Source organism: Anomaloglossus baeobatrachus, chromosome 5 (assembly GCF_048569485.1).
Source record: "Anomaloglossus baeobatrachus isolate aAnoBae1 chromosome 5, aAnoBae1.hap1, whole genome shotgun sequence".
Taxonomy (NCBI): domain Eukaryota; kingdom Metazoa; phylum Chordata; class Amphibia; order Anura; family Aromobatidae; genus Anomaloglossus; species Anomaloglossus baeobatrachus.
In genome coordinates this window covers 416,774,172-416,846,260 of record NC_134357.1, presented here as the reverse complement: position 1 = coordinate 416,846,260, position 72,089 = coordinate 416,774,172, and the positions used below count along the sequence as shown (strand labels likewise).

Sequence of the window (72,089 nt, the reverse complement as noted above, 5' to 3'; positions counted from 1 at the left end):
TCTGAGTTCTCTTTTCTTCATCTTGTCTAAATGCAACAATGACTTTTCACATTCACAGCTAGTCTCTGCAGACTTCCATTTTCTCCGTTCTTCTGCAGCACATCCAGACAGGAAAAATAGCAGAATGATTATAATACTCCTATATAAAAAATATCTGCCCTACGTTGTGCCCCTTAATAAATAATGGCCCCTCACTGTGGTCTCTGCACAACATATGACGCCCACACTGTCCCTCTAATGGTACGTGCCCTCCGCACTGCCCTCTCCTTTCCATACTGGGCCCCCTCTTCACACTGTCCTCTACACTGTGTCCCCACTATACAGCCCAGTCATTATACTATGCCCCCTCATTACATACCACTCCTCGTTATGGCCTCACACTGTCCCCCCATGTGCCCCCTCTCCATACCACCACTACCCAGTCTCTATTTTGAGCCCACTCACACTTTTTCATCCCATACTGTTTCCTCACTACATCCGCACTCATTCCCCCTCACTCTCCATACTGTGTCTGTGTACATTTCTTCCTCGTTACCCATTCTGCTCGCTTGCTCCCCATACCGTGTACTCAAAAATTCCCCCTTGCTCACATATAGTCCTGAAATTCCCCATACTGTGTCCTCAAAATATCTTTAGTTAAAAAGCAATAAAAAATTCCTAAGTATACATGAAAAACACAATAGGTGGCTGTGTAAGTGTCAAAAAAACTCCATAAAAAAGGAAATCAGGCAGGCACCAAATGACAAGGGGCAGGGGGAGTGTGTTTGATAGGTGACAAAGTTAGGGATATAAGATATTCAAAAGCTAAGGTGACCCTACCTTGCCGCGGAGGTCGGCACCCTAAAAATCGCATATGGAGACCCTGTATGAATCCCTAAGATAAGGTCTGCTGGTGCCAACCACTAGTTTGACCGCAAATGGTTAAATAATCAAACTATCAGCAATAATAGTCACATGTATCCACTAGCATATAACATACTGAGTCAAACTGGCTCCAGTTTGCAAGGTCCATTCAAATAGCTAGGACTACCGGTGTGCACCACAGCAGCCAGCAAAAGGATGATGAATGGAGTCCCTAGTATAGGGTCAAAAAAACATAAGCAGCAGGTCAAACGTGGGGGGAAAAAAAAGGGAGGAAGAAAAAGGTATATCAGACTTCCCTTGAAGATGGGTGCTGTGGTGCGCATCAGTAGTCCCAGCTATTTGAATGGACCCTGCATACGGGAGCCATTATGACTCAGTGTGATATGTGCTAGTGGATACATGTGACTATTATTGCTGATAGGTTATTTACCATTTGTGGTCAAATTTGTGGTTGTGGATATTTTGGTACCAGCAGAACTTATCTTAGGCCTCTTTCACACGTCAGTGATTCTGGTACGTACAGTGCCTTGCGAAAGTATTCGGCCCCCTTGAATTTTTCAACCTTTTCCCACATTTCAGGCTTCAAACATAAAGATAAAAAAATTTGAATTTTATGGTGAAGAATCAACAAGTGGGACACAATTGTGAAGTTGAATGAAATGTATTGCTTATTTTAAACTTTTATAAAAAAAAAAAAACTGAAAATTGGGGCGTGCAATAATACTTGTCCCCTTTAAGGTAATACTTTGTAGCACCAATTTTCTTTATCGTTCCTTATGGGAGACCCAAACCATGGGTGTATAGCTTCTGCCTCCGGAGGACACACAAAGAACTACACTCAAACGTGTAGCTCCTCCCTCCCAGCATATACACCCCCTGGTAGCCAGTCCTAGCCAGTTTTTTGCTTTGTGTGTCAGGAGGATCACACACACACATGCATTCTCTTTTGATTTTTCATTTTTTCTAAAGATTTGGAAGAAAAGCGGGTCCACTGGACTCCCGGCATGTCCCTTCTCACCCCCCTGGCGGCGGTGCTGTTAAGGTTGACTTCAGGGCAGGAGCCCTTCATGCCGCGCTCCTTCACCATCCCTTAGGGGCTCTGGCTTGAAGTTAGAGCCAACACGGTTCTCACTGCCTTGCAGGAGACCGGCTTCCATCCGCAGCCCTTGTGCAGGACCCTGCTGGAAGGAGCACTGAACCCCCACCCCACCAGGGACTGGGCCCTGCGTCTCAAAGCTAAGTATAGAGACGTTATTCAGAGGGTCCTTCTGCAATGTGGGGCACTTTTATTGGGGGGGGACAGTGATTTACTCTGATAATGCTGCTTTTTACTGTGTTTCCAGCCGGTTCCACGGTTTTTACTGAGAACCGCGCCGATGATGCCTGATTGTCGGTCGCATGCATAACTCTAGGCCCCGGCTTCAGCCGCGGCCTAGTTTCGTTTCGTTCCCCTGCATGTCAGTCATGCAGGGGGACGCTGCAGCGCCGCCCGCCGGCCGCTCTGCACAGGGGAGGACACTCCTATCTGAGGAGATGATTCCCTCCCCTGTACATCTCCTTAGCCCTCCGATTCCCGCTCCTGGGTTAACCCCCGCCCCCCCCCCTCACTCTGGCGCCATTTTCTCAGCGTTCTTAGTACACTGGTCGGCGCTGGCTGCTCTGCAGTGCAGAGGGAGTGAATATCTGGCTGGGGGTCCAGGCTTGGAATCCGGAGGGCACTCATAATAGTGGCCTGATAAGTCACAACCTTTGGTTGTGCACTTTTATGCACTCTCAGGGCATTCTGAAGGAGTTAATTCTTTATTATAGAACCCCCTCCTCAGCAGCATGGCTCACACTAGGAGCAAGGCTCCAAGGCTGTACACTACATGCTCTGCATGTAAGCTCATATTGCCTGAACCGGCACAGACCACACACTGTAATGGTCTCATGTGGTGGTGCCTCAGCCTGGAGTCTCCCCAGGCTGAACCCCTGTCTTGGGTAGCATCTTTTTCCAATGCTGTTTCCCAGTCCTTTGCAGACTCCATTGTACAGTTGTCTCGGACGCTGCTAGGCATGCATCAGCCCCCTTCTCAGGGTGCCTCTGATGCTCCAGCTCGCTCTGCAGAGCTCACAGAGTCTGTTTCATCTAATCCCAGACCCCGTCCTCCTAAACGGAGACGCAGGGACTCCTCTCCTTCCTCGCCCCACGGCTCTGCCTCACGGGCCGAGTCACATGGCGAGGAGGATACCCTTACTGTGGGCTCAGACGCTTCGTCTCTGTACCCCATTGATACTGATGGTGATGCAGATGTTAGCGATTTGATAGCGTCCATTAACTCCGTTCTGGACCTTAACCCTCCAGTGTCAGAGTAGGAAAACATCAGTTTATCTCACCTAAGAGAGCAGGCCACTGTGACTAAACCCAGGGCCTGTCCTGACAAACGCTTTCTTAAGCGTACTTCTGACTTACTGGGGGCTCGGACGCTCTCCATGTACCCTATTGATCTGTCCGAAAGTGACGCAGATGCTAATGATTTGATTGCGTCCATTATATTTATACTGGACCTCAATCCGCCTGTATCAGGGGAGCACCCCTCTTTGGCAGAAAAGCATCAGTTAAGAGAACAAGGAGTGTGTTCCTTATCCACTCCACCATTCAGGTCACTGTGACCAAGCCCAGAGCTTGTCCTGACAGACGCTTCCCAGAGCGTGGTTCTGATGACTGTTTCCCCCTTCCACCAATGGTGGTCAAGGAGTGGGCTCATTCACCAAGGGTGGACCCTCCGGGGTGTAGATTTTCAGCCCGGACAGTTGTCGGCTCCTCTCTGAGGATCCCACTGTCCGCCAGGTTGTCCTTCTGGCCAAATCTATATATGAGGCGGCAGGGGCCTCGTTCTCCCCATCTTTGCAGCAGTGCGAGCTCTCAAGCCATCTCTGCTTCTTGGGAGGAGATGCATTCCCTCACCAGGGCCTTTTTGCCCGAATGGGTTGCCTTAACTTCCAGGCTTCAGTCTTTTCATCCTATAGCTGGAGACTGTCACCGCACTGCGGTGGCCTCGGCCACTTCCCTCGCTATTCGCAGGTTCCTGTGGCTTCGAGAGTGGAAGGCAGATGCTTCTTAAAAGGTTCCTTGCTGGACTCCCTTTTGCCCGGACCAGTCTATTCGGTGAACAACTGGATGAAATTATTAAGGAAGCTTTTGGCAGGAAGAGTACTTCAATGCCACAACCCAGGAAACCTTCCAGGGCAGGAACCAGTCGAGGTTTCGTTCCTTTCGTTTCCTCTAACTGGTCGTCCTCTAAGCCCTCGGCCTCGTCCACTATCTCAGCCAAGGTCCGTAAACCAACTGGCGCATGAAGCCGTGTCCTAAGTCGGCAGGAGCTGCTGCCACCAGGGCAGCCTCCTCTTGTTTATCTGGCCACGCCAGTAACGTCCTTGGTTGGTGGCAGGCTCTCCCTCTTGGGCGACGTGTGGTTGCAACACGTCTTCGATCAGTGGGTGTGGGTTACCCTCTCCCACGGCTACAAAACAGATTTTTTCTGACAACTCCCCCCTGCTCCAAGGCAGCCGCCTTCTCACAGGCCGTGGCATTCTTGCAGGCCAATGGAGTAATTGTACCAGTTCCCGACTGGGAACGGTTCTGAGATTTCTACTCAAATCTCTTCCTAGTCCCCGAAAAGGACGGTGCTTCCGACCTGGATCTCAAGCTTCTCAACAAGCATGTTCAGGTGCGATCAGTCAATGACCCAAGGAGATTTCTTAGCATCCATCGACATCAGAGATGTCTCTCTGCATGTGCCATTCGCAGTTTCCCACCAGCGTTGGCTACGTTTTGTAATCAGAGAGGAACATTTCCAATCGTGGCTCTCCCCTTGGGCTAGCCACGGCCCTTTGTGTATTCACCAATTGCGGTGCTGCTCCTCCAGGGGTTGGTAGTGATTCCTTCCTGGACGCCCTTCTAGTCAGGGCTTCATCCAGTGCAGACTGTCAGCGGAGTGTCTCGCTCACTCTCGCCACGCTTGCAAGTCCACTCTGACCCCGACCCAGGAACTTACGTACCTAGGTATGCAATTCGAGACTCTGCTGGCGCTTGTGAAGCTGCCCTTAGTCATACAGCAGTCTCTTCATCTGGCGGTTCGCTCTCTGCTGAGGCTCCGTCGTCATTCCATCAGGCACCTCATGCAGGTGCTGGGTCAGATGATGGCGTCAATAGAGGCGGTTCCCCTTGCCAGTTCCATCTGCGTCCCCTGCAGCTGGACATTTTCCGCTGTTGGGGCAAGGGACTTCTTCCTTGCACAGACTGGTGGCTCTGTCGCCACAGACCAGGGGCTCTCCTTAAGTGGTGGCTTCGGCCCCTCTCTCTGTACCAGGGACGCTCCTTTCTGGCCCCGTCCTGGGTGATTCTGACCACGGGCCAGTCTATCCGGCTGGGGAGCAGTTTCTCCACCACCGAGCATAGGGCACTTGGACACCGTCCGAATCAGCCCTTTCGATCAATGTGCTAGAAATCAGGGCTGTAGTCCTTGGACTCGCAGCCGCCTAACAATGTTGGAAGTTCAACATATCCTTCAGTGGACGGAGGACTCCGAGTCCACCATATCCGCAGTCCACATCCCAGGCGCAGAAAACTGGGAGACAGATTATCCCAGCCGTCTAACCGTGGGCAGCGGCGGGTGAGCCCTGCATCCGGCAGTGTTCCGGTCAATTTAGCAGGCGGGGCACTCCGGAAGTGGATCTATGGCATCCCGGCACAACAACAAGGTCCCGGTTTACGTGTCTCGCTCCCACGATCCTCAGGCCTTGGCACGCGCTGGTTCCAGATTGGTCCCAGTTCCGTCTGGCCTACGTGTTTCCCCCTCTAGCTCTCTTGCCCAGAGTCCTGCGCAAGATCAAAATGGAGGGCCGTCGGGTCGTACTTATCGCCCCAGGCCCAGGCGAGCTTGGTTTGCAGACCTGCTCCGTCTGTTCGTAGAGGTGCTGTGGCATCTCCCGGACCGGCCAGACGTTCTCTCAGAGGGTCCGTTTTCCACAACAATTCTGCGGCTCTCAGATTGACGGCGTGGCTCTTGAGCCCTGAATCCTTACGGCTTCAGGCATTCCTTCCGAGGTCATCTTCACTATGACTCAGGCTCGGAAGTCTTCCTCGGCCAGGATTTACCTCAGGACTTGGAGAATTTTCCTGTCCTGGTGTCGTTCTTCCGGCCATGCTCCTTGGCCGTTTTTTCCTTGCCGACCATCCTGTCCTTTCTACAGTCCGGCCTGCAGCTAGGTCTGCCCCTCATTCCCTCAAGGGACAGGTCTCGGCTCTGTCAGCATTGTTCCAGCGGCATATCGCCCGACTGGCCCAGGTGCGCTCCTTCATGCAGGGCGCATCTTACATCATTCCGCCTTACCGGCGGTCTCTGGATCCCTGAGACCTTACTCGGGTCCTCATGGCCTTACAGAAACCCCCCTTTGAGCCTCTTAGGGAGGTTTCGTTGTTTAGTCCTTCACAGAAAGTGGTCTTTCTGGTGGCCATAATTTATCTCAATAGAGTCTTTTATTTGACTGTGCTCTCTTCGGAGTCACCCCTTTTGGTTTTTTTCGCCAAGACAAGGTGGTTCTCCGTCCAACTCCGGGCCTTCTCCCTAAGGTGGTGTCCCCTTTCCACCTTAACCAGGACGTTTCTTTGTCTTCCCTTTGTTCGGCCCCTGTGCATCGCTTTGAGAAAGCGTTGCATGCTTTAGATTTGGTGCGGACGCTCCGGATCTATGTGTCACGCACCGCTGTTTCTTAGGCGGTGCACCTCTCTTGTGTGCTGACCATACGTCAGCGCAAGGGTCTCTCGGCTTCTCAACCGACCCTAACACATTGAATAGGTCGGCCATATCCGAGGCCTACCAATGTTCTCAGATGCCTCCCCCGCTGGGGATTAAGGCGCACTCGACCAGAGCCGTCGGTGCCTCTTGGGCTACGGCTCAGCAGGTCTGTCAGGCTGCCACGTGGTCTAGTCTGCACTTTTTTTCGAAGCACTACCAAGTGCATGCTCATGCTTTGGCAGATGCGAGCTTGGGCGGACGCATCCTTCGGACGGCTGTCGCCTATTTGTGAAGTTAGGTTTCGCCTACTTCTCAGTGTCTGTTTATTTCCCACCCATGGACTGCTTTGAGACGTCCCATGGTTTGGGTCTCCCATAAGGAACGATAAAGAAAGAGAATTTTGTTTACTTACCGTAAATTCTTTTTCTTATAGTTCCGACATGGGAGACCCAGCACCCTCCCTGTTGCCTGTTGGCAGTTTTCTTGTTCCGTGTGTTTTCACCGGCTGTTGTTGTAGACAGAGGTTCCGGTTGTTCCGGGTTTTGCTCTATCTCTACTTGTGGGTGGATGTCCTCCTTCAGCTTTTGCACTAAACTGGCTAGGACTGGCTACCAGGGGGTGTATATGCTGGGAGGGAGGAGCTACACGTTTGAGTGTAGTTCTTTGTGTGTCCTCCGGAGGCAGAAGCTATACACCCATGGTTTGGGTCTCCCATGTCGGAACTATAAGAAAAAGAATTTACGGTAAGTAAACAAAATTCTCTTTTTTGCTGTGATTACAGCTGCCAGTCGCTTGGGGTATGTCTCTATTAGTTTTGCACATTGAGAGACTGAACTCTTGCACATTCCTCCTTTGCAAACAGCTGAGTGAGGTTGGATGGAGAGCGTTTGTGAACAGCAGTTTTCAGCTCTTTCCACAGATTCTCGATTGGATTCAGGTCTGGACTTTGACTTGGCCATTCTAACACCTGAATACATTTATTTGTGAACCATTCCATTGTTTATTTTGCTTCATGCTTTGGATCATTGTCTTGTTGAAAGACAAATCTCCGTCCCAGTCTGAGGTCTTTTGCAGACTCCAACAGGTTTTCTTCAAGAATGGTCCTGTATTTGGCTCCATCCATCTTCCCATCAATTTTAACCATCTTCCCTGTCCCTGCTGAAAAAATGCAGGCCCAAACCATGATGCTGCCACCACCATGTTTGACAGTGGGGATGGTGTGTTCAGGGTGATGAGCTGTGTTGCTTTTACGCCAAACATATTTAGCATTGTGCCCAAAAAGTTCGATTTTGGTTTCATTTGACCAGATCACATTCTTCCACATGTTTGATGTGTCTCACAGGTAGCTTGTGGCAAACTTTAAACGACACTTTTTATGGATACCTTTTGGAAATTGCTTTCTCCTTGCCACTCTTCCATAAAGGCCAGATTTGTGCAGTCTACTACTGAGTGTTGTCCTATGGATAGACTCCCACCTCAGCTGTAGATCTCTGCAGTTCATCCAGAGTGATCATGGGCCTCTTGGCTGCATCTCTGATCAGTCTTCTCCTTGTTTGAGATTACATTTTGAAGGACGGCCAGGTCTTGGTAGATTTGCAGTGGTATGATACTCCTTCCATTTCAATATGATCGCTTGCACAGTGCTTCTTGGGATGTTTAAAGTTGTGGAAATCTTTTTGTAACCAAATCCGGCTTTAAACGTCTCCACAACAGTATCACGGACCTGCCTGTTGTGTTCCTTGGTCTTTATGATGCTATTTGTGCTTTAAACAGAACACTGAGACGATCACAGAGCAGGTGCATTTATACGGAGACTTCATTACACACGGGTGGGTTATATTTGTCATCCTCAGTCATTTAGGACAACATTGGATCATTCAGAGATCCTGAATTAACTTCTGGAGTGAGTTTGCTGCACTGAAAGTAAAGGGGCGAATAATATTGCACACCCCAATTTTCAGTTTATTATTTTTTACAAAAGTTTAAAATAAGTAATAAATTTTGTTCAACTTCACAATTGTGTCCCACTTGTTGTTGTTGATTCTTCACCATAACATTAAAATTTTTATCTTTATGTTTGAAGCCTGAAATGTGGGAAAAGGTTGAAAAATTCAAGGGGGCCGAATACTTTCGCAAGACACTGTATGTGCTACTTTTTATATGTACCAGAATCATGGACATACGCAGACCGATTATAATCAATGGGTCTGCACACACAAGTGATTTTTCACTGACCGTGTCTCCGTGAGGCGTACACTCGTGTCTGTGATTGCTGCACGGAGACATGTCCATTTTTTTCTGGCATCACTGATGTCCCACAGACCACACTATGGTGTGATTCGTGAAACACGTACCAGAAAAACACGGACATTGAAAATAAAAAGCATTTTTTAACTCACCTTCTCCAGCGTTGCTTGTCTCTGGCCTCTGCATGCTGCTGCTTCAGAGCCGGCTAATTACTGGTATGCATATTCATTTATGCAGCCGCAGCCGACCTGGAAGTAGCTGCAGCAGAGGTGGAAACACAGGAGAGCCGAAGAGTTCAGCACCACAGACCGCAGGAGCGGGGACAGGTGAGTTTATCACCATGTGCATTCACGGATGACGGATCACGTCTCACGGATTGCACACAGAGGGACATATGCGTTTCTAACACGTCAGTGAAAAATGTCTGTTTTTCACTGACGTGTGAAACAGGCCTTAGGGATTCGTACAGGGTCTCTGAGGGTGAGTCTACGTTGACTATGGGGGCGCCATATGCGATCTTTAGGGTGCCGACCTTTGCAGCAAGGTTGGGTCAGTTCTTAGGGTCACCTTAGCTTTTGAATATCTTATATACCTAACTTTGTCGCCTATCAAACCCCCTCCCCCCTTTATCATTTGGTGCCTGCCTGGTTACCTTTTTTTTATGGAGTTTATTTTCACTAATACACCCACCTATTTTGTTTTTAATATGTAGTTAATAAAATTAAATGTTTTAGGAATTTTGCTTTTTTTGCTTGTTAACTCGCCATTGGATTTCTCCTGTATTATTTGTTAGCCAACCTCAAAATATCTTTCCCCATTTGCTGTATATAATCCCCCTTCACCCTCTCTCCCCCCATACTGTCTCCATATATACATCACCCTTCTCCAACCTCTCTCCCCATATTGTGTGGCCATATATTCATCCGTCCCTCTCTGTACTATGTTGCCATATATACTTCCTCACCCATACTGTGTGACCATATACATTTTCCACTCCCCACCCTCTCTCCCTATACTGTGGCTGCATATACATTCCTCCCCTCCCCCCATACTGTGATTGCATATACAATCCCCCCCCCTCCACCCATACTGTGGCCGCATATACATTACAATCTCCCCCTCCACGCATACTGTGGCCGCATATACATTCCTCCCCCATACTGTGGCCGTATATATTGTCCCCCTCTCACCATACTGTGGCCGCATATACAACAATCCCCTTTTCGTCCCCCCCATACTGTGGCCGCATTTACATTCTTCCCCTCCCCTTACTGTGTCTGTATACACTGCCCCCCTTCCCCCATACTGTGTCCGAATATCTTGTCGCCCTCACCCCCATACTGTTACTCATCGGTGTCTTCAGCTCACACTGGAGCACTTACCACCACTGCTATTTGCTGCCCCTGCGGTGCTGACGAGTAATGTCAGGAGTGTGATCAGCTGAACTGATCACACTGCTGATGTCACCCTGACCTAGAAGTGTGGGCGGTCACAGCTTCAATTGTTCTCGTGTCTGAAAAACAAAAGTACAGTTGATCACAGGGAGCTGCACACTGCACTTTCTATGAGTCCGGCTCTCAGCTTGTGACTCTGTGAGTGCTCTTAATGTATATAAAAGACTATGTGGGTGGCTCAATGTATTTAGGAGGTAGTGCGGGGCTGAAAAAAAATATATAATAAATATATATATAAATATAAATATATATATATATATATATATATATATATGTATATGTATATACACACATATATATATACACACATACACAGTGCCTTGCAAAACTATTCGGCCCCTTTCAATTTTTCAACCTTTTCCCACATTTCAGGCTTCAAACATGAAGATAAAAATTTAAGGCTCTGTGCGCACTAGACCGATTTACCCGCGGAAATTTCTTGAGAAATGTCTGCAATCTTTGTGCAGACAATTCCCAGCAAATCCTATGTGAAAAAAAAATAGCTGTGCGCACACTGCGGATTTTTCTCAAGAAATTCTTCTCAAGGAAGTTCTTGAGAAAATGAGCATGTCAATTCTTTTCCGCAGGTACCCTGCGGATTTCGGCAGTACAGCCTGCAAAATCCGCAGGGAACAACCTGCGGGAAAATCGCGGCAAATTCGCGGCAAATACGCATGCGGATTTGGTACGGATTTTTTCCGGAGGTCCGGAAATCTTCCACTCCCAGAAGTTTCTCAAGAAATTTTCTTGAGAAACTTCACATTTCTAGTGCGCACAAAGCCTTAATGTTATGGTGAAGAATCAACGACAAGTGGGAGACAATTGTGAAGGTGAACAAAATTTATTGCTTATTTTAAATGTTTGTAAAAAATAAAAAAAAATGAAAATTGGGACGTGCAATATTATTCGGCCCTTTTAAGTTAATACTTTGTAGCGCCACCTTTTGCTGCGATTACAGCTGCAAGTCGCTTGGGGTACGTCTATCAGTTTTGCACATCGAGAGACTAAAATTCTTGCCCATTCTTCCTTTGAAAATACAGTAGCTCGAGCTGAGTGAGGTTGGATGGAGAGCGTTTGTGAACAGCTGTTTTCAGCTCTTTCTACAGATTCTCAATTGGATTCAGGTCTGGACATTGACTTGGCCATTCCAACACCTGGATACGTTTATTTGTGAACCATTCCATTGTAGATTTTGCTTTATGTTTGGGATCATTGTCTTGTTTGAAGACAAATCTCCGTCCCAGTCTCAGGTCTTTTGCAGACTTCAACAGGTTTTCTTCAAGAATGATCCATCTTCCCATCAATTTTAACCATGTTCCCTGTCCCTGCTGAAGCAAATAAAACTAAAATGGGGAGACAAAAGGGCGCAATAGGGTCTTACCCGATATAACATATGATGTTAGAGAAGGTACAGTAACACTCACCTGGTGGGGTTGTGCCAGTCACAACTCCTTCAAAGGCATGTGAGTGTCCGCGTGGTTCAAGCAGCGGCCCCGTAGGCACGATAAATATAATGGTAGACAGAAGAAAAACGGGTATATGCCGCGCTTAAAAACCACTGAGTTGGAAGTAATATAATATTTCTCTTTTATTTACAGCATTCCTACGCGTTTCAGAGACAACAGACCGTCTCCTCCTTCAGGGAAAAAAGAGAAATCAACTTTCTCTTTTTTCTCTTTTTTCCCTGAAGGAGACGGTCTGTTGTCTCTGAAACGCGTAGGAATGCTGTAAATAAAAGAGAAATATTATATTACTTCCAACTCAGTGGTTTTTAAGCGCGGCATATACCCGTTTTTCTTCTGTCTACCATTATATTTATCCTGCTGAAGCAAAGCAGACCCAAACCATGATGCTGCCACCACCATGTTTGACAGTGGGGATGGTGTGTTCAGGGTGATAAGCTGTGTTGCTTTTACGCCAAATATATCGGTTGGAATTGTGCACAAATAGTTCGATTTTGGTTTCATCTGACCAGAGCACCTTCTTCCACATGTTTGGTGTGTCTCCCAGGTGGCTTGTGGCAAACTTTAAACGACAGTTTTTATGGATATCTTTGAGAAATGGCTTTCTTCTTGCTACTCTTCCATAAAGGCCAGATTTGTGCAGTGTACGACTTATCATTGTCCTATGGACAGACTCTGCCACCTCAGCTGTAGATCTCTGCAGTTCATCCAGAGTGATCATGGGCCTCTTGGCTGCATCTCTGATCAGTCTTCTCCTTGTTTGACATTACATTTTTGAGGGACGGCCAAGTCTTGGTAGATTTGTAGTGGTATGATACTCATTCCATTTCAATATGATAGCTTGCACAGTGCTTCTTGGGTTGTTTAAAGTTTTGGAAATCTTTTTGCAACCAAATCCGGTTTGAAATTTCTCCACAACAGTATCACAGACCTGCCTGTTGTGTTCCTTGGTCTTCATGATCTCTCTGTGCTTTAAACAGAACACTGAGCAGGTGCAGGGCCGGATTATAGGCGGGGCAGGCGGGGCTTCAGCCCCGGGGCACCCACCAAAAGAGCTTCCAAGGGGGCCCCCACCACCAGGGCCATACTTGCCACCCGTCAGCAATTTTTTTTCTTTTCTTCACACCCGCTCCCCCTCCGTAAAGACAGTCTAAATCAGCTGTGTTTTGGGGGGGAGCACCTACATTTATTTGTATCTGCGTCTCTAAGACGCAAAAACAAACTGCGGGCGCAGGACGCTGATTGACCTCGGAAGTACCATCGCCTGTACTTCCGGGGTCAGAGGTGTGCCTGCTCCCTGCTCTGCTGCGGCGTCCAATGCTGCGGACGTCACAGCAGGACGCCGTGGACGTCACAGCAGGACGCCGCGGAGGAGAAGACCCGCGCGCGCGGCCGCGGAGGAAAAGACCCGCGCGCGCGGCCGCGGAGGAGAAGACTAACCGGAGCAGGAGGATGGCCGCGGCACCGGAACAGCAGCAGGATGGCATCAGAGCAGGTAGGGGCAGAGCTGAAGAAAGATGTGTGGTGTGATGCAGAGCTGTGTGTGTGTGTGTGTGTGTGTGTGTGTGTGTGTGTGTGTGTGAGTGTGAGTGTGTGTGAAGCAGAGCTGAAGAAAGATGTGTGGTATGATGCAGAGCTGTGTGTGAGTGTGTGAAGCAGAGCTGAAGAAAGATGTGTGGTGTGATGCAGAGCTGTGTGTGAGAAGCAGAGCTGTGTGTGTGTGTGTGTGTGTGAAGCAGAGCTGAAGAAAGATGTGTGGTGTGATGCAGAGCTGTGTGTGTGTGTGAGAAGCAGAGGTGTGTGTGTGTGTGTGTGTGTGTGTGAAGCAGAGCTGAAGAAAGATGTGTGGTGTGATGCAGAGCTGTGTGTGTGTGTGTGTGTGTGAGAAGCAGAGCTGTGTGTGTGTGTGTGAAGCAGAGCTGAAGAAAGATGTGTGGTTTGATGCAGAGCTGTGTGTGTGTGTGTGTGTGTGTGAGAAGCAGAGCTGTGTGTGTGTGTGTGTGTGTGTGTGTGAAGCAGAGCTGAAGAAAGATGTGTGGTGTGATGCAGAGCTGTGTGTGTGTGAAGCAGAGCTGTGTGTGTGTGAGAAGCAGAGCTGTGTGTGTGTGTGTGTGTGAAGCAGAGCTGAAGAAAGATGTGTGGTGTGATGCAGAGCTGTGTGTGTGAGTGTGTGAGAAGCAGAGCTGTGTGTGTGAAGCAGAGCTGAAGAAAGATGTGTGGTGTGATGCAGAGCTGTGTGTGAGTGTGTGAGAAGCAGAGCTGTGTGTGTGTGTGTGTGTGTGTGTGAAGCAGAGCTGAAGACAGAGCTGTGTGTGTGAAGCAGAGCTGTGTGTGTGTGTGAAGCAGAGCTGTGTGTGTGAAGCAGAGCTGTGTGTGTGTGTGTGTGAAGCAGAGCTGTGTGTGTGTGTGTGTGTGAAGCAGAGCTGTGTGTGTGTGTGAAGCAGAGCTGAAGAAAGATGTGTGGTGTGATGCAGAGCTGTGTGTGTGAAGCAGAGCTGTGTGTGTGAAGCAGAGCTGTGTGTGTGAAGCAGAGCTGTGTGTGTGTGTGTGTGTGTGTGTGTGAAGCAGAGCTGAAGAAAGATGTGTGTGTGAAGCAGAGCTGTGTGTGTGTGTGTGTGTGAAGCAGAGCTGTGTGTGTGAGAAGCAGAGCTGTGTGTGTGAGAAGCAGAGCTGTGTGTGTGAAGCAGAACTGAAGAAAGATGTGTGGTGTGAAGCAGAGCTGTGTGTGTGTGTGAAGCAAAGCTGTGTGTGTGTGTGTGAAGCAGAGCTGAAGAAAGATGTGTGGTGTGAAGCAGAGCTGTGTGTGTGAAACAGAGCCGTGTGTGTGTGTGTGAAGCAGAGCTGAAGAAAGATGTGTGTGTGTGTGTGTGTGTGTGTGTGTGAAGCAGAGCTGTGTGTGTGTGAAGCAGAGCTGTGTGTGTGTGAAGCAGAGCTGTGTGTGTGTGAGAAGCAGAGCTGTGTGTGTGTGTGTGAAGCAGAGCTGTGTGTGTGTGAAGCAGAGCTGTGTGTGTGTGTGAAGCAGAGCTGAAGAAAGATGTGTGGTGTGATGCAGAGCTGTGTGTGTGAAGCAGAGCTGTGTGTGTGAAGCAGAGCTGTGTGTGTGTGTGTGTGTGTGTGTGTGTGAAGCAGAGCTGAAGAAAGATGTGTGTGTGAAGCAGAGCTGTGTGTGTGTGTGTGAAGCAGAGCTGTGTGTGTGAGAAGCAGAGCTGTGTGTGTGAGAAGCAGAGCTGTGTGTGTGAAGCAGAGCTGAAGAAAGATGTGTGGTGTGAAGCAGAGCTGTGTGTGTGTGTGAAGCAAAGCTGTGTGTGTGTGTGAAGCAGAGCTGAAGAAAGATGTGTGGTGTGAAGCAGAGCTGTGTGTGTGAAACAGAGCCGTGTGTGTGTGTGTGAAGCAGAGCTGAAGAAAGATGTGTGTGTGTGTGTGTGTGAAGCAGAGCTGTGTGTGTGTGAAGCAGAGCTGTGTGTGTGTGAGAAGCAGAGCTGTGTGTGTGAGAAGCAGAGCTGTGTGTGTGAAGCAGAGCTGAAGAAAGATGTGGGGTGTGAAGCAGAGCTGTGTGTGTGAGAAGCAGAGCTGTGTGTGTGTGTGTGAAGCAGAGCTGTGTGTGTGTGTGTGAAGCAGAGCTGAAGAAAGATGTGTGTGTGTGAAGCAGAGCTGTGTGTGTGTGAAGCAGAGCTGTGTGTGTGTGAAGCAGAGCTGTGTGTGTGTGTGTGTGTGTGTGTGTGTGAAGCAGAGCTGAAGAAGATGTGTGGTGTGATGCAGAGCTGTGTGTGTGTGTGTGTGAAGCAGAGCTGTGTGTGTGTGAAGCAGAGCTGTGTGTGTGTGTGTGTGTGTGTGTGAAGCAGAGCTGTGTGTGTGTGTGAAGCAGAGCTGTGTGTGTGTGAAGCAGAGCTGAAGAAAGATGTGTGGTGTGAAGCAGAGCTGTGTGTGTGAAGCAGAGCTGTGTGTGTGTGTGTGTGTGTGTGTGTGTGAAGCAGAGCTGAAGAAAGATGTGTGGTGTGAAGCAGAGCTGTGTGTGTGTGTGTGTGTGTGTGTGAAGCAGAGCTGAAGAAAGATGTGTGGTGTGATGCAGAGCTGTGTGTGTGAGTGTGAGAAGCAGAGCTGTGTGTGTGTGTGAAGCAGAGCTGAAGAAAGATGTGTGGTGTGATGCAGAGCTGTGTGTGTGTGAAGAGCTGTGTGTGTGTGAAGCAGAGCTGTGTGTGTGTGTGAGAAGCAGAGCTGTGTGTGTGTGTGAAGCAGAGCTGTGTGTGTGTGTGTGTGTGAAGCAGAGCTGAAGAAAGATGTGTGTGTGTGAAGCAGAGCTGTGTGTGTGTGAAGCAGAGCTGTGTGTGTGTGAAGCAGAGCTGTGTGTGTGTGTGTGTGTGTGTGTGAAGCAGAGCTGAAGAAAGATGTGTGGTGTGATGCAGAGCTGTGTGTGTGTGTGTGTGAAGCAGAGCTGTGTGTGTGTGAAGCAGAGCTGTGTGTGTGTGTGTGTGAAGCAGAGCTGAAGACAGAGCTGTGTGTGTGAAGCAGAGCTGTGTGTGTGTGTGTGTGTGAAGCAGAGCTGTGTGTGTGTAGCAGAGCTGTGTGTGTGTGTGTGAAGCAGAGCTGAAGAAAGATGTGTGGTGTGATGCAGAGCTGTGTGTGTGAAGCAGAGCTGTGTGTGTGTGAAGCAGAGCTGTGTGTGTGTGTGTGTGTGTGAAGCAGAGCTGAAGAAAGATGTGTGGTGTGAAGCAGAGCTGTGTGTGTGTGTGAAGCAGAGCTGTGTGTGTGTGTGTGAAGCAGAGCTGAAGAAAGATGTGTGGTGTGAAGCAGAGCTGTGTGTGTGTGTGTGTGAAGCAGAGCTGTGTGTGTGTGTGTGTGTGCGTGTGTGTGTGAAGCAGAGCTGAAGAAAGATGTGTGTGTGTGAGAAGCAGAGCTGTGTGTGTGAGAGAAGCAGAGCTGTGTGTGTGAAGCAGAGCTGAAGAAAGATGTGTGGTGTGAAGCAGAGCTGTGTGTGTGTGTGTGTGTGTGTGTGTGTGTGTGTGAAGCAGAGCTGAAGAAAGATGTGTGGTGTGAAGCAGAGCTGTGTGTGTGTGAAGCAGAGCCGTGTGTGTGTGTGTGTGTGTGTGTGAAGCAGAGCTGAAGAAAGATGTGTGTGTGTGTGTGTGAAGCAGAGCTGTGTGTGTGTGAAGCAGAGCTGTGTGTGTGTGAGAAGCAGAGCTGTGTGTGTGAGAAGCAGAGCTGTGTGTGTGAAGCAGAGCTGAAGAAAGATGTGTGGTGTGAAGCAGAGCTGTGTGTGTGAGAAGCAGAGCTGTGTGTGTGTGTGTGTGTGTGAAGCAGAGCTGAAGAAAGATGTGTAGTGTGAAGCAGAGCTGTGTGTGTGTGTGTGTGAAGCAGAGCTGTGTGTGTGTGTGTGTGTGAAGCAGAGCTGAAGAAAGATGTGTGTGTGTGAAGCAGAGCTGTGTGTGTGTGAAGCAGAGCTGTGTGTGTGTGTGTGTGTGTGTGTGAAGCAGAGCTGTGTGTGTGTGAGAAGCAGAGCTGTGTGTGAAGCAGAGCTGAAGAAAGATGTGTGGTGTGAAGCAGAGCTGTGTGTGTGAGAGGCAGAGCTGTGTGTGTGCGAAGCAGAGATGAAGAAAGATGTGTGGTGTGAAGCAGAGCTGTGTGTGTGTGTGTGTGTGTGAAGCAGACCTGTGTGTGTGTGTGTGTGAAGCAGAGCTGTGTGTGTGTGTGAAGCAGAGCTGTGTGTGCGAAGCAGAGATGAAGAAAGATGTGTGGTGTGAAGCAGAGCTGTGTGTGTGTGTGTGAAGCAGAGCTGTGTGTGTGTGTGAAGCAGAGCTGTGTGTGTGTGTGAAGCAGAGCTGTGTGTGTGAAGCAGAGCTGAAGAAAGATGTGTAGTGTGAAGCAGAGCTGTGTGTGTGTGTGTGTGTGTGTGTGTGTGTGTGTGTGTGTGTGAAGCAGAGCTGTGTGTGTGAAGCAGAGCTGAAGAAAGATGTGTGGTGTGAAGCAGAGCCGTGTGTGTGTGTGTGTGTGTGTGTGTGTGTGCGTGTGAAGCAGAGCTGTGTGTGTGTGTGTATATATGAATCAGAGCAGTCTATGCGGCACCCCAGAACTATATGGGTCCCCCAGAGCGCTAAGCCACCCATCCCAGTAATGTGTACGCCACCAGAGCTATTTTCCACTCCAGTAACGTCTATGCCCCCCCCCCAGTAATGTCTATGCCCCCTGCCCCTCCTATAATGTATATATTGTAGGCCCCAGCCCCTTCTGTGATGTATATACAGCAGTGCTGTGTCAGTGTGCATGGTGTGCAGTCATGTCTGTTATTGATGGCCATCATGCAACACAGCCACATGTCGTAGAGGAGCTGGAAACAAGTGGGGGAGGTGAGTGAGGCTGCTTGTGACTTCTCCATATTAACACCTGTAATGCATCTGTGTCTGCATGTATGTCCGTGTATATGACTGTGCATATATTTGTCTGTTTAAATGTATTTTTGTGAATTTGTCTTCAAATATGTATATGTACAAATGCCTGTATGTGTATGGGCGTGTCTGTGTGTGGATGGGGCCCACTGAAACTCAACCGGGGACCACAAAAACCTGGAGCCGGCCCTGACTGCCCTAACATTGGGATCAATTAAAAATATGTGAGTAACTCTACTTTCTGTGTATAAGTGACGGCTGTGAGTGATCCTGGGCTGTATCTGTATTGTACTGTGTATAAGTGACGGCTGTGAGTGATCCTGGACCGTATCTGTATTGTACTGTGTGTATGTATAAGTGACGGCTGTGAGTGATCCTGGACTGTATCTGTATTGTACTGTGTGTATAAGTGATGGCTGTGAGTGATCCTGGACTGTGTCTGTATTGTACTGTGTGTATAAGTGACGGCTGTGAGTGATCCTGGACTGTATCTGTATTGTACTGTGTGTATAAGTGACTGCTGTGAGTGATCCTGGACTGTATCTGTATTGTACTGTGTGTATAAGTGACGGCTGTGAGTGATCCTGGACTGTGTCTGTATTGTACTGTGTATAAGTGACGGCTGTGAGTGATCCTGGACTGTATCTGTATTGTAGTACTGTAAATCTGAATGTGGCAGAACAGGGTAAGATAAATGTTCATTGGATTTATATCTAAATGCTGCAGTTCGTGCTCTACTGTTATGGCTAAAAATGTTAACGTTTATGGGGCCCCCACCAGATTTTCTGCCCAGGGGCCCCCACCAACCTTAATCCGGCCCTGAGCAGGTGCATTCATACAGAGACTTGATTACACACAGATGGCTTATATTTATCATCATCAGTCATTTAGGACAGCATTGAATCACTCAGAGATCCTCAATGAACTTCTGGAGTGAGTTTGCTGCACTGAAAGTAAGGGGCCGAATAATATTGCACGCCCCAATTTTCAGTTATTTTAAATTTTTGTTAAAAAAAAAAAAAGCAAATATTGTTCACCTTCACAATTGTGTCCCACTTGTTTTTTTTTCTTCACCATAAAACTTAAATTTTTTATCTTTATGTTTGAAGCCTGAAATGTGGGAAAAGGTTGAAAAATTCAAGGGGGCCAAATACTTTCGCAAGGCACTGTATATACAGTGTGCCACCCATATCCTGTCCACCGCCATTAACATTGCTGAACTGCAGCAGCTTTAGGCATAGAAGTGGTGTCTAGGTATGCGCTACGCAATGAAACCACCTATAGCACAGCTTCGTGGAAAACAACGGAGTTAGCATTTTTATCTTAAAAACGGAACGAAATAGAGAAGAAAAGTGAATTACAAAGTTGTAGGGCATCATCAATTCAATACGAATCGACACCTTGCATACATAAATGCTATGATTAGAACGTGTAAAACTCACAAGGCTGCAGACGTGAAGCGATACCTCATGGATACCTTCCTACAAGTCATTGGGTATGGTGGCTGCATGGAGTTGCCTCCATGCTCACCTAACCTGACCCCATTGGACTTCTTTCTGTGAGGTCACCTCAAACAGCAGGTGTATGGGATCCCTCCACCAGCATTGCAGGACCTATGACGTATTACAGATGCTTGTGCAAACGTGTCACCTACCATATTGCACAACGTGCAGCAAGATACAATATTCTGTACAGAGTCCAGATGTGCATTGCATCTGACAGTGGCCACTTTGAGCATCAAAGTTAAATGAGCACCATATGTGTGACCAGCATTCAATGTTGGGGGGGGGTCATGGGTTTCATATCATAGCATTTCTGTATGCAAGGTGTCAATTCGTATTGAATTGATGATGATGGTCTACAATTTTTTAATTCACTTTTTTTTTTCTCTATCTCGTTCCGTTTTCGAGATAAAAATGCTAACACTGTTGTTTTCCCACCAGGTGGCGCTATAGGTGGTTTCATTGCGTAGCGCATGGCTACTTTACTATATCAGACACCACTTCTATGCCTATAGCTTCCACTGTTCTCAAGTTAATGGCGGTGGCCAGGATATAGGTGGACACACTGCATATATGTGTGTGTGTGTGTGTATGTGTATATATATATATATATATATATATATATTGTGAGACTGTGACCGGGGTTATCTATGACGGCCGGTATGTCTCGCCCCGGTTGTGCTCACTCCATGATAGAAAGTAAATCCACTCTAGGGTTAATGCTGTTTCCTTACAGGCTGAAGGAAGGGTTAAATAGAATCAGGAACAAGGGCAGGTGTGCCGGGTGTGAGGGAGTGAACAGAACTCCCTGAGTTTTCTGCTGGAGAGGCACATGTATTGTGTTATGGACTTTTGTTTGGACATTAAAACCGTGTGCTGTGAACCTTCATGCCTGGATCCCGTGTCTTCTGCTGCGCAGCCGACCGTGCTACCTCACAATATATATATATATATATATATATATATACTAGCTGTTGTGTTGCTTATAGGATACAGGGGCGAGCCATTGCTTCCCTCTCACTGCACAATCAGACCTAGTAACAGGACGAGTATATATATATATAAAACTGTGGCTATACCTGAATAGAGAATATGACTGGGCTATACCAGTATAGCGGTTGTGCACATGCTTACGATCAATAGACCTAAGATTCTATGTGGATTCATGCTCTTGAGTATCTTCCCCTTGGTACTTTCTGCACCGCATCGCCTAGTAACAGCTCACCTTGCCTGATAATCACAGATTGTCCTTTTGATGAAGACCATATTATGGTTGAAACGTTAATTTTTGGACATCATATATGCATGAATTCCTTTTCTTCAATAATAAATACATATATAAAAAGAAACCTTTTTCTTGTCTGACTACATTGAGGTAGAGTGCCGGAGTTCTCTCTTTATTATTATCTGTTTTTTTTCTCCTGAGCACCTATAAGGTGAAGCAGGGTCCTATCTCCTTTTGTCTGTTTCTATCTCTCTGTCTCTATCTCTGTGTCTGTCTCTGTGTGTGTCTGTCTCTCTTTCCCAGTCTGTCTCTTTCCTGTCTGTCTTTGTCTCTTTGCCCCGGCTGTCTCTGTCTGTTTCTTTCCACGTCTGTCTCTATCTCTCTGTTTCTCTGCCTGTCTTTTTCTGTCTCTCTCTATCCGTTTCTCCACTGACACCTCACACATAAGCTTCTTATACTAACAGTTTATTTTGTTCCTATAGCAACCACTGACAGTTGCTATTAATAGCCTGTAGCTCCCACCTCCATTCAGTTTAATGGAGGCAAGATTTTCCAGAGTAACTGTAAAGCGCGGGGTTAAATTTCCCTGTCAAGACATAGTCCATGACGTTCCCTGAGTCACATGAGGCGTCTGTGCAAAAGTTCGTGATTGTAAATGCGACTGTGCGGATTCATTTAGCGGACATACACATACACTCAGCTTTATATATTAGATAGCTATATATTATATAGCTATGTGGGGCTCAAAAATGTATGTTGCAGGCTATGTGGGGACTCATCCTGTATCTAAGGGCTGCGTGAAGATTCACACTGTATATAGAGGTGCTATGTGCGGGCTCACACTGTTTATACGGGGCTATGTGAAGGCCCACTCTGTATATAGGGGAGTCGTGTGTGGGCTCATGCTGTACTGGGGCTTTGTGAAAGCTCATCCTGTATGTAGGGGGCTGTGTGTGGGCTCATGCTGTACATTGAGGGATGTTGGCATACTTAATTCGGCTCAATATTAAGTGATTCAATTAATATTAATATAAAATAAGTCTAATTAAAATGGTGGTAATATTGAGGAGAAGTAATGTCAGCCTATTGGTTCGGCCTCCAAACCAGTCAGTCTCTCGTGACTCCTTGGGATAATTAATTTCCCCACCCCTGTCTAAGTTGGTAAAAATGGAAAGAGGCCAATTCCGCCTACAAAATGAGAAATATTAATATTTTTAAATTAATGAATACATTGTTTCATATCAATTTTGTAAAGTTTAGAAATTTTAATCGTATTAAAAATATATATTTTCTAGCAATTTATTTACATCAGTAAATAGTTTTTGTTAGTTATTATATCGATATGCCATTGATGAAAGTCAGAACTTTGGATTTCCAAACCCCCAAGCTCTGCCCCAGTGTGCAGCCTGATCTTTTCTCTTTTAGAATCCAATCCTAGATTTGGGAATGATCTGTTGTGATCCAGTGTAAAAATAACATACCATTTTAAATTAAAGGGGTATTTCCATCTCCAGGATCCTATCTCAATAAGAAACAATAATAATATTCCCAAATACCTCCAATTAGAAATGTATAGTTAACCTAATTAGCTATGTCTCTCCTCATGTGCAGGGTATTGCAGCTTAGGTAGCCATGGTTACTTCCACTTATATAGTGACAGTTAGTTGCTTATGGTCATAACCATGGATGCCTAAGCTATAATGCCCTGCACATGAGGAAAGAGACATAGCTATATCAGGAGAACTATACTATATTTTTTAATTGGATGTATTTGCTAATACTATACCTACTACATATTCGGATAGGATCTTGAAGATAGGAATAACCCTTTACATTTTTCCTTTACATAGGCGTGAACACTGTAAAATTAAGCAGCTATATAGTTACAACCAAAAATGAGGGTATGCCATTTGTGCTGGTGTTTTTATGGGAAAAGCTTGTGTTTTCCAGTACAAATCCTGTCTTTCTCTCTCAATAAATTATTTTCACAGTCATAGCAGGGCTGGTTTCACACGTGTGTACAGTTTGGTTTTTGGGGGGGTTTTTGGCTGAAAGTGCCGCACACATACAAAATTAGAATATCATCAAAAGGTTAATTTATTTCAATAATTCAATATAAAAAGTGTAACACATACAGTGGATATGGAAAGTATTCAGACCCTTTTAAATTTTTCACTGTTTCATTGCAGCCATTTGGTAAATTCAAAAAAGTTCATTTTTTTTCCTCAATAATATACACTCTGCACCCCATCTTGACAGGAAAAAAAAAACAAATGTTTAAAAAAAATTTGCAAAAGTTTCTACAAGAAAAACTGAAATATCATGTGGTCATAAGTATTCAGACCCTTTGCTCAGTATTGAGTAGAAGCACTCTTCTGAGCTAGTACAGCCATGAGTCTTCTTGGGAATGATGCAATAAGTTTTTCACACCTGGATTTGGGGAGGTTTTCTTCCAGGATATCTCTGTACTTGGCCGCATTCATCTTTACTTCAACAAGTCGTCCTGTCCCTGCAACTGAAAAACACCCCCATAGAATGATGCTGCCACCACCATGTTTCACTGTTGGGATTGTATTGGGCAGGTGATGAGCAGTGCCTGGTTTTCTCCACACATACCGCTTTGATTTATCACCAAAAAGTTCTATCTTTGTCTCATCAGACTAGAGAAATGTATTTCTCATAGTCTGGGAGTCCTTCATGTTTGTGTTTTTTTTTTTTTTTTTTGTTGCAAACTCTATGCGGGCTTTCATGTCTTGCACTGAGGAGAGGCTTTTTGTCAGGGAAACTCTGCCATAAAGGCCCAACTGGCGGAGGGGTGCAGTGATAATTGACTTTGTGGAACTTTCTCCCATCGCCCGACTGCATCTCTGGAGCTCAGCCACAGTGGTCTTGCAGTTCTTCTTTACCTCTCTCACCAAGGCTCTTCTCCCACGATTGCTTGTTTGGCTGGATGACCAGGTCTAGGAAGAATTCTGGTGGCCCCAAACTTCTTCCATTTAAGGATTATGGAGGCTACTGTGCTCTTAGGAACCTTAAATGCTGCAGAAATTATTTTGAAACCTTGGCCAGATCTATTCCTTGCCACAATTCTGTCTCTGAGCTCCTTGGACTGTGTCTTTGACCTCATGATTCTTATTTGGTCACTGCACTGTAACGTCTTACAGTCATATGGAAATGTTTGGGCACCCCTATTAATGTTAACCTTTTTTCTTTATAACAATTTGGGTTTTTGCAACAGCTATTTCAGTTTCATATATCTAATAACTGATGGACTGAGTAATATTTCTGGATTGAAATGAGGTTTATTGTACTAACAGAAAATGTGCAATCCACATTTAAACAAAATTTGACTGGTGCAAAAGTATGGGCACCCTTATCAATTTCTTGATTTGAACACTACTAACTACTTTTTACTGACTTACTAAAGCACTAAATTGGTTTTGTAACCTCATTGAGCTTTGAACTTCATAGGCAGGTGTATCCAATCATGAGAAAAGGTATTTAAAGGTGGCCACTTGCAAGTTGTTCTCCTATTTGAATTTCCTATGAAGAGTGGCATCATGGGCTCCTCAAAACAACTCTCAAATGATCTGAAAACAAAGATTATTCAACATAGTTGTTCAGGGGAAGGATACAAAAAGTTGTCTCAGAGATTTAAACGGTCAGTTTCCACTGTGAGGAACATAGTAAGGAAATGGAAGAACACAGGTACAGTTCTTGTTAAGCCCAGAAGTGGCAGGCCAAGAAAAATATCAGAAAGGCAGAGAAGAAGAATGGTGAGAACAGTCAAGGACAATCCACAGACCACCTCCAAAGACCTGCAGCTTCATCTTGCTGCAGATGGTGTTAATGTGCATCGGTCAACAATATAGCGCACGTTGCACAAGGAGAAGCTGTATGGGAGAGTGATGCGAAAGAAGCCGTTTCTGCAAGCACGCCACAAACCGAGTCGCCTGAGGTATGCAAAAGCACATTTGGACAAGCCACACATTTTGGAAGAAGGTGCTGTGGACTGATGAAACAAAGATTGGTCATACAAAAAGGCGTTATGCATGGAGGCAAAAAAAACACGGCATTCCAAGAAAAGCCCTTGCTACCCACAGTAAAATTTGGTGGAGGTTCCATCATGATTTGGGGCTGTGTGGCCAATGCCGGCACCGGGAATCTTGTTAAAGTTGAGGGTCGCATGGATTCAACTCAGTATCAGCAGATTCTTGACAATAATGTGCAAGAATCAGTGACGAAGTTGAACTTACGCAGGGGATGGATATTTCAGCAAGACAATGATCCAAAACACCGCTCCAAATCTACTCAGGCATTCATGCAGATGAACAATTACAATGTTCTGGAATGGCCATCCCAGTCCCCAGACCTGAATATCATTCAACATCTGTGGGATGATTTGAAGCGTGCTGTCCATGCTCGGCGACCATCAAACTTAACTGAACTGGAGTTGTTTTGTAAACAGGAATGGTCAAATATACCTTCATCCAGGATCTCATTGAAAGCTACAGGAAGCGACTAAAGGCTGTTATTTTTGCAAAAGGAGGATCTACAAAATATTAATGTCACTTTTATGTTGATGTGCCCATACTTTTGCACTGGTCAAATTTTGTTTAACCCTTCAGCCCCCAGCCTGTTTTCACCTTAAAGACCCGGCCATTTTTTGCAATTTTGACCAGTGTCACTTTGACAGGTTATAACTCTGGAACACTTCAACGGATCCTGGCGATTCTGACATTGTTTTTTCGTGACATATTGTACTTCATGTCAGTGGTAAATTTAGGCCGATATGTTTTGCGTTTATTTGTGAAAATTTCAGAAATTTGGCGAAAATGTCGCAATTTTCAAAATTTGAAATTTTATGCCCATAAATCTGAGAGATATGTCACACAAAATAGTTACTAAATAACATTTCCCACTTGTCTGCTTTACACCAGCGCAATTTTTGAAAAAAAAATTTCCGTTAGGAAGTTAGAAGGGTTCAAAGTTCATCAGCAATTTCTCATTTTTCCAACAAAATTTACAAATAAATTTTTAGGTACCACATCACATTTGGAGTGATTTGAGAAACCTAGGCGACAGAAAATACCCCAAAGTGACCCCATTCTAAAATCTGCACCCCTCACTCTGCTCAAAACCACATCCAAGAAGTTTATTAACCCTTTAGGAGCTTCACAGCAACCAACGCAATGTAGAAGAAAAAAATGAAAATTTTACTTTTTTAACACAAAAATGTTACTTTAACCATAAAAATTAGTATTTTCACAAGGGTATCCGGAAAAATGCATCATAAAATGTGTCGTGCATTTTGTCCTGAGTACGCAGATACCTCATATGTGGTGGAAATCAAATGTTTGGGCACACGGCAGGACTCGGAAGGCAAGGAGCGCCATTTGAATTTTTGAGTGCAAAATTAGCTGCACTCAGCAGACGCCATGTCGGGTTTGAAGACTCCCTGAGGTGCCTAAACAATGGAGCTCCCCCATAAGTGACCCCATTTTGGAAACTAGAGCCCTCAAATATTTCTTCTAGATGTTTGATGTGCACTTTGAACCCCTGGGGGCTTCACAGAAGTTTATAACGTTGAGCCGTGAAAAGAAAAAATTTTTTTTTTACCACAAAACTGTTGCTTCAACCAGGTAGCTTTTTTTATCACAAGGGTATCAGGAAAAAATGCACCATAAAATGTATTGTGCATTTTCTCCTGAGTACGCAGATACCCCATATGTGGTGGAAATCAAATGTTTGGGCACACGGCAGGACTCAGAAGGCAAGGAGCGCCATTTCACAGCAAAATTGGTTGGAATTATTAGCGGACGCCATGTTGCGTTTGGAGACCCCCCTGAGGTGCCTAAACAATGGAGCTCCCCCACAATTGACCCCATTTTGGAAACTGGACCCCTCATGGAATTTATCTAGATGTTTGTTAAGCCTCCAGGGGTTCAAAGTGCTCACTAAACGTTTGTAATGTTCAGCCGTGAAAATATTTTATTCTTATTTACCACAAAATTGTTTTTTCAAACAGGTAGCTTTTTTTTCACAAGGGTATCAGAAAAAATGCACCATAAAATGTATTGTGCAATTTCTCTTGAGTACACAGGTACCTCATATGTGGTGGAAATCAATTGTTTGGGCGTACGGCGGGGCTCAGAAGAGAAGGAGTGCCATTTCACAGCAAAATTGATTGGAATTATTAGCAGACGCCATGTTGCATTTGGGGACCCCCTGAGGTGCCTACACAATGGAGCTCCCCCACATGTGATCCCATTTTGGAAACTAGACCCCCCCATACAAAAAAATTAGTTTGGCGAAATAAAAAATACAGACATCAGTAAAAAAAAAAAAAAATGAGTGCCGGCCACTAAGACCAGTGCCAAACGTGAGAGCAATGCACGAGTCTCGCATCGCATCATCCACTCCCGTCTGGAAGCGAGCAACTGCGCTGGATAATGCGATGCGAGAGGGCGGGGCGGCAGATGAGAAAGGGCGCAGCGGATGGAAGATGAGAAAGGGTGCAGCGAATGGAAGATGGGAAAGGGCGCAGCGGATGGAGGAGCGGCAGAGGATGGGAAAGGGCGCAGCGGATGATGGGAAATGGTGCAGCGGATAGAGGTTGGGAAAGGGCGCAGCGGATGGATGATGGGAAATGGCGCAGCGGATGGAGGAGCGGCGGAGGATGGGGGGGAGGGAGGTGAGGTCGGGATACCTACCTTACAGGATGGATCTAGGCAGCAGGATCACAGCAGACAGAAGAGGCAGCAGATGAAAGAGGCAACAGATTGAGGAGTGTGAGAGGGGGCAGATGAAGAGGATGGGAGAGAGCAGGCAGCAGATCGGGGAGGGGGGCAGAGTCTGATGGGAGAGAGAGTTGGCACATGGAGGAGGGGGGCCCCCAGAACATGGAGGGGGAGGGTGGCCCCCAGAACATGGAGGGGGGAGGGTGGCTTGCAGCACATGGAGGGGGAGGAGGTGTAGTGGCGACGGAGAAGGGGCAGCCGATGAAGGAGGCGGCGGCGGCCGATCGGGAACAGTGGGGGCCGATTCGGGGGCAGCAGTGGCTGAAAAAGGTGGGTGCGACGGCGGCGGGGACAGTGGCGAGCGTGGCGGCAGACAGTGGCGAGCGGGGTGATCGGGAGCAGCGGCGGGGCGATCGGAGACAGGAGCGGGCGGGGCGATCGGAGACAGGAGCGGGCGGGGCGATCGGAGACAGCGGCGGGGCGGGCGGGGCGATCGGAGACAGCGGCGGGGCTGGCGGTGGCGATCGGGGCGGTGGCGGGCGGGGCGATCGGAGACAGCGGCGGGGCTGGGGCTGGCGGGCGGGGCAATCTGAGACAGCGGCGGGGCTGGCGGTGGCGGGCGGGGCGATAGGAGACAGCGGCGGGGCTGGCAGGGCGATCGGGGACAGGGGCGGGCGGCGGGGGCAGCAACTTACCGATGGGCACCCCTCAGGGACGGACACAGGTCACCTTGGAGAGATCGGTCACAAGACCGGTCTCTCCAATCAGAGCTGGGGGTGGGTGAAGCACCGATCACCCAGCTCCAGCCAATGGCCAGTGCTACAGCAGCACTGATCAGGGCTGGATTTCAATGTTCCAGCCATTTTCAATGGCTGGAATATTACAGTGACTGTAATTGGCTGAGCGGCATTCGTCAGCCAATCACAGCCTCTGTAGGTTCGGGGAGGAGGCACCACCCCTCCTGAGGTCAGGCAGAGGTCCCCTCCTTCCCGAATCTACTGTTTAATTAAACAAATTGGACTCCCTGGGGCTCCGGGACCGCAATTTCGTCATGACGTACTGGGTACGTCATGGGTCGTTTAGCACCATGTCACCATGACGTACCCAGTACGTCAAGGGTCGTTAAGGGGTTAAATACGGATTGCACATTTTCTGTTAGTACAATAAACCTCATTTCAATCCAGAAATATTACTCAGTCCATCAGTTATTAGATATATGAAACTGAAATAGCTGTTTCAAAAACACATTGTTATAAAGAAAAAAGGTTAACATTAATGGGGTGCCCAAAACTTTTCCATATGACTGTATACAGATAGGTGTGTGCCTTTCCAAATCAAGTTCTATCAGTTTAATTAAATACAGCTGGACTCCAATGAAGGATTTGAACCATTTCACGGAAGATCACAAGGAAATGGACAGCATGTGACTTAAATATGAGTGTCTGAGCAAAGGGCTGAATACTTATCACCATGTGAAATTTCAGTTTCTCTTGTTTAAAACCTTTTAAAAAATGTCCACATTTCTGTTTTTTTCTGTCAAGATGGGGTGCAGAGTGTACATTAATGAGAAAAAAAAATGAACTTTTTTGAATTTACCAAATGGCTGCAATGAAACAGTGAAAAATTTATAGGGGTCTTAATACTTTCCGTACCCACTGTAGATGAGTTTCCCTTTTTGTATTGAATTACAGAAATAAATTAACTTTTTGATGATATTCTAATTTATTGAGATGATCTTGTATATAATGGCTGTTTAAAAAAAACAGTATCATCAACAGCTATTGTGTCCGGTAAACTTTCCTTCCTGTGCACACTTCCACCCGGGTAACAGTCACACAATTCCTGTACACATGCAAAGTAAATGTGAACAAATGCCTGGCGTGACTCCAAAATGAATTCTACTAAGATACAATGGACGCTCATGATTCGTCAAAACTTATGTCTTGGATGAATATCATGCCTCTGAAAATATTATGTACTTACTCTATTAATAATCCTTATTAGCATCCTTTGTAATGAGTTAAAGGGAATGTGTCAATAAAAAATTGACCTATTATTGTATTCAGGTTTTGAGGTTATATGGAGGGATAAGCAGATCTGTGGAAGTTCGTGTCCGCCCGGACTTCAAATAAAAGTTTGGTTCGTGACCCGAGCTTGACCCCGGAGTCTGAACCCCATATACAGTGCCTACAAGTAGTATTCAACCCCCTGCAGATTTAGCAGGTTTATACATTCGGAATTAACTTGCCACTGTGACATTTGGACTGTAGATCAGCCTGGAAGTGTGAAATGCACTGCAGCAAAAAAGAATGTTATTTTTTTTATTAAATTGTGAAAAGTTTATTCAGAGGGTCATTTATTATTCAACCCCTCAAACCACAAGAATTCTGTTTGGTTCCCCTAAAGTATTAAGAAGTATTTCAGGCACAAAGAACAATGAGCTTCACATGTTTGGATTAATTATCTCTTTTTCCAGCCTTTTCTGACTAATTAAGACCCTCCCTAAACTTGTGAACAGCACTCATACTTGGTCAACATGGGAAAGACAAAAGGAGCATTCCAAGGCCATCAGAGACAAGATCGTGGAGGGTCACAAGGCTGGCAAGGGGTACAAAACCCTTTCCAAGGAGTTGGCCCTACCTGTCTCCACTGTTGGGAGCATCATCCGGAAGTGGAAGGCTTATGGAACTACTGTTAGCCTTCCACGGCCTGGACAGCCTTTGAAAGTTTCCACCCGTGCCGAGGCCAGGCTTGTCCGAAGAGTCAAGGCTAACCCAAGGACAACAAGGAAGGAGCTCCGGGAAGATCTCATGGCAGTGGGGACATTGGTTTCAGTCAATACCATAAGTAACGTACTCCACCGCAATGGTCTCCGTTCTAGACGAGCCCGTAAGTTACCTTTACTTTCAAAGCGTCATGTCAAGGCTCGTCTACAGTTTGCTCATGATCACTTGGAGGACTTTGAGACAGACTGGTTCAAGGTTCTCTGGTCTGATGAGACCAAGATCGAGATCTTTGGTGCCAACCACACACATGACGTTTGGAGACTGGATGGCACTGCATACGACCCCAAGAATACCATCCCTACAGTCAAGCATGGTGGGTGCAGCATCATGCTGTGGGGCTGTTTCTCAGCCAAGAGGCCTGGCCATCTGGTCCGCATCCATGGGAAGATGGATAGCACGGCCTACCTGGAGATTTTGGCCAAGAACCTCCGCTCCTCCATCAAGGATCTTAAGAGGGGTCATCATTTCATCTTCCAACAAGACAACGACCCAAAGCACACAGCCAAAAAAACCAAGGCCTGGTTCAAGAGGGAAAAAATCAAGGTGTTGCAGTGGCCTATTCAGTCTCCTGACCTTAACCCAATTGAAAACTTGTAGAAGGAGCTCAAGATTAAAGTCCACATGAGACACCCAAAGAACCTAGATAACTTGGAGAAGATCTGCATGGAGGAGTGGGCCAAGATAACTCCAGAGACCTGTGCCGGCCTGATCAGGTCTTATAAAAGACGATTATTAGCTGTAATTGCAAACAAGGGTTATTCCACAAAATATCAAACCTAGGGGTTGAATAATAATTGACCCACACTTTTATGTTGAAAATGTATTAAAATTTAACTGAGCAACATAACTTGTTGGTTTGTAAGATTTATGCATCTGTTAATAAATCCTGCTCTTGCTTGAAGTTTGCAGGCTCTAAGTTATTTGCATCTTATCAAACCTGCTAAATCTGCAGGGGGTTGAAGACTACTTGTAGGCACTGTAAGTAGGCGGCGTCAAAAGGAAGCCAAAGCAGGGGCAACTGGCCTACCAACAAATGTGGATAGGGAGTCCTTGTATAAACCCAATAAAAAAAACCCTCTTAAATCCTTGGTGGCAAAGTTATGGCCAAGAAACCCACAACCGTCAAAGAACTGTGGAAGAGACTGGAAGAAGAGTGGACCAAAATCCCACCAGAGCAGTGTGAGAGATTAGTGATGTCCTGTGGCTGCAAATGTGCTGAAGTCATTCTAAGCAAAGGCATGTACACTTCCTACTGATTGGTGACTGTTACCTTCAGAAAATGTAGTTATCTTTGTGTGCTACAGTCATTGCTGTTCTCGAATTATGATCATCACGTTTTAGGCAAAATATAGGTTTTATGTTGATAAACTTTGGCTCTTTTGTAAATCACTGTTCTAGTGGCATGGTGTACCCCTTACAAAACAAAAAAAATAACTTAAAATGTTTATCAATGTAAATTGTCTCTCCAGTAAAGGAGACAAACTCTAGCGCAGCACCACCTATTGGAAGTAGAGATCCTAAAAGTCACAAGTGGATTTTTAACAATCCTTTGCAATATGACTCAGGATATATAAGCCAGATCAGAATCCCAATTTGCAGACACGGTGTTTCGGGGTGCTTGCCCCTCGTCAGTGCAAAGTATGGGGTGTCTGATCTGGCTCATGAGAAAGCTATGTGGGGACCACGGGGGAACATTATTCTCCTTAAGGAGACTTTGCAAGCCAGTCTATCAATGTAAATTACATTATCTCTGAAAAAAGCAAGTGATCATAAATTGTTCTTTAATTTTGATCGCCAGTGTATGTGATATTCATTCATATTTTGTAAAGGATAAAGAGACTGTGGTGTAGAATGTCTGCATCAATGACTGATTGACACATAAGTACTGATGGAGCTGTTCCTTAATATATGTGCACCTGTGCTACCAAAGCCACTTTACAATATCCATAGTCATTAAACTAAAATATTTCCCTCTATCCTGTTTCTATATGGTCAGTGAGTACAGAAAATGCCATATAGATAGGATGCGGTTTTGTGCTAATTACCCAATGGACGCTCAGATTTCATCTTTCTATTTGTGTAATGATGTCAATGCACAGGAGATTATCAATGCCATTTATTATCACAGAAATCTACATTTGGCACAAATAAGACACAAAGAATTGCTGATTGCTCCGGCAGGTGCTGTGTTATTTCAGATTTCCATTTGATTGCATTTCCATAACAAATAATGTCATCACAATATTGACCTCTTTAAGCATAGAATCTTAGATATCACATCTTCACTAAAATTATATAATGTGTCTTAAAGCGCACCAATCACCAGGATTTTCCTATATAACCTAAAGCCAGTGCTATACTGACACTACTAGGCTGATTCTATATATACCTTTAGTTGTCAGCTAGGATGTATAGATTTGGAAACACAAACAAGTAAAGTTTGTAAAATGAGCAGCTTTTTGAATAACAGCAGCTGCCGATCACCTGATAGGCGGGAATCACTATTAAACCCTGCCCCAGCTGTCGTACTTCCCGTTATTTATGCTAATTCTGTTATAGTAAAATGATTCTAAGTGACTAGAAGGACCTGTGCTGATGTCATACCCATGTGACCAGAAGGGGTGGGGCCTCAGCCAACATGGTTGATACCAGGAAGCAACATTATTTTTCTGTTGGCTGAGGCCCTGCCCCTTCTGGTCACATGGGTATGACATCGGCGCAGGTCCTTCTGGCCACTTAGTAAAATGCTTCTATACGGTAATAGAAATAGCATAAATAAAAAGGGGGAGGAATAGGCAAGGGGGTGGGAATCACTATGAATCACCACCCCAGCTATCATCTGATTGGCAGGTGCTGTCATTCAAAAAGCTGCTCATTTTACAAACTTTAGTTGCCAGCTAGGATGTATAGGTTTTGAAACACAAGCAAGTAAAGGTATGTATAGAATCAGCATGATAGTGCCAGTATAACAATGGCTTTAGGTTACAAATTGAAAATCTTGGTGATTGATGCTCTTTAAAGAGAACCTATCAGTCCTGAGAAAAAGGCAAAAAGTGACAGTGAATGAATTAAGACTTGGGATGAACAGATCAATTCCAAATGTCTCCATTTTGTTAGTCCACAGAATACAATAGGGGAATTAAGGTAACTGATGTTTCTTATGAATTTTCCTAAACTTCACACCAACAGGCGGTAAATCAATGAATTGAAATTTTGGGTGAAAATTTTCCTTCAACCAGTAGCCTGAGCGTTGCTGCATACAGAATATTATTATTTTTTTTTTAATAATATATATCCCTTTTCACATGTAAAACGCCATGGACTAAATATGCAATAATAAATAATATTTATAGGTCATGTAATAAAATCTCGTATGTATTATGCAGCCTTGCTAATGGAGAATTTCATAAGTGTTTAGAGTCACCAGCAGCCGAACCCTGCACAGAAGGCTGTAGCTTTACCTCTGCTGCTGCCTCTATTTCCCACATCGATCCCGCTGTTAAATAGTATACAGGAATCCATCCTTTACATTTCTTATCTAATTTCATCCAGCATGAAGTCAGATACAGCAACAGCACAATCCCCCCGTTTTTAAATGCTATACATTAATTTACCCCCTACCCCTTTCCAAATTCATTAGGGGGGGGGGGTTAAGTCACTGTTCTTGTGGAAGTTGTTGTATTTGATGGCAAATTCTTCAACAATGTTGCATACAACTACTGGCTGTTCAAAAAACAATGTGTGCCATATTAAAATGAAGAAAAAAAAAATTACTACCATTTAAAAAGCTGCAATTGACAAATTGGTCACAAATGTCTGGAAAACAAACCACGCTCACAGTGGTGAACTTAAAAACAGGACCCTATGACCTATAAAAAGAAAAGGCTTAAAAAAAAAAACATTAAAAGAATATGGTGCAAATAAAAAAAGAAAAAAAATGCAAATCCAATAATGATTCGGGACCAATTAACTTTAGTATCTGGCCTTCTCATATTTTGAGTTTTCCACTTGTCAATGATAGGTCCTCTTTAAGGCTGTAAACTGTGAATATACAGGCTTGAAGGTGGGTTCAGATGGCCCTTCAAATTATCCTACTTAAGTTTGCTGCAGGCTCTGTTTCCCTTAAGGGAATCTGTCAGCAGGTTTTTGCTAACCCATCTGAGAGCAGCATGATGTAGGGGCAGAGACCCTGATTCCAGTGATGTCATTTACTGGGATGTTTACAGCTGTTTTGATAAGATTACTATTTTATTTGCAGCAGATCTACCAGTTGTCTGAATGCTGAGTTCTGTATAGCTCCGTACCCACCGATTGGCAACTTTCTGTGTACTGTGCATAAGGAGAAAACTGCCAATTCGTGGTGAGGCACGGATGTACAGAGCGCATGATTATGAAGGACTTCATGGTGGCGGGTTTACTAGTCTCTAGTGCTACTTGGCTGAATAAACTATAATTTTAATTAACAAATTAAGTGATATCGCTGGAATTAGGGTCTTGGTCCCTAAATGATGCTTCTCTCAGTAGCGGACATTTGATGACTGATCTTCTTTAATGACATGGATGTGCAACAGTTCAGCTGTCATATACTGTTCAGTCCCATTATCAAGTTATATATGAAAAGGGATGTATCTTCACTCTAATGAACTATAGATATATACATATATCTATCTATAGCTCCATCTATAATTATATATATATATATATATATATATATATATATATATATATATTATAGATGGAGCTATAGATAGATATATGTATATATCTATAGTTCATTAGAGTGAAGATACATCCCTTTTCAGACTTAACTATTTGAGGAGATTAGGGCCATCTATCCTCCTTCCTATAGGTTTTCGTTAAGGCATTTGGTCCCTGTGTAGTTACTACAGATTGTACATCCGTTGGCACTTACTATGGAGCATGGGACCCTGTTTTCCCTTAGGAGGTAGTGATGCTACATAAGCACACGTATGTCCTTTGTATGAAATGTGGCTGATAAGATAATATATTTGATTTTTGTTTTCTACGCGGTGTCTTTTGACTTCATTGGTGTGAGTATGCCGCTCCGATGCCCTTATTGAATCACATACGCTGTAACATAGATGGAGTCTCCAACCTGTACTCTCCATCCGAGATGAAACTACACATTCCCTTATGGCTCATGTAGGGAGTTGCTATATCACCACAGCCAGGTGGATATTTTGGACTATTGTAACACTTCCATATGACCACGTAGTATAATAGCTCCACAATAGTGTTTGTGCTTTAAAAAATAAAAATCTTAAGATATTGAAACCTGAACGAAATGTGCCGACTCTTGGCAAGAAATAAATTATGTGTATCTTGTAAATTCTCTTATTTTGTACAACTGAACCTTCCCTGGAATTTGTGTTTGTGGGGTTGTATTTCTGAGGCTAATAAACATCACTTCATGCACTTCTCTGGCCAGACCACAGGGGGTGCTGTGGAGCACAAGGCTACAACTGAGAAATCAAAGAAGAGGAAAGGAAATGCTTCCATTCCTTCCAGGGAGATCATAAAGATAATGTATGCAGCAGCCACGCAGTGCGAGCCAAGCCTTGGATCTGCTCCATGAATTGTTTTTAGGCCTCTCAAAACTACATGAGAAATTAAAAAAAAAACAAAAAACCCCGCTCTGAACTTTGGGAGGAGCCCCCAATACAGCAAGTATCACAAGTTACAATCACAAGCGCTGCAGACTGATAGCTCACAATATATTATGGTTCTGTCGGGCTCTCCCCTTGTGTCAGAGTTTTGAAGTCAATAGATAGAGCCTGTTCTTCTGGCAGCGGTGGTCTCCTCCATTCATCTCGTGTAAGAATATAGGCAATTACCAATCCAAACACCACGAGCAGCAGACCCAGAGAGTTCGCGAGGACGCCTTCTGACGGTAACTTGGAGTAATCATCTCTACATGAAAGGAAATGGAAATGTATTTAGCGACGTAAAATGCTGAACATATTTTAGATTACTAATCCTGAAGAGCTGTCAACAATCATTAACAGCTAAGTCATAAAGGTCAACCAATATCCTTAAAGGGAACCTGTCACCAGATTTGGCGACTATAAACTGGCCAGCACCAGTGAGCCCTTATATACAGTATTCTGAAATGCTGTATATAAGAGCCTAGGCCACTCTGTGGAATGTGAAAATCACTTTTATTATACTCACTTGGTGGGTGGTCCGTACCAATGGTTGTCGCTGCTCTCTAGTCTTGCGCCTCCTCTCTGCGATGATCGCCATCCTCCTACCCAGCTCAGTATTGATGACATGTCCTACATCATCCACACAGGCCAGCATAGCAGTCCTGTGCAGGTGCACTTTGATCTGCCCTGATCAAAGTACTGTACGCGCCGATGCAAGGAAACGTTAAAGACCGCCCACGCATATGCACTATAAGGGTACGCTCACACGAGCGTGAAAATCGGACGAGTGCAATGCGAGAAATTCTCGCATTGCACTTTGACCAATGTTAGGCAATGAGGTTGAGCTGTTGGTCAGCTTTTCTCGCATCCAGATTCTGGATGCGAGAAAAGCGGCAGCATGCTGCGTTTTGCTGCTCCCACCGTATCTCTCGCACCCATTCAAGTGAATGGATGCGAGAGATACATCGGACTGCACTCGGATGTTATCCCAGTGCAGTGCGATCTACGCACAGGCTGACAGTGGAGGAGATGGGAGGATTAACCCCTCCCTCTCCTCAGCAGCGCCTTTCCTCTGCTTCACAGCTGTGACCCGATCGCAAGATCGGGTTACAGTCGCATGACACTCGGCTCAGGCTCTTAGCACCAACCAGGACAGTTAAAACAGACTTATATAAAAGGTAAAAGGCAACAACTTCAGGAACATATTGAAACAGCAGAAAAAAAAAAAAAAAAAAAGTCTTTAAATTTGCTTTATATTACATCATATCCCATGGCCCAAGAACCACCAACACCGAAAGTTGCACATAGAAAAACTTTAATTGGTTGGGTCAAGCATATAAATATTACATGGGATATAAAAAATTGTGACAAGTAGAAAGGTTAAATGACACATAAGAGCGAATAAAGAACCCCATGTGGGGCTGCATGGATCAACTTAGGTGCACACAAAAGGGTGTACTCCCAGCAGGGCCAGTGTAAGTGCCTTTTACAAAAAACATATGTTCACCTAATCAAGAACTCTAAGCACATTCCAGATAAATGCACAGGAATATATTCCCAGCAGAGCCAGTGTAAGAGCATGCAGTCACACAAGGGGAAAAAAGTCCCAATACGTATTTCGTGGTGACTTCCTCAGGGGACCTGAAAAAGTCCCAATACGTATTTCGTGGTGACTTCCTCAGGGGACCTGAGGAAGTCACCACGAAATACGTATTGGGACTTTTTTCCCCTTGTGTGACTGCATGCACTTACACTGGCTCTGCTGGGAATATATTCCTGTGCATTTATCTGGAATGTGCTTAGAGTTCTTGATTAGGTGAACATATGTTTTTTGTAAAAGGCACTTACACTGGCCCTGCTGGGAGTACACCCTTTTGTGTGCACCTAAGTTGATCCATGCAGCCCCACATGGGGTTCTTTATTCGCTCTTATGTGTCATTTAACCTTTCTACTTGTCACAATTTTTTATATCCCATGTAATCTTTATATGCTTGACCCAACCAATTAAAGTTTTTCTATGTGCAACTTTCGGTGTTGGTGGTTCTTGGGCCATGGGATATGATGTAATATAAGGCAAATTTAAAGACTTTTTTTTTTTTTTCTGCTGTTTCACTCGGCTCAGGCTCGCAGCAGAGCCTGAGCCGGGGGACATTAGCATATCGCATCCGATGCTCTCGCATCGGATGCCATACGCTCGTGTGAGTCCAGCCTAATACTTTGATCTGCCCTCAGCAAGGCAGATCAAAGTGCACCTGCAGAGGACCACAATGCCGGCCTGTGTGGATGACGTAGGACACATCATCCATAATGGGTTGGGTAGGAGGAAGACTGCGATCGTCACAGGGAGGCGGTGTCAGACCGGAGAGCAGCGACACCCATCGGACTGGACCGCCCCCTAGGTGATTATTATAAAAGTCTTTTTTTTACATTCTACAGAGCAGCCTGGGCTCTTATATACAGCATTCCATAATACTGTATATAAGAGCCTACTGGTGGTGGCTGAAGTTTATAATGGTACTTCAGGTTTAGTAATGTTAGCATGTTAACTCAATAATGACCATGCACCATCAATTTACAACACTTGATCCTAGGCATTAATCTCAGATCAATATAAATTTATTCCATGAGATTAAAGCTACTGCAATTCTATCAAGAGCAGATCTGGTCCCAGATTGCCAGATACAGCTGGGAAACATGAAGACAGGTGCTCGCCAGGTGATGAACCGCTTCTGACACAGGGTGTCTGCCCGACAAAGCAGAGCTGAAGGTTCCTATTAGGCTGGACTCACACGAGCGTATGGCATCCGATGCGAGAGCATCGGATGCGATATGCTAATGTCCCCCGGCTCAGGCTCTGCTGCGAGCGTGAGCCGGGTGTCATGCGACTGTGACCTGATCTTGCGATCGGGTCACGGCTGTGAAGCTGAGTGCAGGCGCTGCGGAGGAGAGGGAGGGGTTAATCCTCCCATCTCCTCCACTGTCAGCCTGTGCGTAGATCGCACTGCACTGGGATAACATCCGAGTGCAGTCCGATGTATCTCTCGCATCCATTCACTTGAATGGGTGCGAGAGATACGGCGGTAGCAGCAAAACGCAGCATGCTGCCGCTTTTCTCGCATCCAGAATCTGGATGCGAGAAAAGCTGACCAACAGCTCAACCTCATTGCCTAACATTGGTCAGAGTGCAATGCGAGAATTTCTCGCATTGCACTCGTCCGATTTTCACGCTCGTGTGAGCGTACCCTTAGACCCAGATTAGCCCTAGTTACAGTGAAAAAAATTACACAAAAAAGTGCCCCAGGGAGCTGTGTGTAATACATATTATATATATAAAAATTAGAGAGATAATACATAGATATTAGATGGATAGATAAGAGATATATAAATATATAGGTAAGGCTACATTCACAAAACCGTTCCATTTTTGCATGCCTCAAAAAACTATCCTGTTTTTCCACAGATGCATCCGTGTGACAACTGCATCTATCCCATTCCGTATACGGTCGTGTGACATCCATTTTTTTTTTTTGCAGACCGCAAAAAAACAAAACAAAACGGAAGCAGAGTTACACACAGTCCAGGATATCTGGCCAGATACTGGTCCCCATATAAAGGTTCAGGGAGAGGAAGATAATCCAGCATCCAGTTCCAGAAATTTAAAACATCAATTTTATTCAGAAAAAAAGTTAAAACTCCATGTTCCATAGTTGCATTAAAAGCGCATCATAGCAGGTGTAAAAATGGATACGCGTTTCGGACGTATGTGTCCTTAGTCTAGAAGACAGTCTAGACTAAGGACACATACGTCCGAACCGCGTATCCATTTTTACACCTGCTATGATGCGCTTTTAATGCAACTATGGAACATGGAGTTTTAACTTTTTTTCTGAATAAAATTGATGTTTTAAATTTCTGGAACTGGATGCTGGATTATCTTCCTCTCCCTGAACCTCGTGGTAACAAGGTCTAACTATCAAAGGTCCGTGCACCGTTCTGGCTGATGCTCTAATCTCCTGAAAGGGTGAGCTGGTTTTTTCTTCTTCTTGTCTTGGTCCCCATATAAGGTCTATGGGGGAACAGAATTCGGCGCAAAGGGGTAGGAGCAAGCGCTACATACTCACCGATCACAGTCACGGCTGTCACACTGCTCCCGCGGCAGCTCTTTGCTCTTCCCGAGCCGACCACTCATTAGGCTCATTTCATATGCACTGCATCCCTGCTCACCGGCGTCTGTAATTGGTTGGAGTCAGATGCGGCCCCACGCTGAGTGACAGCTGTCTAACTGCAACCAATCACCATATTATATAGTACAATAAATTAAAAAAAAAAAAAAAGGCAAGAAGAAGCCTCACAGCTGCTTCTGGTATTCTCAGGCTGGGGAAACCCACGTTATTGGGAGCCCCCCAGCCTGAAAATATCAGCCAGCAGCCAGCCAGAATTGCCACATCCACTGGATGCGACAGTCCCGGGACTTTACCTGGCTCATCCTGAATGCCCTGGTGTGGTGGCAAATGGGGTAATATATGGGGTTGATACTAGAGGTCAAAAAAAAAAAAAACAAACAAACACCACACTCCAACACATTCCCTCTTTCACCAATTTATTGGAAAGAATAAACAAATCCGGGTCTGGCGTAATTCAATAAGGGGGTCTCACGACGATCTATACCATACTCACTGTCCAAGTCAGTTAAGAATAGAATGTTCCCTATTGGCTGGGAGAGCAGTGCAGTGACCTGAGCGAATATCATTAGGTCAGCCCAGGTCACCGCAGGGGGATGATGAGTGCTGACTTCATGAGGTTAGTTAGGTACATTACCTGTAGTGATGAAGTCTGTTGCACTCCTCATGTCAGTGCTCATCACTGACTTCCATTGTCCACTGCGTTCACAAGCGAAGTATCCAGTGAGCCCGTGAGGTCACCGCTAGTCACAGTCTTTGAGCCGCTCACAAGACTATGTGAGAACGCTGCGCACATGGAAGTCAGTGACTAGCGCTGACGTCAGGAATGCAGGATTTCATCACCGCAGGTAATGAACCTTGCTAACCTAATGTCGGCGCTCGTCATCCTGCAAATTAAAAGAAACACAAAAACAACATCTTATGGCTTTTAACAAAGAAAAAAAAAAAAAAAGGACACTCATTAGCTACTATTAGACCACCTGTAGACTTAAAACGTCCAGTCATATTACTCTGCAGTGATGTTTGAAAAGTTACCGTACAGTAAGCAACTACAGGAGCAAGGAGCTGGCTGTCAGATACAGCCGGACTCCCCACAGAGAAGGCGGAAATGATTTATTACAGTGGCTGAGATTAGAAAGCACTTTCTCTGCTGTGATCTAAATGTTATAATGCCCCCAAATGTCTTTTATGAGCCTATAAAAGGGTCACGATGTGTGAAATAAAAAAAAAAAAAAAAAATGATTTATAAATGTGGTTATGGAAAGGAGGGGAAAAAAAAAAAAAAAACACCCCTAAATTTTATGTTGATGGTCATATAACAAAAACGTAAAAAATAAAGAAAATACATTACGCTTAGTCAAAAATGGGGGATATTTGTCTGCTCTTGAACTAGTCCAAGTCCTTTTGAGTCTGAACATTATAGGGGCTAAAAGAGAAGCAAGTCATGACCATACTAGGGTTACATATACAGTGTGTGGCCGCTTAGATGATGGGTAGTGTGGCGTTATACCACAGATACTCACGGCAATGCGAACAGCATCTTTTCGGTGAGGCCCAGAAGGCATGTGGCGATGGTGCTCACCAGGAGACTTAAACCCAAGAACACATGAAACGGCTTAAAGCGACTCCTTAATGCAAAACCCACGCCAGGCAGAAAGAACATAATGAAGCCGAGGATCCACTGTAAAGAGTTAACAAAGCATTTTACAGAAGGTTTACAGATCGCCAGCCATGGAATAGGTCATGAAAGACCAACTGATGCTATACTGGAAACAGGAGAGCAGCGGTGACCTTTATCTCACACGTACATGTGACAACGATCGGAGCCAATGTAGTCATAAGTCAAAGAGAAAACTAAGAACACAAAAAATCTGCACAGAGATGACCATGTAGGAGAGGAGCTGAGCAGATTTAGTGATCTTAAATGGAGGTATAACTGTGGGGGGGTGGCATGTGCCCTGGTAACTAAGCTCTGGTAAAGAGGCGCCAACCCACCACTTTGCCTTGGCTAGTGAAGAACCTCTGCCCAGTGTGAAAGAAAGCCTAGCTATAGCTGGGCATATACGGTTACCCCATCTTCACTTCTACACATACTCCAAAATTCCAGGAAGGCTCAGGAGGACACGCCGCATCTCACCTGCAGGATGTAGAGCGAGAATGTGGTAATGCCCAGCCAGCTGTGCAGACTGTACATGTCAGGGATGTTCTTCTTCTTGTGGAACTGGAAAACAGCGATGATTCCTGTGTACAGACATAAACCATCTTACTATATAACCAATCTACTGGTTGGCTCACCCGAACACAGCAGCACAAAAATGAGGACAGTTTTGACAATGGACTTGTGTTTGATTATCATATCATTTTAGGGTTGCAATATTTACTGCTGATCCATTTTTTAAAAGGAACCGGTCACCTCCAGAAGAGCCATTTATCTGCAGATATAGTGTTGTTCTGAAGTAAATACCATTTAAATCATGTTTGGCTGCTTTACTAGAGTGGGAGCTACAGGAAAAAAAATGTAGTCATGTAGCTGGCTTCCAGTCATCGCGGCGGTGCAGGTAGGAGCCATATTCACTGAGGTTGCAATAACTCCCCGACAGTGATTGATAGCCTGCTCTGCACACTTTGGGCTCATACAGATGTCCGTGAAAATTGATCAGCCGTGGCCAAATGTGTTGGCACCCTTGAAATTGTTCTAGAAAAGTAAAGTATATCTCAAAGAAAATTATTACAATTACACGTTTTGTTATGCACATGTTTGTTTATTTCCTTTGTGTGTTAAGAAAGAAGGGAATTTTGTTTACTTACCGTAAATTCCGTTTCTTCTAGCTCCTATTGGGAGACCCAGACAATTGGGTGTATAGCTTCTGCCTCCGGAGGCCACACAAAGTATTACACTTAAAAGTGTAAACCCCTCCCCTCTGCCTATACACCCCCCCGTGCATCACGGGCTCCTCAGTTTTGGTGCAAAAGCAGGAAGGAGGAAACTTATAAATTGGTCTAAGGTAAATTCAATCCGAAGGATGTTCGGAGAACTGAAAACCATGAACCAAGAACAATTCAACATGAGCAACATGTGTACACAAAAGAACAACAGCCCGAAGCGAACAGGGGCGGGTGCTGGGTCTCCCAATAGGAGCTAGAAGAAAAGGAATTTACGGTAAGTAAACAAAATTCCCTTCTTCTTTGTCGCTCCATTGGGAGACCCAGACAATTGGGACGTCCAAAAGCAGTCCCTGGGTGGGTAAAAGAATACCTCGGTAAAAGAGCCGTAAAACGGCCCCTTCCTACAGGTGGGCAACCGCCGCCTGAAGGACTCGCCTACCTAGGCTGGCATCTGCCGAAGCGTAGGTATGCACCTGATAGTGTTTCGTGAAAGTGTGCAGACTCGACCAGGTAGCCGCCTGACACACCTGCTGAGCCGTAGCCTGGTGCCGCAATGCCCAGGACGCACCCACGGCTCTGGTAGAATGGGCTTTCAGCCCTGAAGGAACCGGAAGCCCAGAAGAACGGTAGGCTTCAAGAATTGGTTCCTTGATCCACCGAGCCAAGGTTGACTTGGAAGCCTGCGACCCTTTACGCTGGCCAGCGACAAGGACAAAGAGCGCATCCGAGCGGCGCAGGGGCGCCGTACGAGAAATGTAGAGTCTGAGTGCTCTCACAAGATCTAACAAGTGCAAATCCTTTTCACATTGGTGAACTGGATGAGGGCAAAAAGAAGGTAAGGAGATATCCTGATTGAGATGAAAAGGGGATACCATCTTAGGGAGAAATTCCGGAACCGGACGCAGAACCACCTTGTCCTGGTGAAACACCAGGAAGGGGGCTTTGCATGACAGAGCAGCTAGCTCAGACACTCTCCGAAGTGATGTGACTGCCACTAGGAAGACCACCTTCTGCGAAAGGCGTGAAAGAGAAATATCCCTCATTGGCTCGAAAGGTGGTTTCTGAAGAGCCGTTAGCACCCTGTTCAGATCCCAGGGTTCTAGCGGACGCTTGTAAGGAGGGACTATGTGGCAAACCCCCTGCAGGAACGTGCGTACCTGTGGAAGCCTGGCTAGACGCTTTTGAAAAAACACAGAGAGCGCCGAGACTTGTCCCTTAAGGGAGCCGAGAGACAAACCCTTTTCCATTCCGGATTGAAGGAAGGAGAGAAAAGTGGGCAAGGCAAATGGCCAGGGAGTAAAACCCTGATCAGAGCACCAGGATAAGAAGATCCTCCACGTCCTGTGGTAGATCTTGGCGGACGTTGGTTTCCTGGCCTGTCTCATAGTGGCAATGACCTCTTGAGATAACCCTGAAGACGCTAGGATCCAGGACTCAATGGCCACACAGTCAGGTTGAGGGCCGCAGAATTCAGATGGAAAAATGGCCCTTGAGACAGCAAGTCTGGTCGGTCTGGTAGTGCCCACGGTTGGCCCACCGTGAGATGCCACAGATCCGGGTACCACGACCTCCTCGGCCAGTCTGGGGCGATGAGGATGGCGCGGCGGCAGTCGGACCTGATCTTGCGTAACACTCTGGGCAGCATTGCCAGAGGAGGAAATACATAAGGCAGTCGAAACTGCGACCAATCCTGAACTAATGCGTCTGCCGCCAGAGCTCTGTGATCTTGAGACCGTGCCATGAATGCCGGGACCTTGTTGTTGTGCCGGGACGCCATTAGGTCGACGTCCGGCTTCCCCCAGCGGCAACAGATCTCTTGAAACACGTCCGGGTGAAGAGACCATTCCCCTGCGTCCATGCCCTGGCGACTGAGAAAGTCTGCTTCCCAGTTTTCTACGCCCGGGATGATAAATGCGGAGATGGTGGAGGCTGTGGCTTCCACCCACAGCAGAATCCGCCGAACTTCCTGGAAGGCTTGCCGACTGCGTGTGCCGCCTTGGTGGTTGATGTATGCCACCGCCGTGGCGTTGTCCGACTGAATTCGGATCTGCCTGCCTTCCAGCCACGGCTGGAACGCCTTTAGGGCTAGATACACTGCCCTTATCTCCAGAACATTGATCTGAAGGGAGGACTCTGGCTGAGTCCAGGTACCCTGAGCCCTGTGGTGGAGGAAGACCGCTCCCCACCCTGACAGACTCGCGTCCGTCGTGACCACAGCCCAGGATGGGGGCAGGAAGGATTTCCCCTTCGACAAAGAAGTGGGAAGAAGCCACCACTGAAGGGAGGCCTTGGCTGCCCGAGAAAGGGAGACGTTCCTGTCGAGGGACGTCGACTTCCTGTCCCATTTGCGGAGAATGTCCCATTGAAGTGGACGCCGATGAAACTGCCCAAATGGAACTGCCTCCATTGCTGCTACCATCTTCCCTAGGAAGTGCATGAGGCGCCTCAAGGGGTGCGACTGGGCTCGAAGGAGAGATTGCACCCCTGTCTGTAGTGAACGCTGTTTGTCCAGCGGAAGTTTCACTATCGCTGAGAGAGTATGAAACTCCATGCCGAGATATGTCAGCGATTGGGTCGGTGTCAATTTTGACTTTGGGAAATTGATGATCCACCCGAATCTCTGGAGAGTCTCCAGAGCAATGTTCAGGCTGTGTTGGCATGCCACCCGAGAGGGGGCCTTGACAAGAAGATCGTCTAAGTAAGGGATCACCGAGTGTCCCTGAGAGTGTAGGACTGCTACCACTGTTGCCATGACCTTGGTGAAGACCCGTGGGGCTGTCGCCAGGCCGAAAGGCAGTGCCACGAACTGAAGGTGTTCGTCCCCGATGGCGAAACGCAGGAAGCGCTGATGCTCTGGTGCAATCGGCACGTGGAGATAAGCATCCCTGATGTCGATTGATGCTAGGAAGTCTCCTTGGGACATCGAGGCGATGACGGAGCGGAGAGATTCCATCCGGAATCGCCTGGTTTTCACGTGTCTGTTGAGCAGTTTGAGGTCCAGAACGGGACGGAAAGATCCGTCCTTTTTTTGGCACCACAAACAAGTTGGAGTAAAAACCATGACCCCATTGCTGAAGGGGAACAGGGATCACCACTCCTTCTGCCTTCAGAGTGCTCACCGCCTGAAGAAGAGCATCGGCTCGCTCGGGGGGCGGAGATGTTCTGAAGAAACGAGTCGGAGGACGAGAGCTGAACTCTATCCTGTAACCGTGAGACAGAATGTCTCTCACCCATCGGTCTTGGACATGTGGCAACCAGGCGTCGCAAAAGCGGGAGAGCCTGCCACCAACCGAGGATGCGGTTTGGGGAGGCCGAAAGTCATGAGGAGGCCGCTTTGGGAGCGGTTCCTCCGGCGGTCTTTTTAGGACGTGACTTAGACCGCCATGAATCAGAGTTCCTCTGACCCTTCTGTGGCCTGTTGGACGAGGAGAATTGAGACCTGGCTGAGGGCCGAAAGGACCGAAACCTCGATTGTACCTTCCGTTGTTGAGGTCTGTTTGGTTTGGACTGGGGTAAGGACGAGTCCTTTCCCTTGGATTGTTTAATGATTTCATCCAATTGCTCGCGAAACAGGCGGTCGCCAGAAAATGGCAAACCGGTTAAGAACTTTTTGGAAGCAGAGTCTGCCTTCCATTCACGTAGCCACATGGCCCTGCGGACTGCCACTGAATTGGCGGATGCTACCGCCGTACGGCTCGCAGAGTCCAGGACAGCATTCATGGCGTAGGACGCAAAAGCCGACGCCTGAGAGGTTAAAGACACAACCTGCGGAGTAGAGGCACGTGTGACTGCATTAATCTCAGACTGACCAGCTGAGATAGCTTGGAGTGCCCATACGGCTGCGAATGCCGGAGCAAAAGACGCGCCTATAGCTTCATAGATGGATTTCATCAGGAGCTCTATCTGCCTGTCAGTGGCATCCTTGAGTGATGCACCATCTGCCACTGCAACTATGGATCTAGCCGCCAGTCTGGAGACTGGAGGATCCACCTTGGGACACTGAGCCCAACCCTTGACTACGTCAGGGGAGAAGGGATAACGTGTGTCATTAAGGCGCGTAGTAAAGCGCTTATCCGGAAAAGCTCGGTGTTTCTGGACTGTATCTCTGAAGTTGGAGTGATCAAGAAACGCACTCCGTGTACGTTTGGGAAACCTAAATTGGAATTTCTCCTGCTGAGACGCTGACTCCTCAATCGGAAGAGTTGGAGGAGAAAGTTCTAACACCTGATTGATGGACGCTATAAGGTCGTTTACTATGGCGTCCCCTTCAGGTGTATCAAGGTTGAGAGCGGCGTCAGGATCAGAGCCCTGATCTGCCACCTCCGCTTCATCCTCCAGAGAGTCCTCATGCTGAGACCCTGAGCAGTGTGATGAAGTCGAGGGAAGCTCCCAGCGAGCCCGCTTAGCCGGTCTGGGACTGCGGTCCGTGTCGGAGTCCTCACCGTGGGACCTATGAGTCGCCCCAGGAGCACTTTGCTGCTCCGACCGAGGGGGGCCTGGGGGCAATGAGTCAACAGTGCCCGGGGCCTGTGTTACCGGTCTGGACTGCAAAGCTTCTAGTATCTTAGCAGACCATCTATCCATAGACTCAGAAAGTTTGTCAGCGAATACTGCAAACTCTGTCCCTGTCACCTGGACAGTGGCAGCAGGTGGTTCCACCGGGGCCGAGGGTCCCACCAGTGGCTGAGGCTCCGGCTGAGTGAGTGTCACAGGGGCCGAGCATTGCACACAATGAGGGTAGGTGGAACCTGCAGGTAGCATAGCCGCACATGAGGTACAGGTTGCAAAATAAGCCTGTGCCTTGGCACCCTTGCTTTTTGCGGACGACATGCTGTTGTCTCCTCTTAGAGCAATCAGTGAGGGTATATAGCCAAAAGCAAATAGTGCGGCCGTACAGAGTAAATGTATACAATATAAGCATATAAATATACACTTCGGCACCCAGGGGGGCCAGCACCTAGTAACAGGTGCGGCTTACCGACCGCCCTCAGCGGTTGTGTGACCACCAGATTCCCTGCCTGGGCCTCCCAGAGCTGTGGAGCTCGGTGTTGTCTCCCCTCTGAAGTTCTCCAGTGTCAGAAGTGCTGATAGGAATGGCTGCCAGCGTTCTGAGAGGAGGAGGGAGCCGTGGGCGTGCCTCAGAAAGTGCGGGAATCTGGTGCCTCGCAGTGCTCAGTGAGGGGGGAGGAGGATACCTCAGTATGCTCCAGCCCTCACCGCTGACATGCAGTCTAGCGTCCCGCCCTCACCCCTGACTGGCAGGCCCGGGGGCGGGAGTTTGCGGTACTAGGCCGCAAAAGCCGGGGACTAAATTTATTAGCGCGGCCGGCAAACGAGCGCGGTCGGCGCGGTAGTCCCGGCGACGCAAAACACCCGGCAGGTGCTGCAGCGTCCGTTACACAGGCGCTCTATGCGCCGTCCCCAAGGGGACACAGAGTACCTCAGAGGAGCAGGGCCTGTCCCTGACGATACCCGGTCTCCTGTCCAGCAGATTCCCCCAGGGGCTGCGGAGGGAGCACGGTCCCATGCATGGTGACCGGTTAGGATCCCACTTCACCCAGAGCCCCTAAGGGATGGGGAAGGAAAACAGCATGTGGCTCCAGCCTTTGTACCCGCAATGGGTACCTCAACCTTAACAGCACCGCCGACCAGAGTGGGGTGAGAAGGGAGCATGCCGGGGGCCCTGTTATGGGCCCTCTTTTCTTCCATCCGATATAGTCAGCAGCTGCTGCTGACTAAAATGTGGAGCTTGCGTGCATGTGTGCCTCCTTCAACACAAAGCATAAAAACTGAGGAGCCCGTGATGCACGGGGGGGTGTATAGGCAGAGGGGAGGGGTTTACACTTTTAAGTGTAATACTTTGTGTGGCCTCCGGAGGCAGAAGCTATACACCCAATTGTCTGGGTCTCCCAATGGAGCGACAAAGAAAACAAAAAAAAAACAAGAGGAAAACAAGGCAAATTGGACATTATTTCACACAAAACCCCCAAAATGGACAGGACAAAAATGTTGGCACCTTTCCAAAATTGTGGGTGAACAATTATTTCACGCATGTGATGCTCGTTCAAACTCACCTGTGGCAAATAAGAGGTGTGGGCAATATGAAAATCACACCTGAAATCCGATGTACAACCAAATATTAAGTTGAAGGTGCCAACAATTTTGTCTTGTCCATTTTTGGGGATTTGTGTGAGATTATATCCAGTTTGCCCATTTTTCTTTGAGGTTTTACAATACTCAAAAGTGTAAGTGCAATAATTTTCTTGGAGAAATACTTCCTATTCTTCAAGGGTACCAACACTTTTCGGCCATGACGTACGTGTGTGTGTGTGTGTGTAAATACACACACACACACACACACACACGAGTCAGCTGAGTTCAGGTCACGAGACCTGCAGCATTTTCACAAACGCTTGAATGAGCCCACGGGACTCTGTATCTGCGGATTTTTCTGCATCAAAATCCGCAGCTTTCCCACGGAATCCACAACTTTTCATAGGTGTGGATTTTGTGCGGATTTGACGCGGATTTTGCGTTTTTTTTTTTTTTATTCAATTAAATAGGCAAAATCCGCACAAAAATCCGCAACAATAATGGACATGCTGCAGATTTTTCCGCACGAAAATCCGCACGATTTCCGCTGCGGAAAAATCTGCACCGTGGGCACAGCATTTCCCAAATGCCATAGAAATGACTGGGGAGCAGCTGTGCTGCAGATTTCTGGAAAATCCGCGGCTTTTCCGCGAAAAATCCGCGGCAAAATCCGCGCATTTTCCGCAGTGTGGGCACATAGCCTTACACTGTTGAAAAGGCTGTCAATCAATGCGTCAGTAAGTGAATGTGTAGTGAGTGGTGACAGCTCTCTGCACCACGGTATTGATGGCTGCATGGAGAATTTAACTTCTTTTTCTCCTTGTGGCTGCTGATCCAATAAGGCAGGAAGACATCACTTAAACGCTAATTATCTGTAGATAAACAAGATAAACAAGATATGGAGGTAAAGAGCGTTTCTGGGGGAGAAAGATTCCCTTTGATTCACTTATATTGCAATCAGAACTCTATTTTTCTACTACAGAGCTCCAAATCCCAGCATTGACAGAGTTTAATGGCAACCTTCAGGCTCCCTGCAGCTGCCACTGGGGGGAGCTAACTGCATACTGTTATTCCACTGAGTTCAATGAACAGACAGTATGCAGTGAGCACTGACTCTCCCTCTAGTGGCAGCTGGTGGCTTTGCAGCCTGTCTATTGAGGTGATCTGGAGCTATGTATCACAAAGTAAAGCTCTAATTGCTGTACATTCACACTAAGAAATATTTCTGCAATGAATGATTGGACCGATTTATGTAAAAAATAGATACTGCATTAAGGTCTTGTTACCAATTTTGTAACCTACAAATCACTACGACTCTGTCTCCCTCTAATACCAGAAGGGCACCAATAAAGCTCCATGGCTCTGATACAAATCAATAGCTTAAATAAGTGTGCTGACAAAAAGCATCATTACTGCTGCGTTCCCCAGTGGAAGAAAGTTAATAATTAGAGGTCTACTGTAATCTATCTATCACGATCTGTCCACCCCCCAGTATATGGAGAAACACATCTGCTCTGCAACAATTAGAGTCTGTAAATTAGATCAATTTGTTATGGAAAGGTCAGAATAGCACCAGAGGCGACAAACATAAGAGTCCTGTATGTGTGGACACATAAATAATGTGTAGAGGCGACTGACACAATACGGGGGCGTTCTCCTTTGTGATGTCCAGAACTACTGGACTGTGTTAAGGTGGAGACATAAAACCCAATGAAAAGCATGGTCTTGCTGCTCTCAACCCTCACAACAAGGTAAAACTGCTTTTGGTGCGCACACACACACCAGTCTAATGTCTCTCAATTCCCTTTCTGTGTAACTTGCCATCAATTCTCTTTTTTTTTTCTTGAGTGGGCAGTTTCTGTTGATCAGCATTCTGCCAGCATTATAGGTGCTGAAACTTACCTTGCTCCACTTCCCTGCATGCATTGTGCCTACCATTATCTCATGACTTGACTACCCCTTCCTGAAAACCCACCTGTTATGACTGTATACAGTTTAACAGACAGGAGAGCAGGAGCGGAGAGAGATATATCTTGTGGCTGGCACTTTTAGGAGTGATTTTTTAGGAATGAGACAACACAATTTTTTTAATACACCAATGGTCTATGAAATGGAAACAAGTTGTCTCAAAACACCAGGAACATTTAACAGTGAAGGTGATTTCAAAGCATAAAGGCAGCTTTACACACACAACGATCTCGTTAGCGATGTGACACGCCCAGATCGTTGTTACGATTTGCCGGGATCGCACATAGGTCGTTTAGTAGCGGTCACACGTACACATCCCACAAACGACGCTACATCGTTAAGCGATATATTGTTTGACCAAGGCGGTCGTGTGGATGTTGTTCGTTGTTGGCAGGGTGTCAAACGTAGCAATATGTCTGCTGCGTTCCAAACGACCAACATTATTTTGAAACTGAACGACGTGTCAACGATCAACAATTTTCACCCTATTTGCGATCGTTCGGAGTCGCACTTAGGTGTCACACGCAACGACGTCGCTAACGATGACGTAAGTGCGTCACGAAAACCGTGACCCTGACGACATATCGTCAGATAAGGCCGCTTTACATGCTACGATTTAAGTCAGCCCTTTAAATTAATGCTCCACTCCGGCGATTCTTACTTTTAGCGCTGGAGTAATGCTTTAAATCTAAGCCCCCTGCCCTAGTCATATACTCCTTCTGGCGTCTTCACTATTTACCGATGCTGCACTTGTCCCGCAGCGCCATCTAGTGCCCATAACTGCTGATTGGCCAAAGTCAGGAGTTACGTCACAAGCACTCTATGCACCTGTGAGAGCCAGAACGAGGCTCTCATAGAGAAGTATTGATTTGTGACCTCCAGCACATTGGCAGGTCACTTTTCGCAGGACACCGACGGAGCAGCGTTGATAGAGAGTGAAGCCGCTGGAAGGGGAGTATCAGACAAGGGCTTGCATTTAAAGCACCACTCCAGCAGTGCAATAAAAAGAAAAAAAAAAACAAAACACTGGAGTGGTGCTTTAAAAATGGTATGTGCCAAGTCCTTATTGTGGGAAATGTACAAAGACATGTATGATACAGTACACCACCACAGAATGTGCCACCTACCTACAAGAGATATGATCAGGGCCAGAATGTGCAACGTGCCATGGAGGATCTTGGTTGCCCTTTTGGTTTCATGCCTAAACACCCGAAACACCAGCAGCGCTGTGAAGACACAACATGTTAGTAGGCAGCATATTTTATCCGGTAGAAGACTGACTGTGATCACACAGCATCAGGCCCGGATATGTGTGGAGGGTGGGACAACATGATGTCTGCATACGTAGTGATGGGTATGAAAAATAAAAGGGCCAGACAAGGTGCATTAGGAAAGGTTATCATTCTAATAGACCGGAAGGCTCCAGATAGGGCCGGCTCCAGGTTTTTGTGGGCCCTGGGCGAAAAGTCTCAGTGGGCCCCATCCTCACATAGACATGCACAGATACATACACATACAGGCATACGTACGCATACTTATTTAAAGAGAAATTCACAAAAACACATAAATAGACATAAATCTAGACACAGTCATATACACTGACATACATAGATACACATCATACACGCACACACACACACACACACACACACACATATATTTATCCTGTATATATATTTCTAATATTGGGAAGCCGGCAACAGCCTCACTCACCTTCCGGCTTGTCTAACAGACATGGCCGCACATAGAGCATACTAACACTAACACTGCTGTACATACATCACAAGAGAGGCTGGGGACAAACACATTACTGGGGGAATATATATTACTGAGGAAAGGGGTATACAGCAATGGGGGGAATACAGCTCTAGAGGAGGGCAGTGACTGAGGTGGGGGGGACAAACAGCTGTGAGGTGGGGGGTGACATGCAGCTCTGGGGGTATACAGCTCTGGGGTGGGGGGGACATACAGCTCTGAGGGGGTATACAGCACCTGGGTGGAGGGGACATACAGCTCTGAGGGGGTATACAGCACCTGGGTGGAGGGGACATACAACTCTGGGGGTATAGTAGTTTGCAGCCCCCATATTGTGTTATGAAGCCCCCATTGTCCTCCATATAGTATTATGTAGCCCCCATATGCACTATGCAGCCCCCATATAGCACAATGGAGACCCAGATAGCAATAGGCACCCTCATGTAGTATACAGCCCACATATAGCACAATGCAGACACATATAGCATTAGGCACCCTCATGTAGTATACAGCCCCTAAATACCACAGTGCAGAGCCAGATAGCATTAGGCACCCTCATGTAGTATATAGCCCCTATATACCACAGTGCATAGCCAGATAGCATTAAGCACCCTCATGTAGTGCAGAGCCCCTATATAGTACATTGCAGAGTCAGCATTAGGCACCCTCATTTAGTATACAGTCTCTATATACCACAGTGCAGAGCCAGATAGCATTAGGCACCCTCATATAGTACACAGCACCTATATAGCACAGTGCAGAGCCAGATAGCATTAGGTATCCTCATGTAGTACACAGACCTATATAGTACAGTGCAGACCCAGACAGCACAGTGCAGAACCAGATAGCATTAGGCACCCTCATGTAGCATACAGTGATTAATACTCAGTGGCGTAACTAGAGTTTGATGGGCCCTGGTGCAAAATTTGGACCGGGGCCCCCCTCCACGTACACCGACACTTAGGGTACGGAATAATGACACTGACACTTGGCTCTTACACTCAGCACCCAGCTTCCCCATGCTCTGCTATACATCTTTCCCTCAGCACCCAGCTTTCCCATATCAGAGCATGGGAAAGCTGGGTGCTGAGAGATGTACAGCAGAGCATGGGAAAGCTGGGTGCTGAGGGAAAGAGCCTTTTTCCCTCAGGACAAAACATTTCCATCCCATACTTGTATCTTTGTCCCCCCTTGTATATAGATCTCCAAATACTATAATGGCCCCCACATAGCCTTCCGTATAATAAAAAGGGTCCCACATAACCCTTGATATATTAGAATGCACCCCCATAGTTCTCCATGTATTACAATGCATTTCCCCAAAGTTCTCCATGTATTATAATTCACCCCATAGTTCTCCATATATTATACTGCACCACATAGTCCTCCATATATTATACTGCACCACATAGGCCTCCAGTTTTATAACGCACACCCATAGTCCATGTATAAGGTAGCCTCCATATTCCTCCATATATTATAATGTATCCCCCATAGTCCTATATGTATTATAATATAGCGCCATAAATCATCATATTGTATTATGCAGCCCCATACTCCTACATGTATAATGCACCCCTATATTCCATGTATAAGGTGTTCTTCATGTTTATTATGTAGTCCCATAGACCTCCATGTATCATGCAGCCAGCACCCCCAGGCCTCCATGTGTCATGCAGCCAGCAAAATAAAAAAACAAGTAGCTCTCTTCTCCTTCCGACCTCTGCGACCGCGGTAGTTACTCCCCTGCCCCCATATCTCACACACCCTGCTCCCCATACAGCCTGCACCCCCCAGATCACACACACTAGACCCCCATATGTCACACACCCTGCTCCCCATACAGCCTGCACCCCCCAGATCACACACACTAGACCCCCATATGTCACACACCCTGCTCCCCATACAACCTGCACCCCCATATCTCACACACTACACCCCCATATGTCACACACCCTGCTCCCCATACAGCCTGCACCCCCCAGATCACACACACACACTACACCCCCATATCTCACACACCCTGCTCCCCATACAGCCTGCACCCCCCATATCACACACACACTACACACCCCCACATCTCACACAGCCTGCACCCCCCAGATCACACACACTACACACCCCCATATATCACACACCCTGCCCACATATCTCACCCTGCCTATACCCCAACTTACCCCTCTCAAACACTCTGCACCCCTTCACATCCTTCTGTCAGTCTGCAGCCCTCATATGCACCCTGCAGCCCCCTTTCCCCTCATGTCCCCTCTTTTCTTATTACCAGTCATCATGTGTCCAAATCTCCTTCAGGATTCAGCATCTCTTGCTTTCTGCCCGGCATCCTGTGTCTCCTCCCACACAGTCACATGGGCGTGATATCATCGCAGGTCCTGCAGGATGGCTTATTCAGTCTTCTGTGCAGGTCAGGAGCACTCCTACAGCTCAGAAACGGCTGGTGGGCCTCTCCAGGTCAGGGGCCCCTCTACTGACACTGGGCTCCCCTGACTCACAGGCCGGCCCCCTGACAGTCGCATTGTCGGCCACTACACAGCGGCACTACACATAGGGGCCCGGCAGCCGGCTCTGCAGAGCGGCTGCCGGGCTCCTATGTGTACTAGTGCCGCTGTGTAGTGGCTGGCCTGTGAGTCAGGGGAGCCCAGTGTCAGTAGAGGGGCGGCTCACTTCTCCTCGTTCCCCTGCTGATCCGGTCTCCTCGGCGCGTCGTCCATTGCTGTCGCTCGCTCTGACCTCTCAGCAGGCGCGCAGTGATGACGTCACCGCGGTCCTCTGCAGAGCTGTCAGAACGCAGACAGTCACAGCGGGGAGAATGATGAGAGAGAGCGCATCGCTCACTCTCTCATCATTGCTCTCAATTGTATCGGCACCTGCGATGCCGATGCAATTGAAAGCGCGATCCTCGGCGGGGGGCGGTGACAGCGCGGCCACCGGGCCCCCCTGAGTAGCGGTGCGCCACTCCTGCCACCGCGAGTGGGCCCCCCCGGCAGCTCAGGGCCCCGGCATTTGACCGGGTTTGCCGGGTGCTGGCGCCGGCCCTGGCTCCAGAAGAGAAGCAGTCATGCCAATGTGTGGTTTGGTAAACGGTATTCCCATATTGTGGTCACTTAATGTGAACCTATTAGTTGATACAGAGTGAACCAAGGGCATAAATCGGAGGCAGACATTTCAGCCATGTTTATTTTACTCTGAATCGCTGCAGCATTTCAGAGAAAATCTTCAGTACTGTAGAGAAGGCAGGTGAGAAAAAAATGAAGTAAAGTAAGAACAGTTTTACTATTAGCAGTGTTAATAATTTATTGTTATCAATTAGCAAAATGCAAAGTGAAGGAACTAAGAAAAATCTAAGTCACATCTATGTGTGTGTGACAGTCCTTTCCCTTCACAACTGCCTCAATTCTCCCATGTACAGTTACACACCACTTTGGAAGATTGTTCCAAGCCACTCTGAGAACTAACCACAAATATTCTATACATGTCGCTTGGGCAAATCGTTCTGTCTCTTCATGTGATCCCAGATAGACTTGATGATGTAGAGATCTGGGCTCTCTGGAGGATATATCATCACTTCCAGGACTCCATTCTCTTGTCTATGCGGAAGATTGTTCGTTTACAAACCCCTTTAAGAACTAAGTTGATTAAAATCAATAGATCTTGGAATAATAATTTATTCTGTGAGGGTATGCCTGGGCTATAGGCCATTTATCCAGGTGTAATAAGATGATCTGTGTGTGTAAATAATCAATGTATAAATGTCGTTGCATAATTATCTGTGTGTCTGTGTGACAATCACATAGAAGCTTCATAATATGATTCTAAAGCTGGGTTTACACACTGCAACATCTCAAACGACATCGCTGTAACGTCACCGGTTTTGTGACGCAATAGCGATGTTGTTTGCGATGTTGCAGTGTGTGAAACCCATCAGCGACCCGGCCCCTGCTGTGAAGTTGTAATCGTTACAAATCGTTCAGGACCATTCCTAGGTCCTTTGTTTCCCGCTGTGCAGCAAGCATCGCTGGAAAGTTTCAGTGTGTGAAAGACTTTGCAGCGACTTTGTTAGCAACTTCCCTTTCAAAAGGCTGCTTATCAACGTCCCCAACAACCAGCTAGGTCGCTCTGCAGGTCCGGATCGCTGTTGCGTTGTTGGCCAGGTTTGCCTGTTTGACTGCTCACCAGCGACTTAGCAGAGACTTAGGGAGGTCGCTGTTACGTCACAAAACCGGTGACGTTACAGCGATGTCCTTTGCGATGTTGCAGTGTGTAAACCCAGCTTAAGATGTGTGTACAGCAAGGTGTTAACAAAGATAATGAAGCCAAAATGAACAATGAACAAAGAGGTATTCATGATATACTGAGAGAATTTATAATCTGCTGGTTCTCACCAGCTCAGATGTGAGATGTGGGATGTTGACTCCTGGTTCTTGCTCCAAGGTCAAATGTTGTATTGTATAATCATGATTTTCAATACACGGGTCAGAAGCTAGTTTCTGCTCAAACGGTGAATACGTCTCAGCATGATCATGGTTGTCTGATTCATTTATATCTGCGCAGATCGATTTGGAATCCGTCCCTGTGACCCTGAAAAACCCTATTTGTGGTTTTCCCCAAAATTCCCAACCTTGATAAGACAATTGGATGTGTTTATAAAAAAAAAAAAAAAATGTTCCTGTGCTGGGATAATCTTATAGATGTGTCCCTGCTATGTATGGTTCATATGCTGCGCTAAGTTACCTTGGTGACCACTACTCAATTGTCGTGAACATTGCCCATTTTTTTACTTTTATTCAAAACAGCACATCTTGATACCCCAGGCTGCTTTGAAGTCTTTTCCTGGGAGAGACCTTGCTGCTGATGCAGTATAACTACCTTGTGTCTTGTTGCTGCGCTTAGTCTTGCCATGGTCTATGACCTGTGACATCAAACTGTCTTCCACAACCTCAACTTTATAGCAAAGTTTGGCTGTTCCTCACCCATTTTAAGCCTCCTACATATTTTTTTAATGTCAGTAAATGACTTTCATATGTAGGATGAAACAGTGATTGTCATTACTAGTATAACTGAATATTCATATACCTGACTATAATCCTAGAAAATCCATGACGGTGATATTACTTAGATATCTTCTGTTTACTTTCTTTGCATTTTTCTTTTTTTTTTTTTAAATTGATGAAAATAAACTATTATTACTTCTATTCTTGAAAGCGCTCTCACTTTGGAGCATTTTCAATACCTGCCTAAAATTTGAGCATAGTACTGTACTTTAAAATAGTGATTAGTAGACAGAGTGGCTGAGATGACAAATCATAGAGGTATGCCCCACAGGCTTCGCCCCACCTTGCTCATCTAAAGTGACAAATCACAGAGGTATGTATCTGCAGCCTTCACCCCACCTTGCACATCCAAAATGACATGTGTCCCTATGTATAAGGAGAGACCTGTCAATCTAGGTGAGTAAGGAAGGTAAAGACTGCAGAGAAATACCTCTGCGATTTGTTATCCTAGTCACCTTATCCATTAAAGGAAAGCTGTCACCCTTTTGGAGTTTTTTTTTAGTTATTAATATGGGCATACAAGTGGCATAGAGCTGAAAGCAGCCATACCTGTATGCCTCCTGGATGATGGGTAATTTTGGAAAAATCATTTATATCTTCTATCTTTCGGGCTATGGGGCGTGTGCTGCCTGGAAGATAAGCCGGCTTCCATTCTTTATTATAAAGGATTCTTCCTCCGCTTCTCTTTAGTATGCCTGTGACGAAAGGTGCGCGGCCAGACTGTGAAGTCACAGTGACTACCAGGCGCCTGTGCACATCAAAATTGAAGACTGTGCCCTTCCGTGGGTAGTCTTCAATTTTGATGTGCGCAGGCACCGGGGAGTCAACTTTGATGTGTGCAGGCATGGCGGAGTCACTGCAACTTCACTGTGCAGCAGAGAGATGCCAGGTAGAATGCAGGTATGGCTACTTTCAGCTCTATGCTACCAGCATGCCCATATTAATAACAAAAAAAAATAAAAGAAAGTGTGACATGCCCTTTAAAGTATATTTTCATTGACATTTTCCACTCTTTCACAGTAAATGATACAAGTCTATAATCCTAAAAGCAGTCTCTGATTCATGTTGCCCTTTTTCATGAAGCACGGATCACAAGTTCCTTGTAAGACTTTTTGCATTATATCTTACTGATTTTAAGAGTAGATCTTGTGCCAAGACATCTCACAGAATGTTAGCGTTAGAAAGGACCTCCAGGGTCATCTGGTCCAACCCACTGCTCAAAGCAAGATTCACTAGATCATCCCACACAGATGTCTTCCAAGTCTCGTTTTAAAGACTTCCATTGATGGAGAACTTACAACCTCTTGTGTCAGCCTGTTCCACTCGATCACTTTCACTGTCAAATAGTTTGTTCTAATATCTAATCTGTGTCTCCTCCCATTCAGTTTTATCCCTTTGCTTCTAGTCTTTACTTGTGGAAATGGGAATGTGAATGGGTCATTAGGGGCATCTTAAAAAAAAATAAAAAAAATTTGCAGCTACAGATCATCCCCAAATTATGCCCCTTCTTCAAATGTAGACACCCACAGTTACTTCTCTATTAGGGCAGCAGTAACTAATTTAAAAAGTCATCTCTCCTGGTGAAAGAGGCACACAAACAATTAACAGATCATATTTCAGAGCTGAACTTTCCAGTTAAGTCATTAATGTATTTACAGGACTCTCTCCAAATGTTAAGAGACAGTACAAAACAGGAGAGGAAAAAAATAAAATAAAAAAAAAAAAAAAAAAAAAAAAAATCACTGATCATTCCTCTACTCACCGTCCCCACACAAGAAGACCATTCCCAGGACCATACAGAGAGGGTGGACGTTAAATTGCTCAGGACCATCCCAGGAAAACCCTCCTCTGTACTGGGAGAGCCAAGCGCCTGTAACTGCTAGCACCGCCACTCCAAGGATCTGAGATGCCGCCACCAGGTACGGCATTAGGCCGATGTTCTCGCGGACAAGTGAGTCATCCATGATGGAGAAGAATGGAGATCAATACCCACTGTGGATAAAAGGGGAAATATCATACAGGAAAGACGACTGTCACCTCTCAAGTCATTCCATGTAATATAACTGTGTTACAGGTGAAGCAGGTAATAGAAATGAGCCAAAATGATTTGCCCTACCCAGTTCTGACCTGTGGTCCGGTACTTTGTTGCAGGTGGACTTCATTTTTGAGGCCAGCATCTTCTGGGCACAACCTTAATCCCTGTGACACGAGGAGGATGTCGGAACAGTGAACTGCAAATCATTTTGATCATTTCTAATATATCAATTGATATGTGTTTGGCAGATAGACAAATCTATCAAGTGACCACAATAATAAAGTCCGGCTGGCTGCAATAAAGTACCAAACCAGTAGTCAGAACTGGGTACCACAAATCATTTTGGCTCATTTCTAATAGATAGAGATGGGATTAACAGATAGATTTACCAAAAGATAGATACTGAAGAGACAACGTAGCACCGGATTTATCCATTTTGGGATGATTAAGGTGCTGCTTCATTGGGGTGGACATACAATACACCAGCGGCACAGGGACCCAAGAGGTACCATAACGCTAATCCCAGTAATGATGCAGAGCACAGACCGGCGGCCGGTGGAGTGGGTGCAATGTACCGGGTAGCTGCTAGCAGTGCTACATTAGGCCATCACCCCTTGTCCATACCTGCCCTGCTCCAATACTGCAGGCGATGTACATCACTAATATCATTACTACTCAGCTATACATAATGTCTCTGGCACTGATAAGGTTAATTGAGAAGTGTCGGGAGATGACGCAGGTAGAACAGAGCCAGGGGACAACTCGTCTGTCAGCTGAGAACGCCATCCGTGTGTGTGGGATAAACTCATTACATCTTCTCTCTAATACATTTATTAAGACATAGGCCAGACGGGAGGTGGCAGCGCCCTGGGGCAGCTACTAACATTCACCAGGCTCCAGAGCTGGCAGCACTCGGCGTCTATGCAGCTCTTACAGTGAATTTTCTTCTCATTTTCATTGAAACTTGCACACAATAAAATATCAGTGCATTGGACAAGAAAACCAACACAGCAATCCTCAAAGCGACACCATGTAAATGAGCCGTGCAGCAGGCGTCACCAGGACACGTCTCAGCCTCTAGTGGAAAAGGGAAATGTTTCCATTCACTGACAGCAAGGTAAAATCTTAGAAACGCTGGAGGACTGGCAAAGGATGTTAGAAAGATGCAGAAAACAAAATGCATTTACATGTGCACAAAATCCACCGGCCTTAAAGGGAATCTGTCACCAGGTCTTTGCTCTCCCATCTGAGAGCAGCATGAGGTAGAAGCAGAGACACTGATTCCAGCGATGTGTCACTTACTGAGCTGTTTGCTGTCACTTTCATAAGATCAATGTTCTCTCTGCTGCAGATCTCATGAATATGCTTGGACTACCTAGAAGCATGTCAAGTAGTCCTCTAATGATAATCTACTGCTGATTAACCCTAGAATGCGCAAGCATAGAAATCTACCATAGAAAACAAGTAACCTAGCAGGCCTGTGAGGCCCCAGGTATGCGTTCTAGGGTTAATTAGTGATATTATCAAAACTACGCTAAGCAGCCCAGTAAGTGACACATTGCTAGAATCAGGGTCTCTGCCCCTATGTTATACTGCTCTCAGATTAGGTGGAGAACACCTGTTGACAGATTCCCTTTAAGAAGCCAGTTAGACCTGTCCAGGAACTACCTCCCTGTAGAAAAACGAATGAAATTTGCTTGAAAATGGAAGCTGAAAACAACTGCCCACTTACATGGGTTAATACACGAGGACCCACAACAAACTGCAAATCCTAGTGGCACCTTTGGTGTGTGCTGCGGGTCCCACAAGTGTACACTTTTAGCATTTGCCGGGTACACTAGAGCCGATCATTAGTGGCTCTCTTCTGGGACTAAAAAAGGGGAGTCCTAAGTGCAAGATGTCCCAATTCCCTAGTGGCCCAGAAGGGAATGTTAGCCCCTCAATGAACTGTGAGAGTCACAGGAATCCGGGGTTTTCTCACGGGACACCTATACTGTAAACATACAGCACAGATCACATGTCTACCAGGCAGACAGGTTGTGCTCGTAGCTGTCTCTCTACCCAGGTGCAGTCTCCTGTATAGTGAAAAGTTCAGACCTATCGAGTCCATAACAACCAAAACAGACAAAGCAAATGCAGAACAATTAGTTTTATGTTTGAATCTGGCAGTAGGACCCTCCTCCTCAGCCGTCTATATGAGCACGCAGGTGATAGGAAGCTGGATAGAAGGATACCTTGACATCTGCAATATGATGGCAGGGCCCCTTTGGGGCTTTAGGCCAAGTGGACACATGGTATCACATTCCCATATACCCTATGGTTTGTCCATTGCTATTATTAATTTTTACTGCGTCTTCCATACTAGTTTGACTGCTACTAATCTGTTTTCTTTATATTGGCTACTGGATTAAAGAGGTAGCCCACTAATTTAAACACTGATGAACTATCCTTAAGATAGGTCATCAATACCTGACCGGCCGGGGTCCGACACACGTCACCCCTGTCGATCAGTTGTTGCCAGTGCCAGCAGGAACTAGAAATGCTCAGTTCCGGAGCTGTCATTTTCTTCTGCGTCCGCAGCCGGGTACTGCACATCTGTCTCCTATTGATGTGAATGGGAGGCGTATGTGCAGTACCTGGCCATGAATGCTTTTGAAAGAAGAAGCAGCTCCAGAACTGGGCATTTCCATTCGCCTGCACCAAAAACAGCTGATCGGTGGTGTGCCGGGTTGTGGCTGATCAGACATTGATGACTTATACTAAAGCCTGCTTTACACGAGTCGATCTATCGTGCGATTTCACAATCGATCGTACCCGCCCCCGTCGTTTTTGCATCACGGGCAAATCGCTGCCCGTGGCGCACAAACTCGTTTAACCTCCGTCACACGCACTTACCTTCCGGACGACTTCGCTGTGGGCGACGAACATCCACTTCCTGAAGTGGGAGGGACGTTCGGCGTCACAGCGACGTCACACGGCAGCCGGCCAATAGAAGTGGAGGGGCGGAGATGAGTGGGATGTAAACATCCCGCCCACCTCCTTCCTTCCATTAAGCCGGCGGGTGCCGTGGGACGCAGGTACGCTGTGTTCATCGTTCCCGTGGTGTCACACGGAGCAACGTGTGATGCCACGGAAACGATGAACAACCTGCACCCAGGAAAATAAACAATATTATGAAAGTTAACGACGAGTACATGACTCACGATTTGTGAGCGATACTGCGTCACTCGCAGGTGTCACACGAGATGACGTTGTGCGCTATGCCGGATGTGCGTCACGAAAACCGTGACCCCGACGACATATCGCACGATATATCATCTCGTGTAAAGCCCGCATTAGGATAGGCCATCAATGTTAAAGTAGAGGACAACCTCTAAGTTTGGGCAGATTTCAGAACCCTATTTTATTGGTGGTTCAGAGGGGTCAGATGGGCACCAGCATGTTCTAACTTGAGCCCTTGGTAGCAGGGCAGATGTTTTTCTTACAGATATTACCTAAATGGACAGTGAAAGTCGGTGGTAAGGAGTCTGAATAAATACCTGGTGGAAAAGTGGTTTCATGCCAATCTGAAGAAAGCAGATTAAGATCCGTGCCGACCCTCCACGTTCTTTTATTTTTGTCACAATGTTTGCTGCAGGGTACTTGTGTTGCCCAGGTAAGGTATTTATTTATTCCAATTATTTTTTGGGTAACCTCATTAATAAACATATTGGCCTATTTAATCCACAATTTCTGGTGGCTGTCATTTTATTCTTTGAGGATTCTGGGTATTTAGGATAGGGGCTTGTGATACCATATTTTATTCAAGAGAAATCCATGGACTGGAAGAGTCACATAGAAGTGGACGTCCTTTGGATACATCCCACATTGATGACTGCTTCATAGTGAACAATGCCCTTCAGAACCGGATGATGAATGCGCAACTACAAGCACACTTAAGTGCTACATCAGAGCATTCGAAACAGTTTACATAAGAGTGGTCTGCATGCCACACGACCTGCAACGGTACCTGACCACAAAAAGGCACAGGCGTCATCTACGCTTGATGAGGGACCAATGGGCCACAGTGCTGTTAACTGATGAAAGTCGATTCACATTGAGCAGAAATGATGGCCGCCAACAAACGGCCCTACACTTTGTGAATGATACTGTGACAAGACCCTACTACTTGAATTACATAATTAAAGGGAACCTGTCACCAGGATTTTCCCTTATAACTTGCGGCCAGTAACAGTGAGCCCTTATATACAGCATTCTAGAATACTGTATGCAAGTGTCCAAGTCGCTCTGTATAACATAAAAAAAAGACCTTTATCATACTCAACGGTAGGGCGGTCCAAAGGGTACGCTGCTCTCGAGTCCGGCGCCTCCTCTAGCCTGTGAGGTTGCCGTCCTCCTTCCCAGCTCCGTGTGGATGCCGCATCCTATGTCATTCACACAGAGGCCCTCCATTGTGCTCCTGCGCACACGCACTTCTCTCTGCTCTGCTGAGGGCAGATCAAAGTGCGCATGCGCAGAAGCGCAATGGAGGCCTATCTGTGGCTGGCATAGGACGTGTCATCCACACGGAGATATGAAGGAGGACAGCGATGGAAGGTAGAGTGGAGGCACCGGACTGAGACCAGCGACACCCATCGGACCCGACCGCCCCCTAGGTGATAATAATGGTCTTTTTTTACTTTATAGATAGCTGCCTGGGCTCTAATATATAGTTTTAAGGAATGCTGTATATAAGGACTCACTGGTGGTGGCCTCATCTTATAAGGGAAAATCCTCATGACAGGTTCCCTTTAATTCAGTCATTGTGCCTCTGCATGAACATCATAAGTCTAATTTCATCATCATGGACATCAATGTTCCAGCTCATCAAGGTCGCATCATTAGGGAATGGCTGCTAGAGAGTGGGGTACCTCAAATGGATTGGCCTGCACTTTCTCTACACCTGAATCGTATAGAAAACCTACGCGATCAGCAGAGTCACCGTGTAGAGGCTCATAACTCTGTACCCCAGAACCTCAATGACCTAAGGAACACTCTTCAAGAAGAGTGAGATGCCATGCCTCAGCAGAAAATAAGGCTATATGCGTATGTTGCATCTTTGTGGTGTCCACAAAGTTGCACGTTTTTGGCCCCCAAAAAAACGCACCCACGGCAAAAACGCTACATCTGAAGTTCACAGCGAGCGCCATAGAACATGACTGCCCTCTGCGAGCTACACGTAACAGCTGAAATGAGCCGAGCGGTGAGGTCAGGTTACCTACAGCCACAGCTGAAGTCCTCCACCTATGGCTGCGGGTAGCCTGAGTGACATCACTGCTGACCGAGTGGCTCACTTCAGTTGTTGCGTGGCGCTTACAGTGGGCAGTCATGTTCTATAGCGCTAGCTGTGAGCTTTAGATGTAGCAGTGGTGGAAGAGTCGTGGGACCTCGTGTGGATTATGTCGGACCTGCAGGGTTGTTTGGGGGGGTTAATAAAGTGGTGAAAGAGGGTATTTTTTTTTTCTTTTATTTCAAATAAAGGATTTTTCAGTGTTTGTGTTTATTTACTTTCACTTACAGATTTGTGATGGGGTCTCTCACAGACGTCTGCCATCACTAATCTAGGACTTAGTGGCTGCTGTGGGCTGCCATTAACTCCCCGATTACCCTGATTGCTACCGCACCAGAGCAATTGGGAAGAGCTGGGTAAAGTGCCAGGACTGTCGCATCTAATGGATGCGGCAATTCCAGGCGGCTGCTGGCTGATCTTTTAGGCTGGGGGGGGGGGTGCAGCCTGAGAATGCCAGACCCCAGCTGTCGGGCTTTATCTGTGCTATTACTATAATATGGGGGGATCCTATGCCAATTTTTTTATTTATTTCTTTTACTGTACAACATAGATTGGTGAGTATGAAACGCTTGCTCCTACCCCTTTGTACTGGATCTGGTCCCCAGCATCTGGCCAGATAACAGGGATCAAACCTCCCACCCCCCCAAGTCAGTGGAGGATTGATCTGCCAGTACTCCGGAACGCAGGGACAAAACGTAAAAAGAATTGACATGCTGCATCTTTGTGGTCACCACAAAAGCGCAGCTAAAAAAAAAAAAAAAAAACTGCAATGTACGGACAGCAAAACTGAAATCTCATAGACTTTGCTGGGGAAGGAAATGCATGCAGTTTTGGGACCAACATTTTTTTTGGAGGGGTGGGGGGGGGGGGATATGCCCACCACCATAGTTGGCTTTTATGTCAATATATATTTTGTAGAAATCATTGTTGCATGCTTCTACTTAAATGCCCTAAAAAGTCATGATAAAATATCACTGGATAGTGAACTTTGTTTTATAGAACTCTCACCCGAAAGCCAAATATCCCTAACTTTTTGTGAGTGGTGTGTTTTTATATATATATATATATATATATATACACATACACACACACACACACACATATATAAATGTACACATATACACACACACTGTATGACTGTATTATGCATTATATATAGTATGATATATAGAAATACTATAATTACATATGAATATATGTACTCTTGTGTACATAAATTGGATATTATACATTCATCATATACTGACCATATAATATATTGCATGATAGTACATTTGATATTACTATTATATACAATACTGCCCATTTCACATAATGACTGTATATTCTGCACTATGTATATTAGACCAGATATCATGACTATATAGAAGTATACTATTGTATGTACATTAGATAGTGCTGTGTAGCATATATCCATGACACACTATATATTACACACTGGATGCAGCAGGTGCAGGATTGTGGGTGTCCAGTGTATGTACCAGACTGGAGCAGAAGTCAGTGATGGAGGAGGTGACACACACATATACACACAAGACAGCGCATACAGAGTACACACATAACACAGCGCACCCCAGCCATGTCACTACCTGCAGCCTATGTCTCCGGTACCGTCCGCCCAGTAGCCCCAGGATCCCGGCTCTGCAGCCGCGGAGTCTCTGCTCAGCCCGATCCTCCCGTGCCCGTGAGGCGGCGCCGCACCAGTCCCGCTGCCCGTGTCTCTCCTATTTCCGGCCTGTGTCACTGGTGGGAGGATCCTCGGCTCCAGCACTGAGCACGGGTGTAACTGCACATAGCGACAATACCGTCATAGGGCCTGATCGTCTAGTATCTGCCGCCTAATTATTTCTAGTCTAGTACCTGCCACCCGATCATTACTAGTATAGGAGATGCCACCTGATCATTACCAGTCTAGTACCTGCCACCTGATCATACCAGTCTAGCACCTGCCACGTTATTACCAGTCTAGTACATGCCACCTGATCAGTACCAGTATAGTACCTGCCACCTGATCAGTACCAGTCTAGTACCTGCCACCTGATCATTACTAGTATACAGTACCTGCCACAGGATCATTACTAGTCTAGTACCCACCACCTGATCATTACCAGTCTGGTACCTGCCACCTGATCATTACTAGTATACAGTACCTGCCACTGGATCATTACTAGTCTAGTACCCACCACCTGATCATTACCAGTCTGCTACCTGCCACCTGATCATTATCAGTCTGGTTCTTGCCTCCCGATCATTACCAGTCTAGTACCTGCCACATTATTACCAGTATAGTACATGCTACCTGATCATTACCAGTATAGTACCTGCCACCTGATCATTACCAGCCTGGTACCTGCCACCTGATCATTACTAGTATACAGTACCTGCCACCTGACCATTACCAGTCCAGTACCTGCCACCGGATCATTACTAGTCTAGTACCCACCACCTGATCATTACCAGTCTTCTACCTGCCACCTGATCATTATCAGTCTAGTTCTTGCCTCCCGATCATTACCAGTCTAGTACCTGCCACATTATTACCAATCCCTATAGTCATATTCCAGAATGCAGTTTAGCAAGAAGCAGAAACAAAGAAAAAGATTATGATTCATCTTTAGTCTTTAACTATAGAAATACAAAGGTTTGCAAAGGAGCTACAGTTAGGTCCAGAAATATTTGGACAGTGACACAAGTTTTGTTATTTTAGCTGTTTACAAAAACATGTTCAGAAATACAATTATATATATAATATGGGCTGAAAGTGCACACTCCCAGCTGCAATATGAGAGTTTTCACATCCAAATTGGAGAAAGGGTTTAGGAATCATAGCTCTGTAATGCATAGCCTCCTCTTTTTCAAGGGACCAAAAGTAATTGGACAAGGGACTCTAAGGGCTGCAATTAACTCTGAAGGCATCTCCCGCGTTACCCTGTAATCAATGAAGTAGTTAAAAGGTCTGGGGTTGATTACAGGTGTGTGGTTTTGCATTTGGAAGCTGTTGCTGTGACCAGACAACATGCGGTCTAAGGAACAAGGAACTCTCAATTGAGGTGAAGCAGAACATCCTGAGGCTGAAAAAAAAGAAAAAATCCATCAGAGAGATAGCAGACATGCTTGGAGTAGCAAAATCAACAGTCGGGTACATTCTGAGAAAAAAAGAATTGACTGGTGAGCTTGGGAACTGAAAAAGGCCTGGGCGTCCACGGATGACAACAGTGGTGGATGATCGCCGCATACTTTCTTTGGTGAAGAAGAACCCGTTCACAACATCAACTGAAGTCCAGAACACTCTCAGTGAAGTAGGTGTATCTGTCTCTAAGTCAACTGTAAAGAGAAGACTCCATGAAAGTAAATACAAAGGGTTCACATCTAGATGCAAACCATTCATCAATTCCAAAAATAGACAGGCCAGAGTTAAATTTGCTGAAAAACACCTCATGAAGCCAGCTCAGTTCTGGAAAAGTATTCTATGGACAGATGAGACAAAGATCAACCTGTACCAGAATGATGGGAAGAAAAAAGTTTGGAGAAGAAAGGGAACGGCACATGATCCAAGGCACACCACATCCTCTGTAAAACATGGTGGAGGCAACGTGATGGCATGGGCATGCATGGCTTTCAATGGCACTGGGTCACTTGTGTTTATTGATGACATAACAGCAGACAAGAGTAGCTGGATGAATTCTGAAGTGTACCGGGATATACTTTCAGCCCAGATTCAGCCAAATGCCGCAAAGTTGATCAGACGGCGCTTCATAGACAGATGGACAATGACCCCAAGCATACAGCCAAAGCTACCCAGGAGTTCATGAGTGCAAAAAAGTGGAACATTCTGCAATGGCCAAGTCAATCACCAGATCTTAACCCAATTGAGCATGCATTTCACTTGCTCAAATCCAGACTTAAGACGGAAAGACCCACAAACAAGCAAGACCTGAAGGCTGCAGCTGTAAAGGCCTGGCAAAGCATTAAGAAGGAGGAAACCCAGCGTTTGGTGATGTCCATGGGTTCCAGACTTAAGGCAGTGATTGCCTCCAAAGGATTCGCAACAAAATATTGAAAATAAAAATATTTTGTTTGGGTTTGGTTTATTTGTCCAATTACTTTTTTTGACCTCCTAAAATGTGGAGTGTTTGTAAAGAAATGTGTACAATTCCTACAATTTCTATCAGATATTTTTGATCAAACCTTCAAATTAAACTTTACAATCTGCACTTGAATTCTGTTGAAGAGGTTTCATTTCAAATCCAATGTGGTGACATGCAGAGCCCAACTCGCGAAAATTGTGTCACTGTCCAAATATTTCTGGACCTAACTGTATATACACTCTATAGGTTTGGAGCTTTTTAATCAGTACTACCTCATTTTTTATTTTAATTTTTTTGCTTTAGTTTCATAATTGCAATTAAATATATGGATACAGACTTAGCATAGCAGTCACTCAACTGTTTTACTGTGCAAAAATTAAATTGTGAGCTTTTATTGAATATTTTGAGACTATAGAAAGCCTTCCTTTACTGTAAATTTCAAGGGTTGTCCCTATTAAGGCTATGTGCGCACACTGCATTTTTTTTTACGACGCGTTTTTGTGCATTTTTGGCAACTAAAACTGCACAAAAACGCATCAAAAACGAAAAAAAAAACAAAAAACGCACCGGTAAAAACGAATGCGTTTTGGTGTGTTTTTTGGCTGCGTTTTTCTGCGTTTTTCCAATGCATTGCATGGGGGGAAAAACGCAGAAAAACGCAGGGAAGAATTGACGTGTCCATTTTTTTTTTTAAGCTCAAAAACGCAGCTTAGGCCGGCGTCACACTTGTGATTGGAAAATCGGACCGATTCTCATGCTAGAAAGTAGCATGAGCTCTGTACGAGTGTTGATCCTTGTGCAATGCAACTGCAATGCGATCCTGTGATTTTTATCATGATTGTAGTCCATGTGCAATCCGTATGTGATCCGTATGGGATCCGTTTTTATTCTCAGCAGCTATGTCATCTGCCTTTCAGCTCTGCTACATGCCCACTGACAGCAGACACAGACGGAGCCGCGCGATCAGAATGAACTCGGATGAACTTCACCCGACTACATTGTCATCCCGCGGCTCTGTGTGTGTCGTGGCCTGATTTTCGGTCATCGGTGAAGGTCTCACCGGTGACCGCAAATCCCCTGAGTGACTGAAGTGATCTGCACTATCAGCGGTGTCGTCACTGAGGTTACCCGCGGCCACAGCTGAAGTCCTCCACCCAGTGGCGTAACTAGAGTTGGATGGGCCCCGGTGCAAAGTTTAGACCTGGGCCCCCCCTCCACATACACAGACACTTGGGGTAAGGCATACCTCCCAACTTTTAAAGAAGGAAAAGAAGGACAAAGTTTGCGGCGTGCGTAGCGCGCCGCGGCAAATTTTTAGGCCACGCCCCCTAACCACACCCATTTCACAGTCACGCCCATATCCACTCCCCATCCACACCCATTCAGCATGGACACGCAGGCAGCCGGCGGGCCTCCAGCATGGACACGCAGGCAGCCGGCGGGCCTCCAGCATGGACACGCAGGCAGCCGGCGGGCCTCCAGCATGGACACGCAGGCAGCCGGCGGGCCTCCAGCATGGACACGCAGGCAGCCGGCGGGCCTCCAGCATGGACACGCAGGCAGCCGGCGGGCCTCCAGCATGGACACGCAGGCAGCCGGCGGGCCTCCAGCATGGACACGCAGGCAGCCGGCGGGCCTCCAGCATGGACACGCAGGCAGCCGGCGGGCCTCCAGCATGGACAGGCAGGCAGCCGGCGGGCCTCCAGCATGGACACGCAGGCAGCCGGCGGGCCTCCAGCATGGACACGCAGGGAGCCACAGTGAGGCGGCCGGTCGCCCACACAGTGAGGTGGCCGGTCGCCTTCACAGACAGGCGGCAGGGGGGCGCCCGCACAGACAGGCGGCAGGGGGGCGCCCGCACAGACAGGCGGCAGGGGGGCGCCCGCACAGACAGGCGGCAGGGGGGCGCCCGCACAGACAGGCGGCCGGGGGGCGCCCACACAGACAGGCAGCCGGGGGGCGCCCGCACAGACAGGCGGCCGGGGGGCGCCCGCACAGAAAGGCGGCCGGCCGACCGCACAGACAGGCGGCCGGCCGACCGCACAGAGAGGCTCCGGCCGGGGGTGAGGGGGGGGGAGGGAGGGAAATCAGCGCTGGGGAGATTTTACTGTACCAGCAGCAGCACAGGCAGCGCTCCTCTCTGTTATGCCACGTCTACTGGGATGGTAGGAGGGAAAAGCAGGGAGGCGGAGAGAGAGTGGGTGGGCGGAGCCCGGGAGCCGGCCGTCCCGATCGTGGCAACGGGACAAACAACGTAAAGCGTGAAAGTCCCGCTGTATCCGGGACGGTTGGGAGGTATGGGGTAAGGGATAATGACACTGACACTCGGGGTACAGGATAATGACGCTGACACTTGGCTCTCACCCACAGCACCCTGAAATCCCTCTATCAGCACCCAGCTTTCCTATGTTCTGATATTTATCTTGTCCTCAGCACCCAGCTTTCCCATATCAGAGCATGAGAAAGCTGGGTGCTGAGAGATGTATATCAGAACATGGGAAAGCTGGGTGCTGAGAGATGTATAGCAGAACATGGGAAAGCTGGGTGCTGAGAGATGTATAGCAGAGCATGGGAAAGC

General features: G+C 46.5%; 1 protein-coding gene across 1 annotated transcript; it reads right to left on the bottom strand.

Annotated features, from left to right (window-relative positions):
• Window positions 1-35,125: 35,125 nt before the first annotated feature.
• CYB561 (cytochrome b561) lies at window positions 35,126-67,175 on the bottom strand. The gene is made up of 6 exons (XM_075350277.1): window positions 67,013-67,175; window positions 59,822-60,051; window positions 52,363-52,461; window positions 42,426-42,529; window positions 41,812-41,969; window positions 35,126-36,372 (listed from the first exon to the last, which is right to left on the bottom strand). Exons 2-6 carry the CDS (start codon window positions 60,021-60,023, stop codon window positions 36,180-36,182), a joined length of 756 nt encoding a protein of 251 aa, XP_075206392.1. The 5' UTR covers window positions 60,024-60,051; window positions 67,013-67,175; the 3' UTR covers window positions 35,126-36,179.
• Between the last annotated feature and the right edge of the window lie 4,914 nt (window positions 67,176-72,089).

Bases quoted from the DNA above. Each gene is read 5' to 3' on its own strand.
- CYB561 (XM_075350277.1), bottom strand. From the start codon at position 60,023: ATGGATGACTCACTTGTCCGCGAGAACATCGGCCTAATGCCGTACCTG. The intron at 52,462-59,821 runs GTGAGTAGAGGA...GTGTCTTCACAG, and splicing joins GGTCTTCTTGTGTGGGGACG to CGCTGCTGGTGTTTCGGGTG. The intron at 41,970-42,425 runs GTGAGATGCGGC...AACTCTTTACAG, and splicing joins TCTCGCTCTACATCCTGCAG to TGGATCCTCGGCTTCATTAT.